This window comes from Phacochoerus africanus, chromosome 5 (genome assembly GCF_016906955.1).
Source record: "Phacochoerus africanus isolate WHEZ1 chromosome 5, ROS_Pafr_v1, whole genome shotgun sequence".
NCBI classification, from domain to species: Eukaryota; Metazoa; Chordata; class Mammalia; order Artiodactyla; family Suidae; genus Phacochoerus; species Phacochoerus africanus.
In genome coordinates, this window is record NC_062548.1 from 123958611 (window position 1) to 124030699 (window position 72089).

The window sequence follows — 72089 nt, forward strand, 5'->3', positions numbered from 1 at the left end:
AGGGGCCACTACTTTCCAGTAGGATGGCATGTTAAACTGGACTGCCTCCAGGATTGCAAGCCTAAGGGAAGAATTGGTTATCCTGAGTGTCAGTAGCCTACAGAATGCCACTGTGTCCTAAGGAGTCCTCTCTGAGAAGTGGGTTGGTTCCCTGTGAGCAGCTCCCAGTGGCAGCGCCTTGTCCTCTATCTTACACTTGATTGACTTGCATTCCAATCTGTTGCAAGTGCATTGTAACCATCCCTCCTGCTGCCTTTTCAGATCTCATTCCTGGTAGGGGTAACCACTGACTCCAGGTGGTGGCTGTTTCCTAACTGTGCCACCTACTGATCTCTTCTCTGCAAATTCACGCTTAATCACCTGCTACTCAGTGACATGCTGAACTGTTCAAATAAACATTGCTGGGAGAGCTAAGATCAACAATTTAGGCCTGTATGTTAGCAGTCACCTCTCAAAGGGAGGGGGGAGGCCCATTCTTCTGGCCCCAACTCCGCTATTACTAGACCTGATCATCCTCCACTTCCCCACACCTGACTCCTGGATGGGTTAGGCATCCTCTTTGGAATTTCCTCTTTGGAAATTCATTTTCTCATAGTTCTGGAAGCTGATAGTCTAAGATCAAGGTGTTGTCAGCGTTGGTTCCTTCTGAGGCCTCTGTCCTTGGTTAGTAGCTGGTCATCTTCTCCCTGTGTCTTCCTTATGTGTCTGCTTGGGTCCTAATCTCTGCCCCTTATAAGGATAACGGCCGTATTGAGTTAGGACCCACCCATATGACCTCATTTTACATTACTTACCTCTTTAAAGGGCCCATTGCCAAATACAGGCCCTACTTCTCATTCAGAGGTGCTGGAGGTTAGGATTTCAGCATAGGAATGGAGAAAGGACACAATTCAGCCTAGCACCCAGTGAAATGAGCACTTCTGTTCTGTTAGATTAAGTCTCTCTGTTCAAGAGGAATCCCAGAATTCTAACTGAGGAGAACCACCTCCTGAGGTATGTTTTCATCCCTTTGGAAGAGGTAAATGCTCTTGGATAACTAATGGGGCCTGGAAGGACAGGCTCTGAAGAAGGCAGAGAGAGACAGATGAAGCTTAATAAAGCTTATACATCAGGGCCTGCCATTCTGAGTGCCGGGAGCCACAGAATGTTCTGGCAGGAAAGGGAAAGCAGGGCCATAGCAGGAGAAGGATTTCTAGATAAGCACTTCTGATAAACTGGCAAAGAGATTTCAAAAAAAAAAAAAAAAAAATTCTGGATTCCCAAGCCTCCAGTAATTTTTTTTGTGATTTTGTTTCATTGTCCTTAATAAATTGTTTACTTTTACATCTAAGTTCATATTAAAATTTTTATATTTTTTTCTCTTAAGCTTCAGACTTTCCCAAAAACTAGACCTGCCCTGTGAAAGAAGATTTGAAACAGATGAAATTCTTCCTCACAGCTTAGACATTGAAATGTCTAGAAATCTAGGATGAAGCTTCAGAATTGGGATGTTAAATTGCCTACTAAAGAGAAGCAGAAAAGACTTGAGAAGTGAACAAGCAAAATATATTTTGTCTCTGGAATTCCACAAGACTGAGACAGAGCTGATAGAACCCACACACTGCTACTGTCTACTCTTCATGAAACTTAGCTATCTTTGAAGTATGCAGTCCTGGCCTGCTATCTATGCTAAAAAATTCAACTGTAGATAGAAAAGTGCTTTCCTTGGCAAATAGTTTAGCCGTCTATATACTGATTCTAAAACTATCTTTAAAAGGAACTAAGACTCCTTTTTCTAGCAACCTAACTCCCATCTCACCCAAACCATGCCTTTGTATCAAGGTGACACACAGAGCACCACACAATTCATGCTTACCAGAGTCTATATGTCCCACACCAAATAATAATTCCAGCTATAGAATTACAACATGTACCATGCCACGTGCCAAGTTTAAAAGCCAAGCACTGCAGGGCCTACGAAAAGAAAGCTGCAATGCCTTGCATCAGTGCTTATTGGTACTCAAAATCTCATTCTCCCAGTAATTTTTTTTTTTTTTTTACTCTAAACCAAAGTCCCTCTACCTATGGCTCAATTACTTCTAGCCAATGACTTATATTTGACATTTTAATTCAAAATAATTAATAACACTTTTCTCTCCAACTTGAGTTTGGGACTAGTGGAGAATTAGATGTGGCTATCAGAGAGATCAAACATCAGATGTATTACTTAAAAGAAATGGATAAGAGGATGTGTATTAGATGAATAATCATGGTGAACTTTCTAATATTTCCCCCAAACTTCAGTTTACCCAAAAGCAGAATGGACAACTGGAGGCATGCCCAGCTGGCCAGAGTTCCCTGGTAATCTGATTTCATGACAGAGAGAAGATCCAGAGGTACCTTCTATGTGAGCAGCCACATTTGAGAGAAACTGAATCCAGAAGGAGCTGAACCAAACTTCCTGCTTCCAAACTCACCCATTAGACAAGTCATGCCAATCCCTGTGGAAAGGAGTGCAGAGAGGTGGGAGGGCAAAAAACTCCAGGAGATGTCTCTCTGGCATTTCCAGGATATATCCAAAGAAAATAATTATTGAGATAAACTAGCAGTTATGTACCAATATCCTCATTTTAACATTCAAGTAGAAAAAGAAATCAAAACAATAAGGAAAAAGAATAGTATGTCTCTATTAAAATGTTTTATAAATGCATTTAATGAAATAAAAAGATACTCATTTTATAATGGTAAATTTTTAAAAGGTAACAAAATTTTATTACAACAAAATCCCAAAATTTGTGTGTGTGTTTCCACAAATATGTAAAATAAATAAGAAACATTACAGGTATATTTTTATTATGTTCTTTTTAAATGTTCTAAAGAAGCATATATTATTAATAAAATCAGGATATGATTATCTGTTTCAGTCTTCCCAGCATATCCAATCCATGATTCCCTATGTATCGTTAATTTCATAAAGTAAAAAAAGAACTTTATATTCAGTTGTCACTCTTACAGTGAGTTAAAAACAAACCTAAACCTGTATAGCATATTACCACATAGAGAATAAACTAAAATTCATATTTGTATGGATATCCCTATAATTTCCACAATATGAAATAGAAAATATTTTATCCTATTGATGTAGTTTACTAAAAAACAGGGACAAACATCTAATATATCTACTGATTTTAGTGAAACTCATCAATAATCAAATAACTCAGTTTCTGTGAACAACAGCCATATCATCTTTTCATTACTCATGACAAGAGTTGCCACATAAAATACTATGTTCAATCAAATTTGAATTTATTATAAAGAAAATTTCATTCTAAACATGTCCTTTGGAAATGTGAAAGAACATTTCACATTTGTGCAATATGTGCAATATTTAGAAGATACTTACACTAAGAAATTATTGTTCATCTGAAATACAAATTTAATTGGCCACCCTGAATTTTTACTTGCTCAATCTTGCAACCCAGTTTATGATACCATTTCAGAAAGCCTTGTCCTCTGCTCTGAATATACTCCAGCAGAGTCTAGAATAACTGAGTTAATGGGAAAACAGTTGATCAAGCTAAAACTAGAGCTTCCTAGTTCAGAAGGAAACACTCTGGGAAAGAACACTTGAGAAGATCCCAAGCTTGTAAAACTTGCTGTCTATGCCACACTACAACTGCCTTTGCAGACCCCTCTCTCTCCCCATCCCTGCTGAATGGTCCCATATAGAACAAGAGTGGCAGGGAATCCAAGCACCCTCATTTCCAAACTAATTCTAAAGGAAATACGTGGGAGCCCATCAATCCTTCCCTGACTCTGAGAGCCGCACAGCCACCCCACTGCACCTTGTGACAGCTCCAGGAGGGTGGGGCTGCACCAGCTACGCTTCCTCTCCAAAGCACAGAAGGCAGGAAGCCAGGGATCACCAGTGGAATACCTGTTCCCACTGGAGGAAATAACAAAGAAGTTGTCCAGTTTCTTTTTTCTTATTCCAGAGATGCTTATCTCACATTGTGGTCACAGTGAAATGAAGGCTGGGCAAGGACAAGAAGTGCACTTGGACGACTGATGTATTATTATTCTGCGGCTGTTATTCCATTGTTGTATGAAACATATATAAAGGCACAGATCAAAACATGCAGGATTCAAACCCTCTGGCTCATAGTTAGTGAGGACTTCACCTCCAGAAGACTTTGGTAGCCGGGTGGCTCTCTGGATCCTTTATCAGGTGCTGACCGTGAACCTTAATAGGTATCAACTCATTGTTTGGCAAAGTTGCTTAAAAGGTAGATCAGCAGCAATGCTAAAGTCTGAGAACCAGATCAACAGGAATAGGAAGGAATTCAGCAGAAGGTCTCAAGAGAGAGCATGTTCACTGTCTGACCTTTTAACCAGATGACCACCATGCCAAAGGGACTCACAAAGGCAGGTCCAGGTGCCTCCCTGAATAACCTCTCCCACAAATTCATCAAGACAGGGCCCCCATCCCAGCAAGGAGGTTTTAACCTAGTAGACACACTGACAAGCAGACAGCATCAGGGTTAACTCCTGTTGTTCAGTCACGAACTTGGCCCCAGGACTCAAGCTGATGAATTACAATTTTATCACCCTGGAACCACACATTTACTTACCCTGCAACTGTCCTGTTCACCTGCCACTGTCCCACATACACAAAGTGAGGATATGCACCATTGCCCAACAGTCAGAAATTTATACAGTTGACCCAGTGCTGATTGGCTACAAACTGAGAAATCAAAATTATGCTTTCCGTATTCTAAATTTTTCAACTTAAATGTCATTTGCTTTCAAAATTTTTCAGTTTTTTTTTTTGCATTTTGCTGAAAAGTCAATGTTATCCTAATGTGTCATTAGAATATTTCTTTTAGCATCATCTTCACAGTACTATATGGTTTAGTTATATCTCACTTGACTTAAAAGCCTGTGGAACCCTACTTCTAATCCCTTTCACCCAGTCTTGCTTCTCAGTTAAATTTTTCTTACATATCTAGGCTGAATGTTTCCATTCAGCCAGCCCTACAATACACACAGAAAAGTAGAGACCTGAAAGAAACAACTCCTAGCCATTAGAAAAGAGTTTTATTCCTATACCTTTTTTTTTTTTTTTTTTTGTTAAGGGTGAACCCACAGCACATGGAAGTTCCCAGGCTAGGGGTCAGGGTCAAATCGGGACCAGAGCTACAGCTGCCAGCTGCAGCCACAGCCACAGCTCACAACAACATCAGGATCCTTAACCCACTGCACACATCTTCATAGATACTAGTCGGATTCGTTTCCACTATGCTGAAATGGGAACTCCCACCCATTCCCATTTCTTTTTCAATCTTTTTTAAGTTGGTACTGGCAATGAAAGGCATTTGAAAATCTTTCAAAAATTCAAGTGTACCCTCTCCATCAGCAAAATGCTTCTGATAGCTGTGTGCAAAGCAAGCCTGCTGTTAGAAAACCTGAAAGTCTGGGCGCTCCACTGACACAGGCATCCACCAGTCTGCTTCTTCCTCACTGAATCCATGGGAGTGTGAGGTGGGAAGGGATTTCTAATTCATCTTAGTTATCACTCCGTCTCGTGAGAGGACAGCATCTAAACTAAGATGACTGTATCAGGCTACCTTCCCTTCACAGAAACAAAACTGGGTATCTTCATCAGGAGAGTAAAACTCTATTGCTGTGCATAAGAAAGGACCACCTCCCTCCTTTGGTACAGTGTTGGGGCAAGCAGTAGACAAGAGGCAAAAAGTCTGGTTGAGTCCCAGGGCTTCTATTTGCTAGAAGAACTGTAAAGATCAGTGCATAAGCCCTGGTTTGAGTGCCAGCTTCCTCATCTATAGCACAGAATGAAAGCTTGCTTACCTCCTAGGCCTATTGTAGGAAATGAATGAGATAATGTGAGCAAAAATATTCCACAAACTCTAAGAACTCCGATAAAAGCAAGTTCACAGCATGTGAGCTGTAGCTACAGAGGACCATTCTCTAGAGATTCCCCTCAAAGCACAGGCACAAACTGTGATTTGAAAATAATGCTTTTAGTTTAATACAAGTGTTTTAAACAATGCATAGCTGCACCAAACAGATACGTTACTCTGGGGGGGGGGGAAGTATGCCGGTGGTTTTTTCAGTATTTTTATTTTAGACCACTTACAGAATAGCAGTTTCTCTCCATAAAAGCCTTTCCTGATCAATAATGTGTTTCACCTCAACATTAAGAAGGTATTTAAATTAGCACATGATTCTCAAGTTCTTTCTTCCCAGAGCAGTTTCACAGAGTAACTTTCTAAATATTGCTTTTGTCTGGGCCAAATCAACTTGAGATGCCAGAAATACATTACTGCAAAGTTGCATTATGAGACAGTGTCATCATAACAAAATGGTGAAAACCAGAACAGTTTTTATTAATAACAGCAGAACCTAATTTCATGGGTTTTAATTTACCATTCTTATATTTTACTATGACATTATCCAGATATAAATTGTTATGATGAGAAGCTATTCACTAGGGACCAGAAAAAAGTTAGAACTCTATTTTTAAAATAAGACTTTGCATATATCAGTGAAGGACACACTAATAAAGATTGGTCTGGAACATTTCTCTTTATGACGATTGACTTATCAGCAATAGTTACTACAGCAGAGTTGGAAATTACATAATTGCCAGAAACTGTAGATATTTGACTTGGCAAGAACCCCAGGTTTATCTGATTTATTTTTGTAAGAATTGAGCCCCGTGGATATTTAGAAATGTTTAATGAAAGAACAGTAGAATATAAATGAAACAAGCAAAAATCCTCTTTTCAAAGGCTGCATTTAACTCCATCGTCACTGTTGTGATAACACAAATAAACCAAAGACAAACCTTTGGTGATGGCGTTGGGGAAAGTACTCCTCCAAATTAAAACATTATGAGCTACTAACATCTGGACAGTTTCTCCCTCTTCATAATGATTCTCATCCATTCTCTGCCTACTATTTATCAGTGGGCACTGCAGAATGTGTCGTCGAGCCTTGGAACATAAGCACAGTAAAGAGAAGCACAAAACACAAAGGGCCATAGTCACGGACAGGCATGTTTTGACCTTTGTGTGCACTCGGAGAGGAGGCCATCCATTGTCCATTTGTCAAGAGAGAGACAAAGAGAGGAAAAAGAGAAGCTTTACTAACCTCAGAGTCTGTTCTGCCGCCTTTGGATCGTCAGTGCCTGGGATGTTGCTTGTGACAAAGCTGATTCTCAGTGTTTTGTTGTTGAATTGAAGCAAATGAGAACGATGGGCTAAGAGAAAATAAGATAAAAGAAAGCAGTTAAATATAGTAAGAATAGATATACTGCAAAGACTTGGTTTCTAGTCCTCATCAACTTGCCATGGGACCTTAGCTAAATCCTTTCTTCTTTATAGACATTGGTTTCCTCATCTGTAAAATGAGCCCATTTGTCTTGATGGTATCTGAAATACCATCTCCTCCATTAACCCATACTTCTTAAAAGCCTATCGTCTCACTGGAAGTGTCACACTTCCTCCCCAATACAACAAACTGCTTGTATTTACCACTATATTGACTTGGTAAGTCCACTTAGTTTGGTGATGCCCCTCAACATAATTTCATACATTACCCAACTTTTCTATTCTGTTTTCTTTTGATGTTCCTACCTGGCATAGCTCTGATATCATCCAAACCCTGGTAGGCAGCCACATAATAAAATAAGATTTTAAGTCAGACCAACCAGAGTTTGGATTTTGATTCCTCCCATTGTCTCAGAAAGTTACCCATCTCCCATGAAACTTTTATCTGCAAAGTAATATTCCTATTTCATTCATCACTGAGTTGTTGGGAGATTGAAAATATAAATAAACACATAGAATTGTCATCTGACACCTAGCGGTTTCTCAATATATGTTTTTCCTTAGACTCCATCTGTGGCCTTGAAGATCCCACTTCATAAATGTATGCTCCTTTTTTCCTTTACCGGGCCTGGAAAGGAAAGGGTTAAATAGATCCTAGAGAAAGGGAAATCCTCTCATTTCAGAAGTTACTCACCGGGTCTTCACTCCTTCAGAAATACTTATTGTCGGAGTTCCCGTCATGGCTCAGTGGTTAACGAATCCGACTAGGAACCATGAGGTTGTGGGTTTGATCCCGGCCTCGATCAGTGGGTTAAGGATCTGGCGTTGCTGTGGCTGCGGCATAGGCCAGCAGCTGCAGCTCCGATTAGACCCCTAGCCTGGGAACCTCCATATGCCATGGGAGCAGCCCTAGAAAAGGAAAAAAAAAAAAAAACCAAAACAGAAATACTTATTGAGGCTTGTGATGAAGAAGGGCAGTTTATGCATCAAAGTACAAAATATAATCAAGGTGTTTTAGGATATATAAATATATATGTATATATATTTTATATGTATATAATACATATATATAAATTACAAAGGTCCTGTGATATGTTTGATAATAGAGGATGTATGTAATGTTATAGGAGCATGAGGGAGCATCTAAATCTGGTAAGAGCTGCCACTAACTTAGTAGTTTCACTCTCTTGCCTGCATTAGTAAAGAGGAATATCATGTTTGGGGAAATACCCAGCTCTGCCCCTTGAGGCTATTTTTTAAAGCAGGGTAAATATTTAATAAAGAATTGACTTCCTTCACAATTAATGGAGCTTCAGTTAAATAATTATTTCAAATATACCAATTAACATCAAAAGACCTATTTGTACATTAAAACATATCAAGCTTATGTTTTTTTCTCATCACTATGAAAATGTGCATGCACACAGATACATTAAATGTTCACAAGATCTTGATATATTCATTTACAGTCAATATAGAGAGCTAAGAATTTTCTCACATTAGAATATTATTCAGATTTAATACTGATTACAGGCATATAGAACAAGTATCTTCAATGATCCAGTTCCTAAATGACTAGCAAAATTAGAATTCTCATAAACATAGTAAGCATTGACTGTTTTCAAATATTTTTCTCAATCAAAATGACCTAGATTTTTTTTGGATATTTTGCATTTTATCTTTCATTGTCTCCTGCATAGTAAAACAATGCTTATAGTTTAAAATTGGGTCTGATAGCTACGTGCAGGTAAGAAACTGTGGCAAGAAATATTGGAGGCAGAGCAACAAGGAAGAAGGCTCTTAACTTGTTTTAAAAAGCTATTGCACAGTGTTATGGGTTAGCAATTACAAAACTATCCTATCTTTATTCTAAAGTTAGGAGTGTTTAGGGAAGTCAGAATAAGGGAGTTACAAATGTAGAAAAAGAGATTTTAATGAATCCTGTCAAGTAGAATTTCAATTGGAGATATTAGCATAACCTCATGGTGTTTAATACTATAGACATGTAGACAGATAAATATAGAGATAAATAAACATAGATGTGTGCATGTCTGTGGATTAGTGTATTACAAAGCTCCATCCACTGGAAGAACCTAGAAGCTATGACATACTAGAAGCAACTAAACCTGTAATGCCTATATATTGGTTTCTAAACACTACCGTCCACTAAGTGAAATAGAGCTGTGGAGATGACTCCAGGGATGGAAGACAGAATGCGCCAGATAAGTCTACAGAATTCTGTTATTCCTCAAAGTAAAAAAGTACTGAAAGAATCATGGGAACATATCAAAGACACATAGAAAGCCACTCAGAAGGGCTCCCACTTACCAAATCTGGGATAATTTGATCTTCTAAATAAATAATGATAGTAATGAATTATTCCCATTGAATAAAATATAAGTCTATGAAATATATAAAATAACAATCCTATAGAAATAAATGCATGAGAAGAAAACACACTTTATTAAAGTGTTTTTGTTATTTGTGCCTTTGTTGCCTTTGGCTTTAGAGTCAGATCCACAAAAACATTGCTAAGACCAATGTCAATGAAATTACTGCCAATGTTTTCTTCTAGGAATTTTATGGTTTCAGGTCTTACATTTAATGTCTTTAATCCATTTTGAGTTAATTTTTTTGTGTATGGTGTAAGATATTGGTCTACTTTTACTCGTTTGCAGGTGGCTGTCCAGTTTTCTCAGCTCCACTCATTGAAGAGGCTATCTTTTCTCCATTGTATGTTCTTTGCTCCTTTGTCATAAATTTATTGTCCACATGTGTGTTTATTCCTAGGTTCTCAATTCTGTTCCACTGATCAGTGTGTCTGGTTCTGTGCTAGTAATGAACTGTTTTTGTTACTATAACTCTGTGATATAGTCTGAAATCAGGGGCCATGGTATCGCCAGCTTTGTATTTCTTTTTCCAAAATTGTTTTGGCTATTCGAGGCCATTTGCAGTTCCATAAAATTTTTAGAAGTATTTGTTCTGGTTCTGGTGAAATATGCCATTATAATTTTGATAGGCATTGCACTGAGTCTGCAGATTGCTTCAGGTAGGATGGTCATTTTAACAGTATTAATTCTTCCAATCCATGAACAAAAAATATGTTTTCATTTATTTGTGTCTTCAACTTTTTTTCATCTATGACATGCAGTTTTCAATGCACAGGTCTTTCACTTCCTTGATTAAATTTATTCCTAGGTATTTTACTCATTTTGATGTAATTATACTTGGAATTATTTTATTTCTCTTTCTGATAGTTTGCTATTAGTTCATATAAACAACAGAGATTTCTGTATACTGATAGTGTATTTTATGACTACTGAATTCATATTATTAATTCTAGCAGGTTTTTTATGGAGTTTTTAGGGTTTCCATATATAGCATCATGTCATCTGCAAACAGTGACAGTTTAACCTTTTCCTTTCCAGTTTGTTTTTCTTGCCTAATTGCTGTGGTTAGGACTTCTAGTTCTATGATGAATTGAAGTGGTAATAAGGGGCATCCTTGTCCTGCTCCTAATTTTAGAGGAAAATTGTTCAGCTTTTCACTATTGTGTATGATGTAATCTGTGGGATTATTGCAATATAGCCTTTATTATTTTGAGGGACATTCCCTCTATACCCACTTTGTTAGATGTTGAGTTTTGTCAAAAGTGCTTTCTGTGTCAATTGAAATGATCATCTGATTTTATCCTTCATTTTGTTAATGTGATGTATCGCAATGACACACATGCAGATGTTGAACTATTTTTGTGCCACCTTTGTGTTAATATGATGTATCACAATGACTAATTTGCAGAGGTTGAACCACCTTGACTATGATGTATTATTCTTTTTTTGGATTCAGTTTGCTAACAGTTTATTAAGGAGTTTTGCATCTCTGTTCATCAAGGATATTGGCCTGAAATTTTCTTTTTTCTTGTGGTGTCATTTCTAATTTTGGTATCAGGGTAATGCTGGCTTCATAAAATATGTTTGGAAGGTTTCCCTCACTTTTGATTTTTTTGGGAGAATTTGAGAAGGACAGATATTAAATCTTTGCAGGCTTTTAGAATTTGCCAGTCAAGTTGTCTGGTCCTGGGCTTTTGTTTATTGGCAGAATTTTCATTACTGCCTCAATCTCTTCACTAATCTTTCAGATTTTCTATTTCCTCTTTATCCAGTCTTGGAAGATTGTATATGTCTAGGATTTTACTCAGATCTTCTAGGTTGTCCAATTTGTTAATGTAAAATTGTCTCATCACTTTTGTATTTTTGTAATATCAATTGTAGTCTCTTTATCACTTTTGTATTTCTGTAATATCAGCTGTAACTTCTCTTTAATTTCTAATTTTAATTATTTGAGTCCTCTCTTTTTTTCTTGGTTAGTCTAGCTAAAGTTTTATCTTTCTAGAGAAAGAGAAGAAAGAAACAGAGGAAAAACTATAACAAACAACCAGAAGACAATTTAAAAATTGCAGTAGGTACAAACCTATCAATAGTTAATTTAAATGTAAATGTATTAAATTTACCAATTAAAAGACAAAGTGACTGAATTCATTAAAAAAAAAAAAAAGACCCAGCGTTCCTGTCTCTGACTCAGTAGGAACGAATATGACTAGCATCCATGAGGACACAGGTTCAATCCCTTGCCTTGCTCAGTGGGATAAGGACCCAGCATTGCCATGATCTGTGGTGTAGGTAGCAGTCACGGCTTGGATCTGGTGTGGCTGTGGCACAGGCCAGCAGCTACAGCTCCAATTCAACCCCTAGCCTGGTAACCTCCATATGCCATGGGTGTGGCCCTAAAAAGACACACACACACACACACACACACACACACACACACACACACACACAAAGACCCATCTATATGCTGCTTACAAGAGACTCACTTTAGAAGAAATGAAACACACAGACTGAACATAGAGGGTTAGAAAAAGATAATCCATGAAAATGGAAATGAAAAGAAATTTGGAGTTATTATATTTTGCTCTAGTATAATGGAGCTATACTTTAGTATAATGTAATTCTTGCTCTGAATCAGTTCACAGTGTACTAGAAACAATACAAACATATGAAAAAACTTGTGTTGGTAGGGATATTTACTGGGCACAATGGTGACCCAAAAGAAGAAGTAACCAACTCTGGTTGAGGAAGTCACTTAACCTAGTTCAGAAGGTTCCTATCAGAAGTGATGAAGGTGGGAGCTAGAAAATGATGGTGAAGAAGGTACAGATTCAAGAGATGTTATCAAGTTGATTCTGTAGAACTCATTTCCCAAATGAATGGCAGGATGGTAAAGCTAGGAGAGGCTTTGGATGACTCTGATGTTTCTGTTCAGGAAATAGGGCTCACTAAGATAAGAAATACAGGACAGGGAAAAGATTTTGGAAGGAAAGGCTAAGTCCAATTTTGGACATGTCAAGTTTTATAACTGTGGGTCACCAGGCAGCATTGATATAAATGTTTACTTAGAATACCATCTGTCAAACTATTGGCTGAAAGTTGAAAAAACGCAAACATCTCATTCAAGCCCAGGATTAATGGAGACAGGATTGGGAGCCCTACTTTAAGGTCACAGAAAGCACATCTTCAAACCTTAATCTATTCTCTGATATAGAAAGTCTTTCCAATTGGGGACACAATGCCTATATGCTTTTTTAAAATTAATTTAGGAAAAATTTACTTTAGATAGTATATGAGGCACTGGAGACACAGATATGATTAATTCATAGGCCCTGCCCCACAAGATTTTCACAGACTAATGGAAAGGAAAAATATGAGAACAAAAAAGTATAAATTAGTGTACTTGATGCTTAGGATAGAGATTAGGTGCTGTGGAAGGGGCCACCATACAAAGTGGACATATGATGGGAGGATGAGGATGTGGCTGGTTCTGAAGAATACTAAGGAGGTCAAGAAAAAAGATAATAACAATATGATAGGGAGGAAGATACAAAGGTCTAGGATAAATCCAGGATTTTACCTGAGCTACTGGGAGGATGGTGGTGCCATCAACAAAAATAGGAACACAGGAGTAGAAGTAAGCTTTGTTATTTTACTGAGGAGGAAAAAAATGGGCAGCCAAGGAGACAAACCACAAAAAAAAAAGAAAAGAAAAGAAAAGAAAAGGCTATCAATCTTGAAGCCAAACTTTAAAAAACTGAAAAATGTTATGAAAGCCAAGTTGGTCCACATACATCCCCAAAAGTCTAAGCTGGACTATACTTGGGACTCCACTTTGAGCTCTGCCGCATTGAGGGACATTCATCGCTGACCTACATTTTGCAACAATATTGGTGGGGGGGAGGGACCTCTAGAAACAAACTGCTTGCTCCTCAAATAGCAAACACACATATTTTCTCACCACCAACGGGGCTACTGCCAGGAAATCACTCAGACCCCAAATAAAAAACAGGCCAAAGGAAAACAAAGAGAAAAGATTCCTAGTCTCCTGTTCATGGGGCACTGAAGTTCAGGGCAAGGCCCTCCTTAGGTGGTCACAGGGTCCAGATAAAATCCTCCCCAGAGTCCTTGAAATTTGTTTTTGCAGGTGAATCAGGAGGCAGGGGACCTGGGACAAGGGTGGTTACTGAGTGCCTGTTCTGTACCAGGCATTGTGCTTCATCCTTCACATTTCTTGTTTCCTCTCTCTCTGTGAGGTCAGAATTATTATCATTCCTATCTTACAAATGAGGAAGCAGACTGTGAGGTTAAGCAACTTGCAGAGACCCATAGGAGGTGGCAGCACTGATGCTCAAAGCCAAGCCTACAGACCACAAAGCCGTTACTTTTCTCCACAACATCCTGCCTGCCCAAGATGGCAGGCGTGCTGCCTGGGAGCTCCTGATGCCTGAAGTGAAGCTCCTACCACAGCCACCTCCAGGCAGGAAATAACTTGGTGACAATGCAGGGGCAGCATGATGAGCACATGTATGTGTAGACCTCTCAACCCTCTCTTTCTTGTTTCTTACATACTTAAGAAACCCCCTCAGGTTCGGGGTGCATATTGTATGTACCTAACAGAGGAAGCCCCTGAGTCCTCACAGCCCCTCTCATGGGTTCCCTGAGCAAGCTGATAAATCCCACCAGGCTAGGAGGTATTTTCCTGCTTTGTTCTACTCAAGATTTGGCTCAGAAAGCAGAAGCATCACAGCATCATATAGAACCAGACAGCTTAAAGACAGCCTCTGTGAAATCCAGGACACATCCTCCTTAACACACCATAGTTCCAGGTGCCACTGCTTATGTGCCCTGAACATGAGGGTACATACTTAAGTCCTACTTAGCACTTGCTCATCTGGCCAGCCCGCAACAGGAAACTGAATCTTTTTTTTGTTTTTCCCCCTTTGGATGAGGCCTAGCAAGCTGATTAATGATGTGAGGGAGAGTGGGCTAAGGAGGGGAGTTCTACAAATGTTTCTTTTAGGAGAGCCATAGCAGGCGTGAAGAAAGAAAGGTGTGCATTGTAAGAGGGTGGCAGGCCGTGTTTGGCTAATTAGGGTTTGGTTAATGCTGGTGAGTGTTGAACATTCCTGCTAATGGCTGTTACTAATGGGAGAAATGGGATCATTTGTTAACTTTACTTATGAAAGTAAGTGTTGAAGGCAGGATGGAGGGAAAAAAGGTGAACGTGGACCATTTTGGCCAAGCCAAATGAGAAGTGGAAAAAACTCCTCATGATTTTCTTAAAAAGATCAAGACCTCGACGTCACACTGGCAACAAGCTGCCTTGCCTTTATGAGAAAGTGGTCACCAATTTCTACTTAGCCTGCCCGTTTTTAAGCCCCTTTTGGCCATCTTCCAATTGACCTTTTCTCCCTGTTCAAATGTGCAGATTTTTTTTTTAATGGAAGTTGTCTTGGAGGTATGTGTTATTAAGAACTTACCGTGAACTGTGCTATGAGCTTTTACTTGCATGATTTCATTCAAGTTTTACGACAAAATTGTGAGACGTATATAAACATTTAATTCCTCTTTTACAGATGAGAAAATTGAAGTTTAGAGCCCTAATCTACACAGCAATTAAGTAGTTTTTTTTTTTTTTGTCTTTTGTCCTTTTTGAGGGCCACACCAGCGGCATATGGATTTTTATTTTTGAAGGGCTTATGGCTTAAAGAGCATCTTTAACTTTACGACTCCTTCCAGGATAACTTTTAAAACATACTTTCTAAAGTATAAGTGTCCTACTCTTTTTTCATTCTTTCCCAATCCATCAAACACAGACCATCATCGCATGTGCCACAGAGTTCTCTGGCTCCCTAATCCATGGCATCTCCTGAGTCACGTGGATAATCAAGATGGGCAGACTCAAGAAATAGAAACTTCACTGGTGAATTCTGAAAGGCTTACTCTCCTCTCTGCATAACCTTTCCAGAACTTATACGTTGCAGCCTTGACCTGTATAAGTCAATTGCCATCTGGGCAGAGCCTAGTATATGCACATTGGTCTCCAGTCAATATTTTGGACAGGGAATTTCCACTTATCAGCCTTTGGCATATGCTGGGTATTGTGCAAATGCCCCCACAAACAGGGGTGATAGGAGAAGCTACTCCTGAATCATGTTCTGAGACTTACAAAGACACAGTCTCACTGGACAGGCTCATATTTAGAAACTATGAAGACCTGTCTGATCTAATTATTTAGGCTATTCAGTTAACTGCATAGGACCTACTATTATGCTGGGGATAGAAGAGTGGGCCACTGGAGAAGCTCCCTGAAGAGAAAGTGCAATTAAACAATCATTGTGAACTTTAGAAGCAGGTAGGCCTGAGTTGGAGGCTTGATTCTACCAACTGCCAATTTTGCGACTGGACAAGTTGCTTCACTCTGTCCAGCCAAAAAGTGGGAGGATTAGTATCCATTGTGTGATTAGTATCCATGAGGATCCCTGGCCTCGCTCAGCAGGTTAAGGACCCGATGTTGCTGCAAACTATGTGTTGATCGCAGAGGTGGCTTGGGTCTGGCATTGCTGTGGCTGTGGTATACGCTGGCAGCTACAGCTCCAATTTGACCCCTAGCCTGGGAACTTCCATATGCCACAGGTACAGCCCTAAAAAGAAAAAAAAAAGGTGGTAAATAGTGTAAAATATGTTAAGTGTCCTATGTCCAAAAGCATTAGTTCTCATTGTCCATATCTTTTCATTCACTAAGATTTCAAATCATCCCTATGGCAAGAGCACCCAACAGGGGAAAATGTAGTCACTGCAAGCCTTTGAGGGCCTAGGCTCTAAAACTCACATAATGTTATTTCTCCAGTATTACATTAGACACAGCAAGTCACAGGCAAGCTCGGATTCAAAGGGTGGGAAACAGACTCCAATTCCTGACGAGAGTGGCTACAAAATATTGTGTATGATTTGGTCAGCCACAGAACCAGGAACTCTGAGCCAAGCACATTACAAGCATTACATATATATTCCTCCTTAAACGACTATCAAGCTAGGTATCATAACACCCATTTTACAGAGATGAAAAACAGGACCCAGAAATGTAGAGGGACTTACCAAGGTTAACCAAGGGGTCAGTAACAGGGCTAGCTTTTAAATGCTGGTTTATTTGACTCCAAAATTAGCACTGATACATCAGAAATATATTTGGAAGGCCAATCATAAGAGATGCCTCCATTTCTACAGAAATGAGCTAACGAGAATAAATCATTTTAGCCTCACATTTATTATTTTAGGATTATTTCAAAAAAAATATTGTGAGAGCACAAATGCTTTATTTATGTGTCAAGGGGCTCCCAGGTCTGTCCCATGCCTGCCTCAACAATCACAGACTATCAGAGGGCAATAGGGATGTGTCTACCACTCCCTCAAAAATATCCAAATATATGAATCCAAGGGTCTTAAGAAAAAGCCTAGACACTACTCCATCTATGAACTTTTCCACCCCATACTCTCAAAAAATAGGAAATATATTTAAATCAAGTGCCCAAGGAGCCTTACTAAGCCTGTATTCCTTGAGGAACATGATGGTGGGCCACAATTTGCAAGCCTGGGTTTTATCCATTTAGCTCCCTGTTTCAAAAGCTACTAAGGTAATAAAGTCAGTTAAATGAGTGCAGTAGGCAAAATTCTAGCTTGATCTCCCCACAAAAGCCCCTTCCCTTTAAATGATCCCTCTCCTGTGAATACACAGGAAAAATACTACCTCAAGTATGTTTCACACGTGGCAAAAGGGATTTTGTAGCTATAATTTAGTTTACTCATCAGTTGATTCTGGGTTTGTTTGTTTGTTTGTTTGTTTGTTTGTTTGTTTGTTTAAAAGTGGATTTACTTTGTATTAAGTTCTCTAGAGCTGCACAGCTAGGTATGTTTTGGTTGTTCTGGATTTTTAGTTTCAGGTCCCTTAATGTTCCTCAACATGATGTTTTTGTATTTATCTATTCTTTTTTTTTTTTTTTCATTTTAGAAATTTATCTCATGGGTTCAAATCTTCTCTCCAAGAAAATACCAGGCTCAAATAAAAGTGCAAGAACACAAGTTCAAAAAGTAGTAACAATTTAGCACATTACTCCTGTATTTATAAACATAGGAAATATTTCACAGTTCATTTTATCAGGCTGGCAAAATTTGGAATTATTTTCTAATCTGTATTCTGGCACCCTCTTTCATTTCTCTCAGATCTGCATTTCATTCTTAGTATGATCTCTATCTTTTTACAATTATTTCTTTTTTAATTATTAAGCAAAAGCTTCTTTAAATTCTGTAGTGCTTTACAATTTTCAAAAGTCTCACATGTGAATTCATATAATCCTATAATAAATAACCATTTCCACCCCTATATTCCCCTTCTTTTCTCCCCTCTCCTCACTGGTAATAATAGTTTGTTCTCTAGATCCGTGAGTGAGCTTTTTTGTTTGTTTTATTCACTAGTTTGTTGCATTTTTAGATTTGAAATATAAGTGACATCATACTGGATTTGTCTCTCTCTGTATGACTTATTTCACTTAACATAATGCCCCTCAAGTTGATCCATGTTGCTGCAAATGGCAAAACTTCCTTCTTTTTATGGCTGAGTAGTATTCCATTATCTTCTCTATCCATTCATCTGTTGTTGGACATTTTGGTTGCTTCCATGCCCTGGCAATTTTGAATAATGTTGCTATCAACAGTGAGTTGCATGTATCTTTCTAAATTAATGTTTTTGTTTTTCCCACAAGAGGGACCTAATTAAACTTAAAAGCTTTTACACAGTAAGGGAAACAATTGATAAAATGAAAAAACAGCCTACTGAATGGGAGGAGATATTTTCAAATTATATAGAATTGATAAGGATTGATGAAGGGTTAACATACAACATATATAAAGAGCTCATGCGACTAAACATCAAAAAAAGAATCCAATTTTTAAAATGTACAGAAGAACTGAATAAGCATTTTTCCAAAGAGGAAATGCAGATGGCCAACAGGCACATGAAAACACACTCAACATCAGGGAAATGCAAATCAAAACCACAATGAGATATCATCTCACACCTGTCAGAATACTTATCATCAAAAAGAACACAAATCAAAAATGTTGGTGAGGATGTGGAGAAAAGAGAACTCTCATACACCGCTGGTAGGAATGTAAATTAGTGAAGTCACTGTGGAAAACGGTGTGAATGAATGAAGGTTTCTCAAAAAACTAAGAAGAGAACTACGACAGGACCCAACAATTCAACTCTGAACTAACTTATAACAAAATTTTTCCAAGTGGGCATAACCTAATCACATGATTTCTTTGAAAACAAAGCATTTTCCCTGTCTGAAAACAGAAAAGAACGGCAGAGAGATTCAAAACATGAGAGGAATTCAACAACAGGGAGGTTCTCCATGAATGAGCAGGAGGGCCTGCAGCAGGGATCTGAGGATGGCCTCTGGTCAGCATCCAGCAACTTGGTCCTCAGACCCACAATCACAAGAAACTGGATTCTGCCAACAGCATGAATGGGTTTAGAAGCAGATATTTGCCTGGAGCTTCCAGATAAGAGCCCATCCTGGGTTACACCTTGGTTTCAGCCTTAGGAGACCCTGAGCAGAGAATGCTATTGAGCCCACCTAGACTTCTAGTCTAAGGAACTATGAGATAATAAACAGATGTTGTTTAAAGCCGCTAAATGTGTGGTGATTTGCTACACAGCAGCAGAAAACAAATACTGTAAGCCAATTCAAGTGGCAGATGGTGACAGTAAGAAAATCTGAGTTTTTCTCTCCTTTGCTATCACCTGTCCTATTATCTCAGGAAAGGTACAGCTGTGTTGACTAATATTAGGCCCACTATTCCACAAACTATCCATTTTGTGACCTGTCTCCATTGCTAACTGTATTACATTTTCTAAGATAGTCTTGATTGGAAGTATCTTCATACCACATAGTCTCATGTTCAATACAACAGTCTGGTTACGCCATAATAGCATATCTTGTTGGTTAAGGCGCTGGTGATAGCATCACAGCCAGGCTTTTTGCAAAATTCTATGTTCATAATATACTAAAACAAAATGTTAATGAGAATGTATCTATTACTGCTACACTCTTTATTATACTACCTATAATCCTCAGAGCCTTTCTGAAGGCAGGTGTTATTATTCCAATTTTGAGGGAAACAAAACTAAAATTTGAATAGAGTAAATGATCCAAATATACTGACTATCATTTGGGTGAATGAGGTAACATCTATTGAGATGACAAACAGAAGAAAGCAGGTTTGCAGGACTGAAATCAAGCGTTCTGATTCAGATATGCTGATATACTATTAATCATCCAACTATATTTTAAATATACTAATTATTTCCGAAAGAAATATTTTATACTAAAAACCTGTACTTTAGCTAAAGAAAGGAGATATTCAAGAAAATATTTTTATATTAAAAATATTTTCAGAGATCCCCAAATATTCAATAGTAGGGAAATATGTCTGCAAATTTTAGTGTAGAATATTTTGGAGTCATTAAATACATGAGTACTCAAACCAAGTAATAGCATGAAAAGCATTTGTTAACATTATGTTAATATATTAATATGATGTGGGAAAAATTGGAATACTGAAATATACGTTACATAATTCTAACAATATTTTACAAAGGTAGAAAGATTAAGCTTTAGACAAAAAGATAAAAAAAATTTTAGAAGAATAAAATTTGATTATGTTAGGACAGTGGGTTTACAGATGCTTCCAGGTAAGACCATCTTTTATCTAACTCTAATTTTCACTAGATTTCATTATCTTTGGACCTATCTATCTGCATATCCATATAAACACTTTATTAATAAGTGTTATTGACATTTTGACATACTAGTGACTTTTCTATCATTAGACTCAGAAAAGAAAAGCTATGAAGGCAATAGAGCCACTTTCCACAATATTTCTACAGATCAGGGTGAAGCAGGGTGGCCGTGTGAAGAAGATTCTTTGGAATTTTCCCAGGGTGCTAGTGCTTAGTTGTATTACTCGATTGGACTAACTGGGTCCTACATTATGCAAACTTCTTAGCTAAAGAGAAGTCTACGAGTGTCCCAGAAGTTTCAAGTAACATCCTGAAGAAAATAAGAAATCAGAAGGATGCAAGTGGGAACCATGTTCCACAAATCACTCTGCACTATCTTCTTGGCATCAAGGGAATGGACATATTCCTCTCAGTAACCACGGCAAGGTGACGTGGGAAGGCTGCATGACCATGCTGCGTTAGAACACAGCAGCATCTTGGCTTTATTACCAAGGTTGAACTCGTGGAGAGAGAAAGTCAAGCCAAACAAGATATGCTGCCTTAGGCTGAGTAAAGAACATCAGCCACCACCCCGTCACTGATGTGGATAGACATCATTCAACCCATGAGGGTCTAAAGAGAACAAAAAGGGAGAAAGGGCAAATTCACTTTCTCTCACCCTGAACTGGAATAACCACCTTCTCCTCCTGCCCTTGGACATCAGAGGCCCCGGTATTCAAGTCTAGGACTCCAGGACTTATATCAGCAGCCCCTTAGGTTCACAGGCCTTTTTTCCTTTGACTTTGGACTAGGAGTAACACCATTAGTTCCCCTAGTTTTCAGGCCTTCAGACTCAGAGTGACTTGGCTCCCCTGGTTCTGCAACCTGCAGACAGTATATTGTGGAACTTTTCTGCCTCCACAACCACATGAGCCAGATCCCATAATAAATCTCCTCTTAGATATCTACATATACATATTCTCTCGGTTCTGCTTCTCTAGAGAAAGCTGACTAATATAGCTGCCTACATACATGTGTAATTTCTCATGCTCTATAATAAAGGAAAACAAATTAGAGTATCTTAAAAAAACAAATAATTTTCATACCACCCTCAGCACTCAAAACAAAACAATGTATGTATATAATCAATACATAAAATAATTCAAAACACTCATTAGGCTCATAGTCTATCCTAGGTGATGTGCTATGGGAAAAGAACAATAAACCAGGAACTTACTGAATTTGTGGATGCTGAGTTACATGGAAAAGACATACTAGGGACCAGAAGCAAAAGAAGATCTCAGGTATAGGCTAGAAGGACCAGTCAAAAACCAGACTCTTTCAATCCCTCATCTCTGCAAAATCTTCCTCTTGTGTCTTACAGATCAGAAGTCTCACAGCTCTCAGCTTTCCTTCCTAACTGCTGCTCTAATGCCGACCCTTCTCAGCCTGTCCTCCTTGCTCTGTGTGCACCACTAAGACTATAGAGGTTAGGATATGGGAAGAATCACCACTGACAATTGCTTAGTTATACATGTATGTAAACAATAAATACTTTTAATCTTCTGTTCTTATAACTGGATTGCAATGTGGATTAAATTAGTTAAGTTTTTCTATTTGAACTCTATAGTACAGCTGCAGCAAAATTGTAAATAAAAGACTAATATTTGTTAATCGCTTATGAATGTCAATCATTGTCAAATATTTTATAATAGTTCAACCATCACAACTGCCATTTGATGTTGATACTATCATTATCTCCATTTTACAAATGAGGAAATTAAGATTTAGGACAATTAAATAACTTGCTTGGGATCACAGTGAGATACAGGGGGAAATGAAAGAATTCAAACCCAGGCAGTCTAGCCCAGAGTCTACACACTTAACTGTCTACAAGGTCCCTTGGAGAACTTTGACTAAAGCGTCAAAAATTTCTGATATTCAAACTAAGTCTAACTCATCAACTCCCATGAAGAGTCCATAAATCTGTCTCAGTCCATGATGGTTTGACAAATTCAGAAACATAAATGAAGAACATTATTGGACCCTATAAACCAGAGTCAGGGACTAGATTTTACATATTCTCCTCTGTGTGAACACAAGAGGAACAAATGTGTGTTTAAATGTTTAAGGATGGGGCAAACACCAGGAAAAACAGTGTTAGTATCATTCTGCCACACTACAGCTAGCTACATTAAGTGCTTTGACTTCATAATGGTAATGGTTTTGCCATCGTGAAAGAAACACCAAACGCTAAAGCTAAACTCAAGTCTAAATTCTGTGCTAGAACAAGATATCAGCTGTCAAAAATAGTCTCCATATTTTCAGAAAGTTCTCCAAAATCTGTCAGGAAGAACAATAATAAATGATCAGGTCCACGAATAAGTTTGCCATTCATTTAGGCAGTACCAGAAAATGTACAGCCACAAATGGGACTGATATGATGAGTCACATAACAATGTTAAAGAGATTTAAAAAGAAGGAAGCAGTAATACTGGGATTGCTACATATCAAAAATTTGAGCAAACATTTAGACATTGATTCCTAAAACCCTGACAATGGTTATGAGTGGATATATTCAAATAAGAAATATTATTTCTTATTTTTACTGTCACATATTCACAGAGTCAGTTAGTTACTATGGAATCACATGTGATGTCATAAATTTGACATTCTAAATGCAAACCTAGCCTAGATTGAGCAACAGAAGCAAGAGGAAATGGAGCTGGGGAGAGGAAAACCTGCATAACAACACAAAGTTTCAGTACTTAAAGAAATGAGTCAAACATCTCTGAAACAGAAAAAGAAGGTCAGTGAATTGAATGTCCTAGAATCTTTCCAAAGAGCTGAGGATATGTAGCTATCTATCCATCGTTTGCCTCTGGGAAAGCTCTGCAGCAATCAAATAGCTTCAGATGATGAGCACATACAGAGAAAAAACAAGTAAAGGACATGAAGAGTGGAGAAAGGAGATTAAAGCATGTGGTCTAAGTCTCTCCAATAAGTCAGCACTTACTGAGCAAATGCTCACATGTTAGCAGTAAGAGGTGAAAACACAGTTGCTATCTTTGAAGAATGCACAGCCTAGTAGGAAAGAGAATACATAAACAAAGTATAATTTGGTGCTCAGTAGAAGTATGTACAAAAGACACAGGCAACGCACAGGAATGTTTAACACTGGGAACTTTTCCCAGGTCATGCTGAGCTTGGTTTTAAAGAACACTGAAGTGAAATGGAGGTTATAAGGAAACAAGGGTGATACACAGGCAAATACAAATCAATTGGCATAGACAGAACATAAGGATAAAGAGTAGAGTGGAGAGCTTGCAAGTTGGAGGTAGACAGGATGTATCATGAAATTTCTTGTCTCTATTGCGAATGAAGAGTTACATGGAAGTGAAGCATTAGGAGATTTATGGTTTATAAATATCAATCTAAATAAATGAGGTGGATGGATCTGGAAGTCTAAAGAATTTGAGGCCATGAAATCTGATCAAAAGTCTATATTCTAAGAATGTAGGCCCATAATAATCTGAGGCCCAAAACAAAGCAATAGCAATAGGAATAAAGAGGAACTAGATATAAAATATCTTTGGAGTTAAAACTGACAGGATTTTATGGTGATGGTATGTGGGGGGGGGGTGGTTGATGGAAATATTTTAGGATTAGTTCTAGAACCCTACAGCTATGCCATTCTCTCCAGACAGGGACGGAATCATTCAACTAAAATAGATGAGATCATTCCTGGGTGCAAAGGGCACAGAGCATAAAGGGATTAACAGGCTTTCCCTGAACACCTTGGTCTATGCTAGAAGTTGAGCTGCTTAAACAGATAAATAACACTAATCCTGATTGCATTATAGCTACTGAATTGGCAGGAAACAAAAGAACTACTGCCCCACTAAAATAGTATTCCCAGGAGTTCTGGCAGCTACAGCTCCAAATTTGACCCCTAGCCTGGGAAATTCCATATGCCGCAAGTGCAGCCCTAAAAAGCAAAATTAATTAATTAATTAATTAATTAGTATTCCCTGCAATTAAAAATGAAAATATTTGAATAGATGTCCATGAAATAAATTATCTTCTTGTACTTCCCTACATGGTCTTCCCTAATATTTTGTTAAAAAGAAACCTCTTTTCACTCTTGACACTATGAATAGTTAGATAACATAAACAGAAGGCATGCCTATTGACTGACCTGTATAGGATTAAAGTCCTTGATTTTAAAAATTAAATTCTTATTGATGAGATTCAGATTCACCGGGGGCTGGGGGGGGGGGGGGGGTATGACACCGGTTTATCTTAAGAAAACAAACAAGAGAAGTATCAATTCTACAAATGAAAAAGCTCCATAAGTAGCAGTCCGCAGAAAAATGAAAAAATAATTGTTCTGTCTGAGCAATATCACACTTAAATCTAAGTCCTGCTGATCCCTGGGAAATTCTCCCATAGCATTTTCCATGTTACCATTGTTTAAATGATAAACACCTCAAATCTATACACCAACAAATTTCTATATTAAAATGCTGCCTATCTAGTTCTCTGATAACATGTTCTTTTTACCTGTGCTTCTCAGAACAAGGGGGGAAACAACGTCTAAAATTAATATTTTTTTACGTCAGCAAAGATACAGATTCTAGTTTTTATTTATCATTTTATTCCCCAAACACAAAGTTTCTAATACCCCTGAGATGAAAAGTTACTAAATGTTCTTTGTTTCCCCATCAAGAATGAGACTGGATCGAGGTACTCCAAAGACAGCTTAGAAGCAGACAAATCTAGAAAGGATTCTGAGAAATCAGGAGCTCGTCTAAGCACTCAGGTGAGCTGATCTGGTTATAGAGCTGGTGAGAGAATTAAAGAGTGTAAAATATAATTTAAAAAATATTGGGGAACAGGGGGATTTGAGGAGAAAAGACTGAGCTACTGAGATTTGTATTAAGGGGTACCTAACATTCTCGGAGAGGTTAAGGAACAGTGAGGAGAAGCTGGTCCCTGCCTTCCTACTCAGCACACAGCCCAAAATTCATGTAGAGTAGGCGGTATAGAACCTCTGCTCAGCCTATGGGAGGAGACCGGTCTTTGTTCAAATCAGGGAGGGAAGGGGAGTCTGGCCATCACATTGACCATTTTCTGCACAATCTTTCAGATGAGGCGTGCAGTCATTCCGAATCACTCGCTGAGATGTTGCCCCATGCGGGGTCACTCGTCGTGTAGACGCTGCCTCTGTGCAGATGAGGGAAAAGTACTTCTTGGCCCCTGCCGCACAATACGTATTTATATTCACATGTGCCTGTTGTGGGAGCAGGGCCAGCAGATCACCATGATCAGGGTGAGCAGAGATCCAACTATTGATTTTGGAGGGGAGTCTCAGGCCGTCTGGGTGAGGGGAAGGATGTGGGGAATAGCGACTCTTGCACTTGCCTCTCCATGGTCTCCCCCATCCTCTTCCTCCAGAAGGGAGTGCCAGGGGGCACTACTCCCTCTTCTGCAGCTGCCTGGGAGCCTGCTACAGCCTTGTTTAGGTGCCAGCTGTCTTCACCTTTGTAGTCTGGTCAAAATATGTCTTTTCAGCATCTGCTAATAGGCTTATACTTAAGGGAAGAAGTGATGGAAGGGAGGGAAAATGCTCAACTCTACTAAGTTCTGCATTAAAAAAAGGAGTCACAGGTAGGAAATTATGAGATACCAGACTTGTTCTTGGTTTTGGATGCTCTTCCGGGTGGATTCCCACTTTAATGCTTCTCATAGAAGTTGGGATTGTGCCAGAGCCAGAATGCTACACAAAGGCCAGGGTTGAAGGGCAGGGACCTTCTCATTTATCACTGCTGTATTTAGCTTCGACATAGCTACTTTGTAAAAGTATGAGCAGAAGAAGTGTGTGGTGGGTGTCACACCCCTGGGTCTCTTCTCTCCTTAAAAGGGATCACAAGAATTAACGCTGCCGAAGACAGACTCTCGAGGTTACCTAGTGCGAAATCAGTGGTCTCGAACCTCACAGAGCCCATCCACCAGAGCTCCATCAGCAGATGAACCCAGAAGCAAGAACAACAGTCTTAAGGTAGAGATGGGGATGAAAGGGAGGAGTTTATTACATAATAATAATAATAATAATAACATTTATTGATGCTTTCTATGTGCCAGGCCCTGTTCTATGTACTTTCATATGTTTCAGCTAACTTAGCCCTTGCAACCACTCCCTCATTAATCCCCAGAGTAAGAAAACTGAAACTGTAACTTGCCTAAAATTTCACATTAGTAATGCTCCTAGAGCTAGATTAAAACAATGGGTCTCTAGGTCTATAAACTGCACAGTGAATTATTAAACTCTCTGGTTTCTCCTTCCCTCCTTGACACATTCAAAAACTATTCATTAAGTACCCAAGACTCAGAAGAGGGTGTGGAAAGGTCAACAAAGGAGATACACTGTCCAAGAGTGTTAGGTTGTACCACACTTTGAGCTCTTAACTAGGCCTAGCCACATAAGAAAATATTTATTGTGAGAATAAGTTTGTGGATGCAGAGAGTGTGACACAGGCTCAGGCGCTGGGAGAACATGTATTCCTACCAATCCACCTGTCTCTGGAAGGATTGACTCAATAATCTAACCAAGAACATTTGAAACAATCATAAAAACTGAACTGATACATAGATGCTTAATAATCTGCCATACACCTTAGCGAAGGAGTCTTTCTTTAGAAAGGATTCCTTCCTATTTGGGAAGATGATTTTCTCCAGCTGAGCTCCGCTGGCACAGGAAGCTCTGAAGGCAATGGGGAGACACTTGATTTTCCAGCCTACCCACATTCCCAGAACTCACTGCATTAATCACAGGGAAAATGTGGAGACAGATACCCTAGAGGTCTTTGTAGAGCCTTCTGGGGGGAACTTGTAGTCTAGTCTAGCTCATTGACTTAACTGGAGGTCGCAGATGGAAGCAGGGGCAAGCAATGCCCCTAAGTCAAGCCCTCTGTCCTACCTGGAGGTCTCTTAACTGTGCAGGTATATGGGAAGAAAGTGACAAAACTTTGCAAACTATATGCTAGCTACCTAAGGACTAGGACTAAGAAAAGGACCTCTACCCTATCTACTCCAAAAGAAAATAAACACCTGAGGGCAGCTGGGGGAAGATGAAAGCAGTCTGTCTCTGTGTCCATGTGAGGGAAATATCTATTATTTGGAGCCCTCCTAAAAGGAGCTGAGATGAACCAGGCTCCATCCAAGGGCTAGGAAACAAACACAAAGGGATCGGCTCCTTGACTCCAGCTGGGCAGAGACGAGGACAGGGACCTTGGGCGAGCATCGAACTCAGAAGTTCATTTCTTGCTCCAGCCTCCCAATAGCTCCACGACCTCCCGGACTTCATCCACCTCCCCTAGCCATCAAGAGTCACCGAAGCGGCTGTCAGCGCAGCCCTCGCCACCAACCATGCCGCTGGACTCACGTCCTTCCACGCCCCCAGAGGTCCAGCTCCCGGCTGCGTCCAGGCACAACACCAAGATATATGAGCATGCAGACGCCTGGTCTCTCGGCATCGGGCGGGAAACCCGAGAGTCTCGGGACACGCGTCGGGACACGCGAGAGTCTCGGGACACGCGTCGGGACACGCGTCGGGACACGCGGGAGTCTCGGGACTCCCGAGATTCCAGAGATACACACCAACGGGAATATCCGCGCACGCCCCCGACGGAATGGAAGTCCCATACCCAGCGCAAGATGCTCTACCCCTCTCACCTAGACCAGGACTGTTCGTCCAACATAGCCAGGAAGCGAGAGGAAGAGGAGGACGAGGAAGAGGCCTACTGGGCGTCCATGAGAACGCTGTATGAGAAGACACCAGGCTGCTCGCGCCCCCGACCGGTGAGCAAGGCCAGCCTCCCCTGGTACCCAGGTTGCTTCTCCGTGTAACCCTGAGGCCAAGCCTCTATCAGCTTCCCGCCTCCCTATGGTATGGATGCAGCCCTCTCTGCTTCTGCCCCCTAAACTTACCCCTCTACATGGCAGCCTCCAGGTCCCAGCCCTTGGCTGTCTCCATTATCCCAGTCTTCCAGGCAGAGATCCAGCCGGTCTCTTCCCACCTTGTCCTGGGAGGAGCCCCATTCCTGATCCCTGTGGGTGTGTGTGTGACTGTCCTTCTGTTGGTGTCCCTCTCTGCAGCCCAAACCCAAGCATGCCATCACTATCGCTGTGTCGTCCCAGGCGCTCTTCAACATGGTGGATGGCAGGAAAATCTATGAGGAAGAGGGTCTGGAAAAGTACATGGAATATCAGCTTTGCAACGAGAATGTCGTCCTGACCCCAGGGCCTGCATTCCGCTTTGTCAAGGTACTCTGCGAGGCTGTCTTTTGCTCTCTAGGCCTCTGAATGGCGGGGAAGGACCCATGCCAACCCCTGGGATCTCATCCGGCTTTCCTTCTAAATACTAGTGAACCCTTGTCATTCTTGCCCTTTTCAAGTTGACCCCGGGTCAACTTATACTTTCCCAGAGGCTTCCACATTGTTGAGGAAGGGACTGCAGCCCTAGATTTGGAATGCTGAGCTTTCCAATCCTGAGTCCTAATCCTCAGGAGTCCTAATCCTGAGTCCTGCAACAGAAACTTTCGTTTGCTCCAAAGGAGCAGTAACCAGAAGCAATAATGAATTTACTATTCCAAGTAGAAGAAATAGAACACTCCATTGAAATGAGATGAAATTTGCCTTAGCTGCTCTTGCCCCAAACACAGCATATTAAGAAAGTTAGGATGTCCTTGGCACTTAGGAGCATGATTTCAATAGAGAATGTAAGGCTCTTGGAATTTACACTACAATGTGTAGGAGTTATAGCTCTGATCCCCCATATAACATACAAATACTACACAATAACATCATGACTAGGCAGAAAAAAATGATACCTCTACTAGTCGCGACTGGGAAGTAGTTAGGGAACATAGGGGAAGTATGGGAAGAAACTGCAAACCTAATCTAAAGGCTCATGTTTAAAAAATATACAAATCCTCCCTTTGGCAGCACATCTACTCAAACTGGAGTAGTACAGAGACTATTAGCATGACTTCCGTGCAAGGATAACATGCAAATTCATGAAGCAGCTTTTCCTGCTTTTACTTCTCACAATAAAAAATAATCATCAGATGATCAAGAAAGGTAGATTTTATTAATTAAAAACAAAAGTAGACAAAGCATCAAAGGGTTAGCTGAATCCTTTCCATCTACCCTACAGAAATAATTCTAGTAAATCAAATATTGTAACAATGTTCAACAAGCACTACCTCTCGGTAAATATGAACTGAGGTACTATGTATGAGAGGCTGAAAATACAGAAATGAATGGCATAAGCCTGCCTTAAAGGAGCCGCAATCTCTCAGTGAAGTCTTCAGAGCTTAAACTAGACTCCTACGAGATCCCTTCTCTCCAGACTTCCCAACGCCAACCCTGCCTGGCCCTCTTTACACACACTTGTGTTTGTAACCTTCAGGCGCTGCAGCATGTCAATGCTAGACTCCGTGAGCTGTATCCTGACGAACAGGACTTATTTGATATTGTACTGATGACTAATAACCATGCCCAAGTGGGAGTGCGGCTTATAAACAGCGTCAATCACTATGGTAAGTAAAATAAATACCATGTGGAAGAACAGCTCGCTGCTCTGGAAGAGAGTAGCCATGTTATTTTGCTAACTGTGGCCTAACTAATGCAGTGTCTTTGATACTGACACCCCCTTCTGCGTGAGGAATGTTTATTTGCCTATGTCAGAACAAGAGAGGCCATGTTCATTTTTAACTTCAGCACAGAGTTGGGCCCAAAGCTCTGGACTTAACTTGTCAAGTGTGAATTTCAAAGTCTTAATCCCAGGTCCTGCAATGTATTTCTCTGTTTTATGTTTTTCACTTCTGAACTTGACTTTAAGGAGCCGTCAACCCAGAAGCTTTCCCTGTACGATCAAACTTCGTGCTCACTGCAGACGCATGCTAAAGGTTTAAAGGTTTTTACCTTTCCTTTCCACTCTTTAACATCTGACTCTCCCCACATATAGAATTCACACTCACAGCAGCAAAACCATCTTTATTTCTTTATAGGAAAAAACTGATCGACTCTAGGCTCTTCATAGCATTTCCACCAGTGTGCTATAGACTTTAAGGGGAGGCCCCCATTTTTCTTGGATGAAATTACCTGACTTCTTATGTGGGGAACTTTAGCTTTTTTTCTAAGTGACATATTCAGTTTTATGGCTATGTCATGTCAAAATAAGATTTAAATTGAGCATATGTAACTTCACGACTTAAATTAGGCATATTTATCAATAACACATATTAAAAGTTATGAGTTTTACATTATCTTAATGACAAGGCTGATGTCTTACTGACATGTAGTTGAAAATATGTTTGCTTTTCAAAAATGCAGTCTTCATAGTATTATGCTATGAAAAGAGAGAAAGTATATCAAATGTTTAGCACAGATGAATGGCACAGCCACTCAATAAAGGACAACTACTATTTTTTAAAAAAACAGCCTTATTTGATTTAGTAGGTGATTTGGGTCTATCTAGCCACACTGGGCCCATTGAGGGTAGTAGCATAAAGAATTACAGTTATTTACCTATTAAGTCTGTTAATGAACAGATTAAGGCCAATCTTATACAGCCCTGCTCATGGAATAGCAACTTTTTACCTGGAAGAGTTAGTTACTTCCCTTGTCTAGGTGCTAAAGGCAATTTGTATCTCTCTTTGCTATGGTCTTTGTCATATCATAATTATCAGTTTACATGCCAGGCTCCTCAGTGAACTGTGATCTCCTTGAGAAGAGGGACGATGTTTTAATCATTTCTGAAGTTCGCAGTACCCACCAAATAATTTCTGATTCTTAAATTAATATTATTTAAGGATTTGTGCCACTTATGCCCCATGCTGCTTTATGTGAAAAAAGCAAGAGTATTTTGTCCATACCACAGCAAACACTTCCACTTCAACTGTTGATAGATCCTATCCACTCTCTTGGTCCACGCAGATGATAAATAACTGACTAGACTCAAAATTCTGCTTTACATCATCTGCAGCTGCCCAGTTTATCACTTTATCCAAAACTACTTTGAATGGGTACATGATATCTCATATGCATAATGTTATACGTTAGCTATTCTCACATCACTGAACCATGTTCTGCTCTTATAAATAATCCTGTACTGAGACCTTTCTACATAAATCTTTATCAGAGTTTCAGATTATTCCCTTAAGATAAATTCCTTAAAAAAGGAATCCTGGAGTTCCCGTTGTGGCTCAGCAGTAACAAACCCAACTAGTATCCATGAGGACTTGGGTTTAATCCCTGGCCCCCCTCAGTGGGTTAAGGATCTGGCATTGCCATGAGCTGCAGTGTAGGTCGCAGACACGGCTTGGATCTGGCAGCTGTGGCTGTGGTATAGGTCAGCAGCAGCAGCTCCAATTCGACCCCTACCCTAGCAACTTCCAAATGCCATAGGTGCAGCTCCAAACAGACAAAAAAAAAAAAAAAAAAAAAAAAGAATCCTAGGTCAAAAGGTATAAATAGGCCTCTTAAAAGCTATTGATACATTTATCAGTAAATATAAAATCACTCTGTAGATGGCTTATACCAATTTATACTTTCATCCATGATGTATGTGAGTGCCTATTTTACAAACCTCTTACCAATATCAAGGTTTTTTAAATTGTTATTGCTATGAAAGTCATTTAATGGAATATTGATGTTCAGCCTGCTAATTACATTGAAAATTTCAAGTCAAGAGAGACAATTTCAAACCTATTGTTGTTGTTTTTGGGAAATAGTTTAAGTCCTATCACTACTTGCTATTAGTAGTGTATTGTTACTAAAGATACTAAAGAAATATAGAAATGACACTTAAAAATAGAGCCACACCTTAAATGTCCCTATCAACAAGTCACGACTATAGATAAAGGAAAAGTACTCTGCTCTCGTCTAGACAAGACTCAGTATGAACCAGTGGGCTAGACAAGTCTTTATGTCTCAATTTCCTCTTCTGAAATGAAGCTAATAATACCTGACATAACTGTTTTGAGAGTAAACTGACATAGCTTATCTGGATATACTTTATAAACTATCATGCACCAAACCCACTACTATACAAAAGAGCTCAGACATTTCAATGTTGATGCCACAAAGGTAATTCTAAAACCTCAACATGCACTCGGTTATTCCTTAGGTAATTTTCTTTTGCATTTCCAGTAAGTATATTGTCTTTGGTCTCTGACATAAACAAGTCTTTCTTGCCCCATAATAGGCTTACTAATTGACCGCTTCTGTCTCACTGGTGGAAAAAGCCCCGTTGGCTACTTGAAGGCATATCTTACCAACTTGTATATTTCTGCGGATTGTGACAAAGTACAAGAAGCAATACAAGAAGGTATTAGTTTGGTTTCCTCTCTTCAATTAATAAAGAGGTCTTCTCTAGCTTTTCCTTCCATTTGACCTCACGTATGATTATGTGGCTTATGTTCTTGCTGGATCTTCTGCTAAGGTGTTTCCACAAGTGGCAGCCCCTGAGTTTGTTTTTTAGAGCTTTGACCTTCCTGGAGATGGACGTCTTCAGTTGCTGTCCTACAACTCATTTTATACTTTCACCCCTTACAGAAAGTACAGAAATTATAGAAAGGCAATACAGAGTCAATTGTTTTGAGATAGGTGGTTGTAAAGAGGAGTCATCAAATAATAGCTCGAGAAGGAAATCCAAGTCTGGGAGGACTTTCATTTGTTCATACACACTAAAACTGAGAAAAGTATTAATTAATCCCAATTGTCTGCCAGGGATCGCCTCTGCAACAATGTTTGATGGAGCCAAAGATATGGCTTACTGTGACACACAGCTCCGTGTGGCCTTTGATGGGGATGCTTGCCTCTTCTCGGACGAGACTGACCATGTTACCAAGGAGCATGTGTTTCAACATGAAACACTATTCGAGAATAAGCCTCTTGCTCAGGTGGGTTCATTGAGCTCTAGATAATTTTGATCTACTTATTTTCCAACATATAGATATAAATATTTCCTCACTGTGATGATTTTAAAAAATTTTAGGCAGACCATGCCTCAGTTCTTATGCTTTGTAGCTTCCTCCCTGTCTTTTGCGAACTCATTTTAAAACATCTGCTGCCAACTTTATTTTTAAATTTTAGCATTCTTTTATCTATCCTTTTGGGAATGTCTCTATGATCTTCTCACGATAATGAATTCACTTCCTCCAAATTATGAGTAATAGAAGTTAAAGGGCTTATCATTTCTACATAATAGTTCTCAAAATAGGAAGGCCATTTCCAATAGGTTAGTAAACATTTTTTTGAGCCTCTCTGTTTATAACCTCGAACTCAATAAAAGCATTACTTAATTGTTAAAATCTGAAAAACTCAGCTCAAGCTCAAATAATAAACCTCAAAAAGTGCAAACAATGAACTAATCAAACTGAAACTGAAAATGTAGGTTTTTGGGAATCAATCCATGAACCAAAGTGTTAAAGTCATGATTTTAAATGAACAAAACCTACAACTTCTAGACCAAAGGAGATTTGAAACATCAAAATATTCTCCAAAATGAATTTGAAATAATGAAACACTGAGTTTTAATCTATGAATTTTAACAAAGCCTTTTTAAAATTAGCCTTTTTTTGCTCAGCTCTTCTTGAACTTAAGGTAAACTTAAACATTAGTAGTTTTATTATATTTATAAAAGTATGAAGAGACTAATTGAAAGCTGAAAGTTTTACTAACTCACTTCACATTACAGCAAGTTATATTTAAATTCTGTATGTGTGTTTGTGTGTATGTATGTGTGTGTAACTTCATAGTCCCTTCCTAAATACCTTCTTTAGAAGTCTTGAGCTCAGGTCAAGAAATTGTTCAGGGAGTTCCCGTCGTGGCTCAGTGGAAATAAATCTGACCAGTACCCATGATGACTCAGGTTTGATCCCTGGCCTCGCTCAAGTTATGTTAAGGATCTGGCATTGCCGTGAGCTGTGGTGTAGGTCGCAGACGTGGCTCGGATCTGGCATTGCTGTGACTGTGGTGTAGGACAGCAGCTACAGTTCCAATTCGACCCCTAGCCTGGACGCCTCTGTATGCTACCAGTGCAGCCCTAAAAAGACAAAAAAAAAAGTTGTTCAGGGCTAACAAGGTTTGCTGTTGAGAAGAAAACTCTTTGCTATAGTTTATATAAGTCTACTTTGCTGAAACTCAGAGCCCATTGTGTATTAGCATTTAAGTATTATTAACATAAACATATATAAGATTTCTATTAAAAAAACTCGAAAAGACTTCAAAAAGAGAATTATTTCAAGATAATTTTAAAATACCATTTTTTTAATCTCAAGGAAATGACCACATTTCTTTTGGATTTTGCACTTACAGTTTTTTTTGCCATATTTTCAATCATTTTTCTCATTAAACAGTTGAAATTTTGAAACTCCACCCTCGTTAACAGCAGGGAATACCCAATGCATTTTTATTAAGCATACTTCTTTTCAGTATGTGGTGCTTCTGGCAGTGGATAAATATGCTATTTTTCACGAAGAAAGGGTAGCTCTTCTATTAAGACCAGATTTTGCCCAATGCACTCAAATGATGAGAAGGAAGTTATGAGGTATGATTCCTACCCAAAGCTTTCAACTATGTTGGTTATGGAGCTTGTGTTTGGTCTTGACAATGTCCCAGGGTCTCGAATGGAGGATATCTGATAGTCACCAACAAATGGGACAGCTGGGGAAGATTAATTTAGCCACTCTCATTGTAGCTTATAAGTCTCCAATGTGGTATCATGACTAGCAGTGGATGTCGCCTGATTTTCTCAATCTCATCTCACCATGCTGTAATAGTAATCTCCGTGTGTGTGTGTGTTAATCAGAACTGTTGAGGTGTGTTCTACATATAGTATAATTCATCATTTTTAGTGCGTGGTTCTAAGAGTTTTGACAAACACATATGCACAGTCTTAAAACCATATCAAACTCATAACACTCAACATTCTCACAAAATCCCCTTGTGCCTCTTTGCATTTATCCTAGGCCTCTATCTCTAGGATCTCTCAACCACTGATCTGATTTCTGTCCCTATAGTCTGCCTTTTCCAGATGTCATATAAAGGGACCCCCACAGGATGCACTGCTTTGAATTAGACTTCTTTTCCTTAGAGTGATGCATTTGAGATTCATCCATGTCAGTCCATGCATCAGTAGTGCATTCCTTTTCACTGCTGAGTAGTAGTCTGTGGATGGACCACAGTTTTTTTATAATCCATTTACCTACTGGAGGATATTTAGGTCATTTCTACTTCGGGGCATTTATAAATAAAGCTACTTTAAACATTTGCATACAGGGTTCTGTGTAAACATAAAATCTTATTTCTCATGTATAAATACATAGGAGTAGGATTTCTAGGTCACAGGTGGAATATATGGCTTAACTTTATTAAGATACTACCAATCTGTTTCCCAGACTGACTGAACCACTTTGCACTTCCAACAGCACTGTATAAGTTTTTTTGTTTTTGTTTTTGTTTTTTGTGTTTTTTTTTGTTTTTTTTTCTCTGCATCCTTACCAGGATATGGTAATCTCAGCTGATTTTCATTTTTTTTTTTTCCAAATGTTCTGGTGGTTACATAATAGACTCTTACTGTTGTTTTAACTTGTATTACCCTAATGACAAAAGATATTGAGCATTTTATCAAGTGCTTATTTTCCATCATATGTATTATTTGGCAGAAATATATGTTCAAATTTCTTGCTCATTTGAATTGAATTTTTTAATTTTATCTTGATATTTGAGAATTCTTTATATATATTCTGGATATGTCCTTTATCATATACGTGTTTTGCAAATATTTTCTCTCAGTCTGTGATTGTATTTTCATTCTATTAATATCTTTCAGTGTCCTTAAATGAGCAGAAACTTATAGTTTTAAAGAAATTCAATTTATCTATTTGTCCTTTCATCAACTGTGCTTTATATTTATACGTCGTATCTAGGAAATCTTTGCCTAACCCAAGGTCACAAAAATTTCCTCCTCTGTTTCTGTACAGAGGTTTTTTTTTTTAACAATTTTATGGGATTTTTTTAGAATTATTACTTATTTGATTCTTGTATTTTTACAAAATATTGAGTAAGGTTAATTTTTATTTACTTATGGATATATATTAATTGTTCCAGCACTATTTATGGAAGAGACTGGCTTTCTGTTCCTTTAAAATAGGTATCTATCTTTTACCAATATCACACTGTCTTGATTATCATAGTTTTATAGTAAGTCTTGAAATCTGGTGGCAGGAGTCTTCCAAATTTCTTATCATTCAAAATTCTTTTGATATTTTGATTCCTTTGCATGTGCATATAAATTTAAGAAATAGTTTGTCTATTTCTGGAAAAAAAATCCTGCTGGAATTTCTATGCTGATTATGTTGAATTTAATAGTTTAATCTTGGGAGAATATCTTTTTTTTTTTTACTTTTAGGGCCGCACTGGCGTCACACGGAAGTTCCCAGGCTAGGAGTCGAATCGGAGCTGCAGCTGCCAGCCCACGCCACAGTCACAGCAATGTGGGACTGGAGCTGCATGTGCAGCCTACACCACAGCCTACTGCAATGCCAGATCCCCAACCCACTTAGAGAGGCCAGGGATCAAACCCGTGCCCTCATGGATGCCAGTTGGGTTCGTCAACTACTGAGCCACGACAGGAACTCCAAAATAGATATCTTAACAATATCAAGCGTCTCATAAATGGATAGTATGTATCCATTTACTTAGGTCATATCTGATTGTTTTCATCAGTGTTTTGTATACATACATTCAGCATACAGATATTAAACATATTTTGTTAGATTTATATCTAGGTATTTAATGTTTTTTTATGCTGTGGTAAATGATACTTTAAAATTTTTTGATTTCCAGTTTGTTTATTGCAAATATAAAGAACCACACTTTATTTTTTTATATTGACTTTGTATCCTTCGACTCTGTTAAAATCACTTGATAGAGTAAAATTTTTTTAGATTATTTGAGATTATCTACATAGATAATGTGGACTGTGAATAAAAACATTTTCTTTCCATTCTGTATGTCCTTTATCTTTCTTGCTTTATTACCCTTGCTAGTACACTCATTACAATGCTCAACAGCATTATGAAAGCAGACATCTTTGCCTCATTCGCTGATCTTAGAGGGGAGATCATTCAATATTTCACTCTTAAGTATATTATCGTCAGGTTTTATTTTCAAGATGCCCTTTGTCAGGTTAAGGAAGTTGTCTTCTATTCCGACATTGTTTTAGTTTTACAATAAATCCATTGTGTCATGTGTCTTTTCTGCATCTATTGAGGAAATCAAGGGGCTTATCTAATCTGTTGATATGTCAATTATGATGATGAATTGTATTGCTGATATAAATTTAACTTGGTGATATTATATTATCCTTTTATACATTACTGGATCCAATTAGTTAAAATTTACCTTGGAAAAATTTTGTTTTGCCTTTATGTTCTTGAGTGTTCTTTTCTTAAAATATCTTATAGAGTGATGCTGACCTCATAAAAGGAGGTGGGAAGTGCTTTCTCCCTTTTTTTTCTGGAAGACTTTGTGTAGAACTGGTATTATTTCTTTTTTAAATACATGGTAGACTTCTCCAGGGAAGCCATCTGGGCTTGGACTTTTCTACATAGGAATGAACTAAGAATTCTTTTTTTTTTTTTTTTGTCTTTTTGCCTTTTCTAGGGCCGCTTCCGCAGCATATGGAGGTTCCCAGGCTAGGGGTCCAATCAGAGCTGTAGCCACAGGCCTACACCAGAGCCACAGCAACCCGGGGATCCGAGCCGCGTCTGCAACCTGCACCACAGCTCACGGCAACTGGGTCCTTAACCCACTGAGCAAGGCCAGGGTTCGAACCTGCAACCTCATGGTTCCTACTCAGATTCGTTAACCACTGAGCCACAACAGGAACTCCCACTTATCTTTTTAATAACTAGTTCTTGAGTTTCTAAAGGTGGAAGTAAAGACCAGTGACTTGAGACATATTTTCTATAATGATCATTAATACCTATAGAATTTCCTCTTAATGCTACTGTAATTGCATTCCACAAATTTTGATAGGTAGTTTCTAATGTTTATTCAGTTCAAAGTATTTCTTAATTTCCCATGAATTTATCTTTTAATTATGGGTTGATTATTAAGTGGATTACTTAATTGTCAGATATTTGGAATTTTTCCAGATATTTTTCTGTTGTTAATTCTTTTTTTTTTTTTTTGTCTTTTTGCTATTTCTTGGGCCGCTCCCGCGGCAAATGGAGATTCCTAGGCTAGGGGTCCAATCGGAGCTGTAGCCACCGGCCTACACCAGAACCACAGCAATGCGGGATCCAAGCCGCGTCTGCAACCTACACCACAGCTCACAGCAACGCTGGATTGTTAACCCATTGAGCAAGGGCAGGGACCGAACCCACAACCTCATGGTTCCTAGTCAGATTCGTTAACCACTGCGCCACGACGGGAACTCCCCTGTTGTTAATTCTAAGTAGAATTCTGTACGAGTCAGATAATATATTTTCTATGATTTCAACTATTTAAATTTGTTAAGGAGTGTTTTGTGCCCAGAGTATGGTTATCTTGGTGAATATTTCATTCTGCTTGAAAATAATATCTATTCTGCTGTTTGGGGGCTGAATTTTCAACAAGCGTCAGTTTGATTAAGATGATAGTATATTATTCAGGTCATATTGCTCAGCTGTTTAACATTGTCAGTGATTTTCTTTCTACTGCTATCCCACTATTGAGGAGGCAGCATTGAAGACTTCAAGTATAATTGAGGATTAATCTATTTCTCCATTTAATTATATAATTTCTGCTTCATGTATCTCTAATTTCTGTTGTTCAGAGCCCAAATGTTTAAGATTATTATGTCTTCTTAGCAAATTAATCCCTTTTTCCTATTTATGTACTTACATATAAATTGTCTCCATATTTAAATTGGTTTTCTTGTACATATTACACAATTTCTGTTGTTTTTTATATAATCTGACAACCCCTATGTTTTAGTTACTACTGTTTCAATCATTTATATTTATGTGATTATTACTTTGGTTGAATTAAAATCTACCATCTTCCTACCTTTTCTATTCCATCTTTAGTTATCTCTGGTTTCTTTTTCCATTTCTTTCGATTTGCTTTTGAATTTACTGTATATATTGCATTTTTTAGGATTCCATTTTATGTCCACTATTGATTTATAACTCATTTTATATTTTTCAGTGGTTACCCTAGGATTTATTTATTTATTTATTTATTTTTATTATTATTATTTTTTTTGTCTTTTTGTCTTTTTGCTATTTCTTTGGGCCGCTCCTGCGGCATATGGAGGTTCCCAGGCAAGGGGTCGAATCGGAGCTGCACCCACCGGCCTACGCCAGAGCCACAGCAACGCAGGATCCGAGCCTCGTCTGCAGCCTACACCACAGCTCACGGCAACGCCGGATCGTTAACCCACTGAGCAAGGGCAGGGACCGAACCCGCAACCTCATGGTTCCTAGTCGGATTCGTTAACCACTGCGCCACGACGGGAACTCCTACCCTAGGGTTTAAAATATATTATTTAAACAAAAAACAAAAAACTCACGATACCTTGCTACTGTGTTTTATTTGGGCAATCAGGTATCCTTTGACTAAGGTTAAGACAAAAACATCTTTCATATTGGTCTTCATTTTAACCAGCTCCAGGAATCTTCATTTCTTTTTATAGCTCCAGGTTTTCTCCCAGGTATCTTATTCCTTTTGCCAGAGGACTGATATGTTGTTACCAAAAGCTCTTGGTTTTTCTTTACCTGAACAACTCTTTACTCTCTTTCATTTTCAAAAAATATATATATTTTATTTTGATTGGCTATATCTTTCTGCATTTACCCTATTTTTCAGAACTTTAAAGATAGCCATCCATTGTCTTCTTACTTGATAAGTAATTGTTTGAGAATCTTAGCTTTGGTGCTCTATATGTCATCTGTCTATTTTTCTCTCTCTGCCTTCAAGGCTTTCTATATTTATTTGTGCTTCAACTGAAGTTCACTGATTCTTACTTCAGCTGTATTGACTCTATTAAGGAACGGACCAAAAGCATTCTTCACTTCTGAACCATCATTTTTATTTCTAACACTTCCATTCAGCTTTTATCTTTTCCATCTCTTTGTTCAAATTACTACTCTACCTGTGTATGCTATCCACCCCTTAATAAGTTGTTAAGATATTAATCATAGTTATTTTCAATTCCTTCTCTTATATTTATGACATCTAGGTCCTCACCAAGTTTTCTTCATTAATTACTTTCTCTTGAAAGCTGATTGCTCTTTTTTTATTATAGTCTCATAAATCTTTGATTAATTTCCCATCATAATATAGAAACTTATAGGTTTTAATAAAGAGTATTATTAATTTATTTATTTTGCTTTTTAAGGCTGCACCCATGGCATATGGAAGTTCAAAGGCTAGGGGTCAAAGTGGAGCTACAGCTGCCAGTCTACACCACAGCCACAGCAATGCCAGATCCAAGCTGCATCTGTGATCTATGCCATAGCTGATGGCAATGCTGGATCCTTAACTCACTGACTGGGATCAGGGATCAAACCCGCATCCTCCTGGATACAGTTGGGTTTTTTTCTGCTGAGCCACAACAGGAACTCCCAGTAAATAGTATTTTTTCTTTGTGATAGGCATGCCTTCTCTTCTGCTAGCACTTGGTATGTTTGACTGAATCAACCAAATTAGGAGTTTGACTGGATATTCATTTTTCTGCTACTACTGTTCCCTTCATTTCACCACAGGCTTCAAATTCCTCTGGTAGGGTGCTGGAGGGTTTTTCATTAATATTCCTCTTCTACTTTCAGTTATAGGCCTTCTCTTTTGTGTCCATGTCTCAGGGGTGGATGGTCTCCATGTTATTATCCTTCTCCCAACTGTTATTGTTTCTGCAAGCTAGGGTTGTGATGTGCCCTGGGAGTAAGAGTGTTTGAAGCCCTTGCACCAGTTTAATACTTTTGTATTTTAGGAAATACGGGACAAGGTAAAGCTTTAATCTTTTCTCACAGTGCCAGCTACTCCTCCCCTCCACACCTGCACCACCAAGGACTATATTCTTTCACCTTCCACCCTGTCTGCAGTCCTTCTCATAAAAAACTAGTGAAGTCTATATTTTTTAAACGTCTATAAAAAGAGCGTGCATTTCTTATGTCTGTGGTTTTCAGGGCTTCTCTGTTCTCTCATTAGACCATACTTAGCCTTAATTTGTTTTTAAAAATTACCTGAGCATTTCATGCCTGCTTCTATGAGGTCTGGTATGTCATATTTCAGTGCTCTGCCAAAGAGGTGCTGCTTCTTAAATTCCATCTGTCCTTGAAGATAGCTTAGATTTTTCCTTAGCTTTTTTCCCTTAGACTTCATGTTAGTCAGTTGCTCTGTTACCTCAGCTCTCTCATGGGCTCAGGAAAATTTATGATATTTTAGATTCTTTGGCTTTTTCTTGTTGTAACAATAGGAGTAACAGTCTTTGCAGCTTTCTGAATCCTAGGCAGATTCCAAATGTTGTAATCATATATTCCTCGAAAAGGTATTTTCAAGTAACTTTCCCTCATGTTTACATATTTTTACGGATAAATTACATACTTGTACAACTGTACAAATGTATAAATTATTAAACATACCCAAAAATAGAAGAATGAATGAATGATATGGGTACCTGGTTTGAATATGGTGACATAAACTGAGCTGACCCTATTTATTCTCTTCGGAAATTACTCAAAAGCATGAAGGAGAGCAGTGTTCCTTTGTGTTTCAGTACTACGCTGTGAGCAGGGCAGCTTCTGTCAACAGGCACTATGCCCCTTTGTAGCTGTTGCCAAAAAAAAAAAAAAAAAGTTATAGTTGTTGTCTGTTTGTTTGTTTGTTTGTTTTTACCTATATGTATGCCTCTCACCTCTAGGAAATGAATGTTTAATTTTTTTTTTTCTGATAATATGTAGCCTCAGAGAAAGCAACACTAAACAAATGATCACTTAGACAAGCTGCATTATCTATGTTTGTGGAAACATAACAGGCTGCATTATTCTATGTTTGTGGAAAAGAGTTGGTGTCTATGACAGCAGAGAAGAAGGAAGCTTTTGAATTGTGAAAACAAGTCTTGTTAAAATACTATCCTTGATCTTTTCCCAGAATCCCCCTGATTTGTCCAAGGAAAACCAATCTACTTCAATGATAAGCAATAAAAAGAGATCTAGACGGAACATACACAAAGATACTATGAGAAAAAGGCAGACACAGAAGAGCAAAATCCAATAACGGATGATGAACTCTCACTAGAATTAGTTGCCAAAGTATAGGTGAAAACTGTAACTAAAAATTTACCATAACTTAAAAAAACTTAATAAAAAGCAGGGTCATAAAGTAGCAATCCAAAAATCAGGGAAGAGATGATAAAATGTTAATGGTAGAACTCTGGAAATGAGCTGAATAGAAAAATAATATTTTAGAGAAAAAAATGACAAAAATAGATAACAGGTAAAGAAAATCCAGCATAGGCACAATTGGAAGAAAACACTGAAATTATGTTCCAGAGGGAAGAGGAGAGGGTTGTGTGTGGTAAATACAGAGATGCAAATTTATATCACAATATAAATCAAGAAAACATCCTGAATTATCAGAAGATTTTAGTATATATATTCAACTATTAAAGGTTAAAAATTAAAGGCTGCATTATTTGACTAATGAAAAATTATTTGAGTTCAAAAATAAAGAGGTAATTCTTTAGGCAGACAACACATGCAAGTGGGGAAAAGAAAAATCAAGCTGTGCTGAGTCTTCTCCGCAACAGCACTCAGTAGCAAAACACAGTGAGTGGAGCCCTACTTGTAAGATCATGTGGAGAAAAAATAGAAATTACAGATTCTGTATATCAAAAGTTCATTCAAGCAAAAAGGAAACAGATCAACAGTTAAGAACATAGTATATTACCAGAAGATTATTATTTCCATAAGATTTTCTGGAAAAACTAGTATAAGAAGACACATTTTGGCCAACATGCTCATGACTAGAAATACAAAGGCATAAATTGGCATAGAATACATTTAACCACAGAATTAAAACTAAAACAGTTGCAGTGATTAGGGTGACAGAAAAAAAAAAAAAAGCACATGTTATGTGCCCTAACAATTTGGAAATTATATAACTATTAAAAACTGGAAAATGTGGAGGAAAAAATTATAAGGAAGGATAGATGTGCTGATATCTTGGTTGTAATTATTGATCAAAGGATAAAATGTAAAGCTGAGAGACAAAAATATAAGAACCTTTAATAATGCAAATGCAAACATCCAGAAAGATGAAATAGTTAAAATTGAATGATTGAAGAAAAACAGAGGATAAGAAAGAGGTGAAGAAGTACTCTAATTCCACTATTTTTCATTGTAAAAATAATAGGTCCTGGATTTTAAAAAACAGAGGATTCAGGGAACTATAAAAAGTTACAAAGGTAACCAGTAGAAGGAAATAATACAAACTTCCCTAAATGTTAGAAGAAACACACATACACATATTTGCAAACAAACAAAAAAAAAAAAAAACGACACTCAGTGGACAATCTTCTAAAACCTTTAAACGTGAAAAATCAAATAAAAATTTTAGACCCATTATCACATATATTTGCAATACCAATAAATATAAATGGCCTAAAAGTCAACTTTTGTTTTAAAAACTAAGATGTCCAGATTGGATCACATAGCAAAATCCAATTCTATGTTTTATACTAGCAATACAGCTAAAATGAAGTGTTTAGAAAGGCTGAAGATAAAAGTTAAGTGTGAAAATAAACTAATTGTAAACACAAGCAAGGTTGGATTCAAGCTTTGAACAAGATTAAAAAGTATGCTTTATAACATTCAAATGTGCAATTCACAAAAAGTAAATTAAAAGAGCAGTGTTTCTGATGATGAACAGACCTTTAAAGTATCCCATCTTGCTATATGGATTTTTTGTTGCTCTGGTTCAACTTTTTACAGAAGCTTCTTTCACTCTTAAAATATCTGTGTTTAGATGATAAATTATATGGTTATACTATGCTCATTCTAGCAACACAAGGATGGTTCCATATAAGGAAATACGATACATAAATGCAGTAAGTTTCAGCATTTTATCACTGGCCTCTACTTCATGTTTCATGCAGTATTTTACACTTTCATTAAGTTCTTATAAACAGCTGCATTTTTAGTGTTCACTTCCTTTGGTTCACGGGATCACAGCTATGACATATGTTCCTTTTACAGGGTCCCTTGAAAGGCTTTCTGGAAGATTTAGGCAGACTGCAGAAGAAGTTTTATGCCAAAGACGAACGGTTGCGATGCCCAATCAGGACCTACCTGGTTACAGCCAGGAGTGCAGCCAGTTCAGGCGCCCGTGTGCTGAAAACCCTTCGTCGCTGGGGTCTAGAGATAGACGAAGCTCTTTTCCTTGCTGGAGCTGCCAAAGGTCCCATCTTGGTGAAGATAAGGCCCCACATCTTCTTTGATGACCACATGTTCCAAATTGAAGGGGCACAGAAAGTTGGCACCATCACATCTCATGTACCTTATGGAATTAATCAAAAAGTGAACAATTAGGGATGGGGAGGAAAAATAAAGCAGTGAGTCTGGTATTATGGAAGCCACTTCTTGTGGATCTCTAGGGTAATTAGGTATTTCAATAGATCAGACCTCAGAGTTTTGTTCATTTGGAAAGGTTTTCTCTTGAGTTTTTTAAAACATTTTGAACTCTCAAGTTACCCTCAAGCTACTTCCCTTGGAGTGTCAGTGCTGTTGACACGATTGCACCTACCTTTGTGTGTAAGTCATAATGATGATTCTTTAGGGTAAGTTTAGAATTTGAATGCTTGAAGGCTTAAAGGGCTGTGTCAGAAGCCTACTTAATTTTACAAATCATTGCTCATTTTGGATGTTGGTAGCTAGAACGAATCATTCACCTGTCATCATTACAGAATAGTGGGTCTTCATAGGTGGAAAGAGTAAGGTTAGATACACTCAAAAACTGGAGCTCTTTAGTCTATTGCCTCTGTGAATAGTCTTTTAATCAATGCCAAAATGAAAATATAACACCACTTGAATAAGTTTATTAATTTTGAAACTGCTCATTCAGAAATAAAACAGCTAATTATTCATACATGTTATTTGCATCCAAGAAGAGCTCTGACAGAACTTGCTGGAAGGGTTCTTTGAAGTTAATTTGGTGGCTTTATTGCCTTTGGACTACTTCATATTTGAAACTTTGGGCTTGGCAGGTAGGCCTAGTGTTTGTACGGGAGGGAAAAAAACTGGGCTACCACTTCAAAATATGAAATGAAGTGTGGTATCCTAGCCTTCATTGTTGTCATCCTGTTGTGATCTTTGTTTTGTTTTCAAAAACAAAAAAAAAACAAAAAACATTAATTGGTTAATCTACAATGTTAGGAACAGTGAACTCATTATTTTTACATGTTATTTTCTCAGTTTCTCATCAAACCCAACATTTTCAGTGTGATATTACCTTCTTTTTTTAATCAATGAAAAAAAAAAGATTCAAAAAAATTACATAGCTTGTCCAAGGATGTGCAGGGAATAAATGGTAGGACTAAGATTCAAATTCAGATCTCATTTCAAAAGGTATATGTAGTCTATTTTCTCTGTGCCTTCCAAATTGAGTTGTTATTAATTCCTTGGCTACTGACACATCCTGAACAAATTAGTCATTCCATTAAATTCTATGCTTAAGCTACAAAACAGTTACACAGCAGATATGGTGACGCCTTTTCTCCTCTCTTCCTCACATGCTCTCTTGCTCCTTCTACCCCCATCTCTATCCCCGCCCCACCTGCATATACATATTCCACCTCTGGTACTAGTTAAAGCAGACCACTGATGACACACATCTTTTGATCTGCTTCCTAATCTGCTGTAAACCAGTCCAGAATATATCAGTCAAGACACTTATTGAGCACCTACTGTTTTCTATGGATTCCCCCATATAAAGACCACAAGAGAGACTCAGATATAATCCCATCCTTTACGAAAGTGAAAACTTTAACAATCCCCTTAGAGGAAGTCAAATGTACGAGCTCAAATAGCCAACTCCAGAGGGCTGTTTGTTCTCAGTGCCAAGTGAGGGTCACAGAGGAGGCTGAAGCAAAGACCTGTATGGGCTGGAAGTCATCAGAAAATGGAGAGAATCGAGGTGGGCTTTGCAGGATAAGAGAGACATGGATGGACAGAAAGGAAAAGGAAATGTGCTTCTGGCTCAGTGAGTTTGAGAAGCAGCTTCAGATTACACATAGGGTGGAATAAAGGCCTAGCCCTCATGATTGCTGTTCCTGGTGCCTTAACTAATCCTCACTGAGAGTGCTCCTCCCCACCTGTGAGCAACATTCTCAGCACCTGTAAGAAACCTTCTTCTGGCATTTTACCCCTTTTCTTTTTGTATTGACTTTTTGTTGCATGTTATATCCTTCCCAGATATAAAGGAGTGGAGGAGAGTTTATCAGAGTCATCAAGGGCATTTATTTCAAGCTATAGAAGTTGTGTGTCTTTTCTCTCGTCCAAAGATTCTAGAGTGAGGGCTGGGGCAGGGGAGGTCTCTGTACAAGCCAGTAAGCGCCCCGAGGGCAGAAACGGTGCCCTATTTCTTTGGGACTCTCACAGAGCACAAGGCCTGGCACACATTGCATGGGTTAGTAAACGAATACATGACAATTTAAGAGTAGCTTGGTCTTAAGTTTGCAGCTTGAAGATGGATCCCTGTGACATTAATCCCTGGCATTTCTCAAGCATTTTACAGTATCAAAGCACTTTCCCTTTCTTGCTACATTTAATATTCTTCAGGAGGGGGTGGGCAACACTGGTGAAAGAGCCTGCTCAGAAGTCTATGGTTACAAGTTCAACCTTTTCCCAGTGTGTATGTGGCAGTGTCGAGACCATTTGAGGATGACTTTTTATATAGACACCAATGCCACAATGGTTTTCTGTTCTCTCTCTGTGGTCCTCAGGTCTACAGTATCAGAATCAGCTGGGAACTGATTCCCAAATGTGTCCAGAAATGCAAATTCTCAGGACACATCTTGGACTCTAATGAATTGGAAACTAGTCCCCGAGCCCTGAAATTTCTGTTTGTACAGGTCCTGCAGTTGATTCCAATGCTACACTAAAATCTAAGAACCATGGATCCATTCTCTGATTCATGTTGCTAAGTTCTTAGCGTCACCTGTGGAGAGAAAAAAAAAGAGTCTTTCCTCAGACTTCAGTTCGGCGGGAACCACTCCCCAGAGGATGAAGGTAAACTGAACAGAAGGTTAACAAGTCCCTGGGGTCCTTAACGGAAAACACGCTAAGCCAGCCCTCAAGTGTGGGATTTGCACGACAGCCTATAAAGAGATTTGTAAATTCAAAATATCCGTTAGGCATTCCCACGGGGAAGGCCACCGTCTCTCTGGGATTTCAACGGGCATGGACTCAGGAGCCTGAAAACCCGGGTACGGTGCTCACCCTCCTCTCAGGCTAGGAACCGGATCCACAAAGGCACCGCCACCCGGCCGCTATACTCTCCTAACCAATCAGGCGCCCCCGGGAAGGAGACTACAAGTCCCAGCATGCTTCACGCCGCCTCCAGGGGACAACAGGCCGCGCCCCAGAGTTCTTTGCGTACAGGTGGTTGCCTTAGCTCCGGGCGCGCGTCGGCTCCGGAAGTCCTGCGAGGGGGACGGTGGGCCCTCGGCCCGGGCGACTATGGCAGTGGCTACAGTGGCGGCATTTCTGGCCGCACTGGGTGGGGCCCTGTGGCTGGCGGCCCGACGGTTTGTGGGGCCTAGTGTCCAGCGGTTGCACCGAGGCGGGGACTCCGGCCTCATGCACGGGAAGACCGTGCTGATCACGGGGGCTAACAGCGGCCTGGGCCGCGCCACGGCCGCCGAGCTGCTACGCTTGGGGGCGCGAGTGATCATGGGCTGCCGGGACCGCGCGCGCGCCGAGGAGGCGGCGGGTCAGCTCCGCCGCGAGCTCCGCCAGACCGAGGGCCCCGAGGAGGGGCCCAACTCCGGAGGGGCCGGCGAGCTCGTCGTCCGGGAGTTGGACCTCGCCTCGCTGCGCTCGGTGCGCGCCTTCTGTCAGGAGATGCTCCAGGTGTGAGGCCCCGGGAGCCAGCTGGAGATCGCGGGGAGGGCGGGGGGCCTTCGCGGAAGGGGAGGGGCTGGCCGGCCTCGGGGCCGAGCGGGGAGGGCACCGCCCAGAGTCCAGGGGGTGTGACCTTGGAAATGACTGACGCTAGGAGTAGAAACAATCAAGTGATTGGGGCGGCTGGGGAATTGAAGGCTGGAAAAATTGGTAGGGTAGTCTTCTGTCTTCCAAGAATGTTGAGGGGGAAAAAAAAATGGGCCCAAGAGGAAAATAAGCGAGTTTCTGAACATTTCCTCTTGCTATGTGAGGACAGCCCGGGAGGAGATCCGCCAGGTCTCTGGATTGTTTTTCCTGTGTCCAAAGTGAATCTGCACCCAAGAGCCTGAGAGCACGTAGGGAAAATTGCTAGCCAAGGACCGTGGAGCACTCATTTTTTTTCCTCCTGGGGTAGAAATTTTAGCCTTCTGCCACCAGTGACCTCCTTAGCACCATCTTTAACCAGGCTCTGGTCTAATTTCCAAAAAGACTAGAGCTTGGAATGCCAGTGGTCCTGTGCGCTCAGCGATGACTGAAATGAAAATAATACAATATCTAGCATTTATTGAAGGTTTCCTATGTGCCAGAAGCTATTCCAAGTGTTTCAGTTATTTTTGTTTGTTTTTTAATTTTAATGAAATTGAACTGTCATCCAGTCTTCACAGTTACCCTGCGAGGTAGGCATTATCCTCATTTTACAACGTTAGGCAACTAAGGTATAGGTAGGCTAAGTAATTTGCTCAGGATCTCTTTCTAGAGCCCTTGCTTTTAACTGCTGTCCTCCTGCTACTTGTCAACTAGGTGGAGAATTTCTTTGTTTAGATAGTATTCCACTGAAATGGATGTCCTCTATTGAAATTGAGGTAGAAGGGTTTCCTGCAGAGATGATTTGCAAGAGGGCATTCAGAAGAGTGATGTTTAAAATTAGCTGGCAAAGAAAAGGAGTCTGTATGAAAAGGAGCCTCTTGAGTCTAGAGCAGAAATTCCCAAACTTTCTAATAAGTAATTAGGTCCAAACAACCTAATAAATATTTATGTAATAACATAGTGGCTGTTTGAAAAAAATAATACATACACATAACGGAAAGAAAAAAATGACGTTATTTTTCTATAACTATAATTATGCTAATGGGAAGTGTACATCTGTTCACTGTCCCAGCTTGTCAGACTTGGGAATCAGATTGGACATTACCACCAGCATTTCTTTTCTACGTTGATTTTTAACATTGTACTTGCATTTTACCCCAGCAACTACTAAACACTCAGCTTTGCAAAGATGGCAGCATCACAAGGAATATAGGACAATATAATGTTGAAGCTACGAACATCCTGGAGCTTGTACTTTTTGAGATATTGAGCAGAGTGTCATTTTGTTTCCCTTGAAACTTTACTCCATATCACCCTGAGAGTTCGTCATGACTCTGGGGCACCTTGATGCGCAGATGGGGAGCTGTCGCAGACCTAGAGGTTTTTTGTTTTGTTTTTATGGCTAGTATTTCATTATCAAGTAAAACAGATTTAGAAATAAGTAACAGTGTGTAAGAGATATTAGAAGAATCGAAGTGGATCTTCCTATTCTTCATTAAAAATGTAGATGGGGCTGGGTATACTTGTTCCTTGAACCCTATAGTTTTTTAACCACTTGGGCCACTTGAGACAACTAATAAAAAGTTAAGGAAAGAAACATAACTAAGTTGTCCTTGCTTCTAAATGTGAATTAAGTTCTTCCCTGGATCTGAGGTTCAGTAGTTCAGTGACTATAGCCAGAATAATAATAATAACAATATAAAAAAAGGAAGTGTAAATTTCCCACAGGTTGGTAATTCTTGGTATTTATGTCATTTATCTCCTAGAACTTAAAAAAAAAAAAAAAAGCAGTGAATGATAAACTCTTAAAATTACACAAGCCCAGCAAAGAATGATGGCTCAGAAATGATTAATATAGGAAACTCTTCCAAAGGATTACTGAAAAGATCACTCCTTTCTTTCCCCCATGGGTGAACTTTTGCCTTCTTTTTGAAGTTGACTATTAAAAAGGCAAAAGGTGCATAGACAGACAGAATGAGAAATACTTAATCCTCTGACAGGTAGGCTTTGATAACAGTTGTGAAATTTAACACATTTTTCTTTTCACTTATATTTGGCCAGAGGGCCAGTGAGTTTTGAAATTTGACCTCAGACTTATTTAATTATGGGTCATCACTGTGTCTTTACACCTGGAACATGTACATTTCTGTTTCTCTGCCCATCAGAAGAGACAGATGAGCCAGGAAAGGACTAGGGAAAACTACCTTGTAAGAACTAAGGAATGAAAAAAGACTTCTCTTTGAGGACAGTCTACATTTTAGGACCTTAATCTGGAAAGATGCAGAATTCTTATAGATCTCCTACGTTGGGGCCCTTGGAAGCTTGAAAGAGGTAGATTTTACACAGGGAAAAAGAGCTGTGAACCCTAGAGTTAGAGGTGTTTGTCGGGCCTACCTTCCCTATCAGTCTCCTTTGCCCTTATTATGACACTTCGTATATATGTTTCATGGTGTTTCTGTTATTTTTATATTATCTGTTTAATTTTTTTCTTAATGTTTCTTTCATTTATTCATGATGTTCTCTCACATCTTAATTTGCATCCGTGACTCTCCATACTGCTTATCCCAATTACAAGGAAACTTCTTGAAGTTGCTCCATCCCCCTGCTGCCATTAACCCTTAGAAAACTGCAGAATAAAGCAGTGCTCACTTGCCTCTGGTGTTGAGTAGAGCAGCTCTGGGAATAAACAGTGCTGACCTGTCTTCTGCTGTAGTTCCACCCTCTAGCTCCCGCCCTGTCAAGCTATGGTTTGAAAGCAATCCCAATTAGAAAAGTAGACTAGCTTACCCATTAAGTATGGGGGCATTGGTGTCAGATTTCATCTGAAGATTTTTTTTTTTTTTTTTTGCCATATATGAGCCCTGTGATACTGGGCAAATCACATAACTTTGGTGCTTCAGTTTGCTTATGGAGTTGTTGAGAGTAGATGATAGAGCATGAAAAGAAGAGGGCCAGGCCCCTTACTAAGCAGGCAAGTTGTTGTCATTTTTCTTTTTTTTCTTTCAATTGTTGAAAACTCATGGAGGCATTTAAGTAGCCTGAAGGAATTCTTTAAAGTTTTATTTTAGGCACATTTAAGGCCTGCATTCATAATTCTGCCATTCTCTTTTTGCCGTTTGAAGGAAGAGCCTAGACTGGATGTTCTGATCAATAATGCAGGGATCTTCCAGTGCCCTTACATGAAGACCGAAGATGGGTTTGAGATGCAGTTTGCAGTGAACCATCTGGGGCACTTCCTACTCACCAATCTTCTCCTTGGACTCCTTAAAAGTTCAGCTCCCAGCAGGATTGTGGTAGTTTCTTCCAAACTTTATAAATATGGAGACATCAACTTTGAAGACTTGAACAGTGAACAAAGCTATAATAGAAGCTTCTGTTACAGTCGGAGCAAACTGGCTAACATTCTTTTTACCAGAGAACTAGCCCGCCGCTTAGAAGGCACAAATGTCACTGTCAACGTATTGCACCCCGGCATCGTGCGGACTAACCTGGGGAGGCACATACACATCCCACTCTTAGTCAAGCCACTTTTCAATTTAGTGTCATGGGCTTTTTTCAAAACTCCAGCAGAAGGGGCCCAGACTTCAATTTATTTAGCCTCTTCACCTGAGGTAGAAGGTGTGTCAGGAAAGTACTTTGGGGACTGCAAAGAGGAAGAACTCTTGCCCAAAGCTATGGATGACTCTGTTGCAAGAAAACTCTGGGATATCAGTGAAGTCATGGTAGGCATATTAAAATAGGAATGAAGTGTGGCAGCTATCTATAAAACTGGATCTCCGCTCTATCTTTGGTCAGGAATAGTGTGGGTTGGGCATTTACTACTTGAAAATGCAATTCTAGTTTTACAATTGTACTGCCGAGAGGTACATAGGGATATTGTGAAGTTACTGAAAAGTTATTTTTTGGAGAACATAAAATTTCAGAAAAATGTTTAAATGTGTATAATGAGCATATCAATGAGTGATACAATTATGTTTTTAAATTATAATTGAACAAGCATGGATTACAAATATTAAAGAATGCACTGACTTAAAACAGACACCTTGAGAAGTTTTTCATATATTTTTGAGTTTTGTGATATGTTTAAAGTGTTAAATAGTTTAATTATAATACTGGTTTTTGTGTAGAAATAATATGCCTGGTGTGACTACACAGTGGAATAAATTTACTGATGCAAATTCCTAATTGTGTATTTCTTTAGAAGTTTCACTGAAATTAGCCCTTGATCATCTCAGCCTCTGCTGATCTTGGTATGCCCAGTGTCTTTTCTTCCCACATAACTTGCTTTAAGACATAATATTTCTAAAACCCAAATATGTGTCATGGTGTCATGGTTCTTAAAAACCTGTGATTGTTTCCAATTTTCCAGTTGCCCATAACTGAGTTTCAAGGCTTTTTTGTTTTGTTTTGTTTTGTTTCCTGTAGCTGCAGAACTTTTTTCTTGAAAAGAGTTCTTACTCCAATGTGGAAACTATGGGTAATACAGGTCAGAGCAATGCTGTGAGTATGGAGTCCTCCAGGGCTTTCCTGAAGGAACTGTGTGGAATTCAGTAGTTTACAAACCATTTCTAGTTAGACTTTTTCATAAGCTTTTGAGACTTTCCATCAACTGGCCACAGGCTTACCTTGTACTCTTGGGCTCAGTGCAATGCAGCAGAACTTTCCACCATGATGGAAATAATTCTGTCTGCACTGTCCAGTATGGTAGACTGTAGACATATATGTTTACTGAATACTTGAAATATGACTGAGAACTGATTTTCTACTATGATAAAATTTAAATAGGCCTAGTTATTAATGTCTTGGATAGAATATCTCTACTCATTTCCTCGTATAACCCAGTCCTCAATAGAGACCAGTCACTTCTTTGCCTCTGGCCTTCTTTGCCTTCTTTGCCTTCTTTGCCTTTGATATTATCCCTTTGATCTGGAACATCCTATTTTACTGGGATAATACTTAGCATTTAACATTCCCTTTCAAAGTGTGTACTTTCCCTAATACCTATAGGAGGAAGCAATTCTCAGTCTATGTTGTTTTCATTGATTTGGCAGATTTACTAGGAATTTGGTGCAGTAATCATTGGTTCACAAATCCAGCTAGACAATTGGAATAGGAATTATTCAGTGAAAGATTTTATTATCGTCTTACTCATTTTCCTTCCTCAAGAATCAAGTGTATTAACACCCAGTAAATATTGAATAGTGAATGATGTTTGAATAAATAATAAGTAATGAATCAATGGTATACATAAAAATAATTGAGTAAGTGGGAATACTGTGGACATCAAAAACAATTTAACAGTTTTAACCATCTCATAATATTGGAAGAAGAAATTATGACTGTAAAGGATAGACTACACTGAATTTAATGATCATTTTGGTCAGGAATAGTCCTTGATTGTTTATTATTTTTAAGACTGTAATATCTGGTTTCCAGTATAAGTTCTTTTTAAGAATGTGCAAGATCTCGGCAGATCGTATAGAAGGTCTGTTTTCTGTTAGAGCATAGAGTTGTGAATATGAGAAACAGTTAGTACTTGAATCATCATCACAGGTGTGTCTTTGCAGGTGTAGTCCTTATAGCTGCATCATGTTCTTTGAAATGTATTTTTAAAATTTAATCCTACAATGGGACCTGCTGAATTTAGAAATACAGCAGGAAATACATCAAAATGCAACCTGGAAAAATGGAAGCTAATAAATCTGTCCTACACCTCGACTTCATTAAAAAGGAACCCTTTTTATTTTCCATTTAATACCATCTTTTCTGGCTGCATTTTGATACCTGATGCTTTTCAGGGGATTTGGGCCTTTTGTAAGAGTTGAGCCTTTCAGAGTTCTTGTTTGTGGCACCATAATAAAAATAGGATATATTAATTTATCGTGATGGAAAGCTAGAAACTCATCTGGAAACACCAACTATTAAAGTAAAATGAGTGCCATTTGGAAGATGTCCTTCCCACTCAGGGCTTGATGGAAATGAGGACTAATCGTTATAGTATAGCTAGTTAGATTGTGAAGAGTATTTAAAGCTTTTCCTTCTCTCTTCTTTCCCCCTTCTGCTGACTGACTTCTAACTATTTCATGGGCAAGGAAATAAGAAAAAGACAATTCTGTTACTTTGACACTAACTCTCACCCTTAGCAAAATATTGTTAGAAGTTTATAATGTGCCACATGAGAGAAGAATTTTGTTGGAAACCCATTTTCATTTTGGTCATTGATTTAATCTTTTGAAATATTGACTTACTATTTCAAGCAGCTTCTTCCGAAAAGGAGTGAGGTGTCTGGGTCTTCTGCCTCAATTTCACTCAGACTAACTATTTTATAAAGTGGGGTTCTAGATAGCATTTAATTGGGAAAGCCATCTGACTGTTCAAATATACCACCATGTAGGGTTTGATGAACAGCTCCAACTGCTGAATTTTCTCTGACCCTGGCAAGTTACTTAACCTCTCTGAGCTTCTATTTTCTTAGCTCTGTCACTGAGACATGAATGCCTACTTTAAGGGATTGTTCAGTAAAGAGATGGACAGTGTATGTAAAGAGTTTAACATATGCTGTGGGTGCGGCCCTAAAAGACAAAAAAAAGAAAAACAGAAAGAAATACTTAAGGTTATTAAGACACTGGCATCTTCTCTACCCTTTCTTTCTTTCTTTGTCTTTTTGCCTTTTCTAGGGCCACTTCTGCCGCATACGGAGGTTCCCAGGCTAGGAGGTCTAATCGGAGCTGTAGCCGAAGCCAGAGCCACAGCAACTCGGGATCCGAGCTGCGTCTGTAACCTATACCACAGCTCAGGGCAATGCCGGATCCTGAACCCACTGAGCAAAGACCAGGGATCAAACCCGCAACCTCCTGGTTCCTAGTCGGATTCGTTAACCACTGAACCATGACGGGAACTCTGACATGTTCTTTTTTTAAACAATCCTTTAAATATGTAAAAATCATTCCTAGCTCATGCAGGCCATACGTTGTACTTACGTGACATCCCAATGTACTTGTCTTTGAGACACTGTGGAAGGCAGCAGTTCTCATGCAAACTGTTACTCCTATTTCTTAATAAGTCCCTGTTGTTTCTCCAAATCATTTCTAATCTTGTGTGACTCTTTGCTTGCAGACCCAGGAAGTCTAAGGAGTGTGTTTTTAAAATCTCTCTCCGGCTATAGATTCTGGTGTGAGGAATAGCAGTTATCTGCCTTCAACTCCCTCTCTCACAAACCTGCTGGGCCTGGCCAGAGATCTGAGAAAACTTATATTTGAATATTTAATTGATTCCAAATGTGCTAGGGATCACTGAAGAGAGGACATGTTCCCAATCACCCTTCAGGAGCTTGGCCTCCACAGAAACAGCTTCCGATGTTTCACAAACCTTCCCTGGACAATAGGGAGTTAAATCAGTTACAGGTTAACATGGAGAAAGGCCATCTATTTCCAGAGAAAAGTTAGATGGAGCACTCCGGTTGACACAGACATAAGAAGTTCTGCTGCACCAAAGGTTCAGTCAGAAGTACAGTAGAAGCACTCTTAACCAACCATTCTCTAGCAGACTTGCTGGAATAACTGATTCTCCTGATTCTCCATTCTTTTTGTAAAACATCCTCACTGATGCCCCAAGTATGCAAATAACATGCAAATGTAGTAGGCTGACAGGCTCCCCTCCAGCAAACGCTAGCACTTCTGCTCCCACCTCTTCTGCTGTACACTTCGGGAGAGTGAGTTGTGTACCATTCATTTATTCATTTTACAAGTATTTATTGAATGCATGTGCCAGGCATTATTCTAGGCTTGGGGGAGGTAGAAGGTAACACAGGAAACCAAACCAAACCTGCATGTGTACGTTAGCTGTGCTTGTTGTTAATCATAACAGAAATTATTAATCACAATGCAAGTCAATAAAATAAGTATACAATGAAAAATGAGGACTTCTATGAAAAGGTGAGTGCTTTGTAGAAACTAAGGCAAATCGCTAGAAACTTGGAATTGAATAAAGTTGGAAACGGCTATCAAGTACTAAAACATAAAAATCAGAACGGTATCTATATTCAGGGAGTTGCAAATGGCTTTAAATTTTGACTCCATTATAAAGACACAAAAGCTGGAAATCACCGGCCATACTATTCAAGGGAATATAACATAAGAAGATGGAATTCTAAATGAACTCCTACTGAAGGAAACAACAAAAACGAGCTCTTAGCTTAATATCAGAAGTTGGGAAATGAATGAACATGTTACAGGTTTTAAGTTGAGATAGAAATGTTATGGTGCATATGATGCTTCTTTACTGTCCTTCCTTAATTACCAACAGATTTCAAATAAGACAGCTTCCGTTGCACAAAATAGAGCTATTACTGACATATCAGTAAAATTTCAGTTTGCAGGAAATGGCAATAAATGTATCTGTGTGTGAATCATATTTTTCCAAAGTCTTCTAATCTAAATTTGGGAATATGTTTTATTTTTTAAATGTCCCAAGGTATTTCTTATTTGATACATTTGGTCCTGAATATTTTTGCAGCCTAAGACATTTTCATCATCAGTTCTATTTGCCTCTCTCTCTCATTTAAATTTCCTACTAATTATGTTAAACAGAAAAGTTCTTGAACACTTGAGTTATTTTCAGTATGTAATTTTATCATTAGAGGTTGCTTTGTTACATGTGATGTATTACAACTTGATCTGTCTTGAGTTACAGGTCTTAAAGTCTATTTAAAAAAAAGTTCTAAACATCCTTCATAAATTCTAACTTGGTAAATATTTGTATTTTTTCTTTCCTTTTTTTTTTTTTTGGTATACTCCATAGATCTGGATGATTATCGAGTTGTTAGCAGAATGGCTCTAAATCCAAATAGCATCTTTTTGTTATCATGAGAGCAGTAAGGTGCATGGGTAAATAGAAGTTTTAGTTGTTAATAGAGTCAAAAGATTTTTATCTGTGCAGACTTACATACAGTGTTGGGAATTTAGGTATATCTGGAAGTTGTACACATGGTTTGAGGAAATGCTGAGCACAAAGAAATATATAATCATTATTAGTTTGTGAAAAAAGCAAAGTGAGTTTCTGCCTCCAACCCATGAAAGCACAGGAAATGGCTTCATGTAGTAGGTGTTCGTGTCTAAGCATTTTGTTGACAGAAGCGGGTTCTACCCAGGGATTTTGTGTTAATGTAATCAAACACTTCAGAGCTGCAGCCTAGCAAGCTCAAGTCCACCCACCTCAGAGTTTATCTTTAGCTCATCTGGAAGAGTTTATTTTAAACATTGAACATTGTTTGCTGCTGTTGAAATGAAAGTGAGAGAGTTACAAGCTTTCTTCCACTGCCATCTGGCAGATTTACTGATGGATCGGGTTCTTTAATCCATGTAGCCCTGTGTGTGGGAGCTATTGTCTCTCTGCTGATGGTGCAGCTGGCTTGGCTGAACTTTAAAAAGCTCACACAAAGCTATCAAGAGCCATCCTATAGATAAATGAAGTTGGGGGTGTTGCAAAAGTCACTGTATATTTTTCATTTTGCTTTGAGCACACATTTTTTACTCTTTAGTTCCCTGTGAACTGGAAAAGAGGATAACTATGTTTAGATATTTTGAAAAAAAGAAAAAACTGAAGTTACAAAAAGGTGACTGTACTTAAATTTGAAAATTACGGCAGAGTAGTAAGGAAAGGAACAGCAGATTTGAGGGTCTAAATCTCATTAAAGTAAACGAAGGATGCAAGAAGTCAAATGAGAGCATTTTTCTTTTCAATGGGATTTAGCTTTCTATTTTTCCACACTGTGTGATATGGGAACATTCAGTGATACACACGTCACAGGGTTAATCATCGGTTGTAGCCTCTTTGGGTATGGAACTACACAGGATCTCATGCAGGACATCACACTAAGTATAATTTACAACTAACTCCAGTGTACAGTTTTGATCATTCCCATAAATGCATACGCATGCCTCAAGAGATTACATGCAAATAGGAAGCTATTTGCAAGATAAGATACTTTCAATATTACTTATATTAAGTTTCTAGGAACATTAGACAAATAGAACCAAAAATATTTTGGATTTGATCAATTGCTACTCTGTTTTCTTTGTTACTATATCCACAGTATCCTTTTTATCTTGCATAGGTTGGAGAGTTTTAAAACAAACAAAAACTACATTGCCTATATTCTAGACGAAAGCCAGTCTCCAACAAATAGATGCCCCTAGTGTGAAATTTTGAAGAGGCTCAAAAAGGAGGCCTTGGAGTTCCCATCGTGGCTCAGCAGTTAACGAACCCCACTAGCATCCATGAAGATGCAGCTTCAATCCCTGACCTTGTTCAGTGGGTTAAAGATTCAGCATTGCTGTGAGCCGTGGTGTAGGTCACAGACTTGGCTTGGATCCCACATTGCTGTAGCTCTGGTGTAGGCCAGAGGCTACAGCCCCAATTGGATCCCAAGCCTGGGAACTCCAGCAGTGCGGTCCTAAAAAAAAAAAAAAAAGGCCTTCTTCCTACTATTGGCTATTTTCTGTTGGCAAGAAGAAAAGTTGTGGGTACAGAGTTGGTTCTTTTTGTTTAGTTTGGTTCTGTTTGTTCATTTGTTTTCTTTAGTTTTAATAACATGGGGCAATTGGAGTAGGGCTCACAATTCTGTGTCCACTCACTTCTAAATGGGTGTTGAGAGGAGGTTGCAATGGTGGTAGCCTCCAGATCTCAGTGTCCTCATCCCTGACTCTCAGCTGTGGGGCTGTGTGTTGGAACTCGGTATTTCCATTGGCCCCTTCCAGCTTCCCACCCTCATGAACGTGGCAGAAGTAGTCACTTCCCCTTGCAGGTCAGTTCTTTTGTATTTCTGGAATCATTCCTGTGACTATAACCTATCCCACTTTTCCAGTCCTTCCCATTATTTTATAAGCATCTAGTTTATTCTATCTTTTCCTCCTAACGTGTCTGGGATGGATTTTTGTTTCCTATAAAGGAAATAGACCACCAGGATTACTGACCTGAGAGAAGAGACATAAATTTGTAAATAAAAAATCACCTTGCCTATGAGCAAATGCAGGCATGTATAGAAGGCACTAAGATACTGAATATTACAGCTTTAAAAGCAGCGGGGGCTGATGAAAGAGAAGTGGCTAACATGGCATGTCTTGGGTGACGTCAATAGTGCAACGTTTGGACCTTCGCTTAGCCTCACTTATTTGAATTTGTCAAAATATCAATTGATAATGGAAAACCTACAAAGGAACTGGAACACTCTTTCCTTTGGGTAGCGTTTTACACCCAGGTGAGGAAATCCATTTGGGGAGCCAAGTTATAACCAGAATCTTGATTTGTTATTATGGAATCAGAAGAGAGGAAGTAAATTTGAGGTTGAATGTTTGGTGATATTAGCTGTGATACTTACATTTGGTGAATCCATAAGCAGGAGATTAATGCTCTGGATGAACGTGGATCTTAACATGGGCCTTGTAAGGATGTGTTCTGTTGTTGCTTGACTATGCCTCCATCTGAGGGAATTCTTTTTCTGTTTTTAAATATCTGTTTATCATCTAAATATTGCTAGTCTGGCTCAGGAGACATTTTGCCTCTAGTGTACCTCACAGAGAGGTAGAAAAGGGGCCAAGTGAATTAGCCACACTCAGATACTCGGTTGCAGGGGGGAGGAACATATTATTCATAGTTGGAAAGACTGATAGTTGAGAGAATATCTGAGAATTGTTCCTAATATGAGAATTCTGGTGAACGGATTAATTTTTCACAGCTGTTTTCCATTTAAGAAAAATGTAATAAATACTGGGCTTCCTTTAGCATAGGCAATTTGATTAAGATTGTAAAATGACTTGTACTGGATAATCCTGCGTAAGTTTTTGGGGTGGTGTGAATGGATTAGAAAGACATTCATAACTAAAACCCTGGCTACCATAGGAATATTTATTTCTATTTATCTGCTGCAAATCAAACTAAGTAAAGGCGAGAGGGGATTCAAAGGCTGGATGTGAGTTTTCCAGAACCAGACGGTAGTGCATTGAAGGCAGGGACATGTTGGAACACTCCTGTTAACACCTGGCACAGCGCTGTATTCTATCTCTTACCAGGTATTAGGTTGATTATTTAATTAGCTAATTAATGACCTAAAAATTAAGAGGTCTACCACCCTATCGATGGCCAGGGTAGATGAAGCTGACTTAACCAGCCTGAAAGATATTCTCTTCCTACCTAAAAAAAGATTTCGACCCTCACAGGGAGGAGAGGGCCCTTCTAGCTTAACGAGAGCAATGCTGATTTTTCTGCATACTCTTACTCAAAACATGGAGCGAGAAGTATGAAAGCCCCGAGTAAGTGTATCATCATTTTTGACAACTGTAGTCAGTGGTAATTTGGAATTAACAGGAGGGAAATGAGAATGTCAACAAAGAAGACTCACAGGCAAAAAAGAATGAATCTTGCCACAAATTAGCCTGGAAGCCTCTGCAGAGTTTATATTATTGACTACTGCCTTCCAGTTTTTTTCTGTAGTTTCCTGTATATTCTAATAAACAATCGGCCTGGACCTGATTAGATATTATCTTCTGTAGCCAACACAATTAATTCTGCCATAACCAGCATGTATCTTTACTCTGCCCCATAATTAATTTCAAATAAGTATATATGTATAAAAAATAAAAGGGCTTTTCTTTTTAAAGTAATGCCAAATTCTTGCAAATCCCTAAAACGGTCATCAATTAAAAGGACAAATTACCAGATGTGATTAAACTTACTAGAGAAAGTTCTTTCTAGGATAATAAAAACTACTATTTTTGTGAGATATTTTACATATATTATCTCTGGTCCTTGTAACAGCATTGCAGGATATTTCTGTTTCTCAGCCTAAGTGACTTTCCTGAAACCTGATATCCTCAGGATTTGAACCAAATTTTTTCAGATTTTAGAGCTTCTGGCTCCTTCCTCTATACCAGTAGACACTTCTTTTAGTGAATTAAAATAATGTACATGGAAAAAAATAAAATTTTATTTAAAATAGAAACAACAGTAGATATTTAATTCTCATGTTTATAATCATTATTGTTCATAATTTTCCCTGTTGGTATATTCATTTTCTAGAGTAGATAATATTTTAAATAAGATTTTTTTCATCTTTTTAGGGCCGCACCCAGGAACATGGAGGTTCCCAGGCTAGCGGTTGAATCTGAGCTGTGGCTGCCAGCCTACACCACAGCTACAGCAACGCTAGATCCAAGCCACATCTGCAGTCTACACCACAGCTCATAGCAACACCCATCCTTAACCCATTGAGCAAGGCCAGGGATCAAACTTGTGTCCTCATGGGTACTAGTAAGATTTATGTCCACTGAACCACTACAGGAACTCTTAAATGAGATTTTTTTTCCATGTTTTAGGACAAAAATGTCTTAAATTTTTTTTTTCATCAACTACTATATTTACTTTCTCTGTCAACACAAGTTAATTGAAAAGGTTTCTGCACAATATCCCCAAGTGTAAATTATTTATCAGGGTGGTTAAATAACCCAGTGCCCTATCTGGAGTGTTGGTTTTTTTGCCTGAGGGATATATATATCATCTTTCATGAGTTTGGAGAAATTGCACAAACAATGAAGTTGTCTGAGTTAAATCATAATACAATGATCAAAAGAACCATATTACTGTACTTTATAGTAAATGCATCCATTTCTTTTGAAATACAACAGTGTTAACTCTCCAACATCTGTTGAGAATGCAAAGAGATTACACATATCCTCTGAGTAAAAATCCACTATTTAAAGATTCCAAATACTTAGGATGGTTTTCCTACTAGGTAACTGATAGTACACTTGATATATCAATATTATTTCATGTGAAATTTTATAAATAAAATGATAAATGAAGGAGAAAATGATAAATGAAAGAAAATATTTTTATGTGTGTTTCTTTTTCACACATAAAATAATTATTTCAGGGAACACTGGCTTCTGGAAACAGTAGGCTAGGTTATTTGGACCACTTCTTATTCAAGAATATCTAAAAATTCTGATGAAAGTAGAAAAATAAAAAAAAAAAAACATTTCTTAAAAACTTCAAAATGTTGATAAGACAGTGAGAACTTCTTGATCAAAACCATGCAGATATTCAAGTAAGAATCCTAAACGTTAGGCAAAAAAGGCAAAATTATTTTGGCACAGAGAATATTTGTCTCCCTAGAAGAAACAACAATAAATGTGAAGTTTCTTTCGACAGCCTAGAATCTGAGGAATGATAAAAGTTAAAGCCTACACAAAATTTGGGGGTGATAGACATCCACACAAATTCATATTAAGCTGGGATGCTGAACGAATACACACTCAAGGTAAGTGTGAAAAAAATTAACATTATATTGTACTACCAACTGTCCCCTGGAACAGGGGTGTTGGCTTAACACTGAGAAGAAGAGAGAACATAAAAAAGAATAAGAAACCTCTCCCTGGAAGGCCATAAACTAACTCCTGGCTCCCATGCAGAAGTGAAAATTGATTTCACCAAAGCAATTTAAAAAAAAAAAAAAACAAACTCAATCCATCAATTTAGTCTCAAGTTGTTAGAGTCTTGTAATACCAGCAGACAGAGAAAAAAAAAATTCAAATCCTCTTCAAAGGAAGGTACCTTAATAAAAGGGCTTGGACAACTTCCATAAATAATTTTTTCGAGAGTAATGACCAGCACTAAGGTTGCAAATGCAGGTAGCATGAGTGAAAGTCAGAAGCACTAATCCAAAAATAACAGATATGGGAATAATCACACTTGGATGATATATATATAATTGCTATGCTTACTGTGTACGAAGAAATAAAATGCGTTTGAGAAACAATAATTCACATCTTCAACAAGCCTAACTCTAAACAAGAATATTAAACAGGTATATATTGGAGTTGTTATTGTGGTTCAGCAGGTTATAAACCCAACATAGTCTCCGTGAGGATGCGGGTTTGATCCCTGGCCTCATTCGGTGTTGCTGTGGCTGTGGCATAGGCCTGCAACTCCAATTCAGCCCCTAGTCTGGGAATTTCTATATGCCATGAGTGCAGCCATAAAAAGAAAAAAAGAAAAGAAAAACAAAGGGGGGGTATAAATTTAAAACATGTATCCACACAAAAAAAGTACATGGGTATTTATAGCAGCTTTATTCCTAGGTGCCAAACTTGAAAACAACCAACATGTACCTCATGAGGTAAATGGATAAATAAATATTCAGTCAACAGAATATTATACAGCATTAAAAAAAAAAACCTGAGCTATGAAGCTGTGAAAATACATAGAGGAAGATTAAATGCATATTGGTAAAAGACATAAGCCCATCTTAAAAGGCTACATGACATTCTGACAAAGGCAAAACCAGGAAGATAGTAAAAATTAGTGGCTAACAGGGTTAAGAGAGCAGCGAGGGATGAATAGGAGAGCACAGAGGATTTTTTGGGCAGTGACACTCTTCTGTATGATACTATAATGGTGGGTGTAGATAAGTATGTATATTTTAAAACCCATCAAATGTACAACACTAAGCAAAGCCTATATTTTAATTTTAAAAAAGCATCTGTAACTAGGTACATCATAAAGTGCAGAAAACAGAAGTCAGAGAGAGGAGGGAGCTTAAAGGCTACATAGAAAAACAGACTGCCTTAAAAGCAAGAAAACTGATGGACAGCTGCTTTCTTACCAGCATAGTATACGTAAGCCAGAAGACAATAATGTGCTAAATGAAAATATCTGCCAACCTAGAATTCTATACCCAATCAAAATATATATCCAGGATGGATGCAAAATAAAAATATTAACAAACATACCAAAATGGAGAGAACTGGCCACAGTTGAACCACATCAAAGTGCACTTTAAATGATTCACTTCAAGCAAAAGGAAAGTAATTCCAAACCAATATCTTGAGATACAGGAAAGAAGAACAAAGAAAATGATGTGTAAGTATAAAACATGATAATCATATTAAAAAATAATAATTGTATAAACATATATTATTTATATATAATATATATAATTAAAATGTAAAATAATAAATTTATACTTGATGGTATTTAGATAGAAATTAGGAAGGGTTAGGTTGAGCTGAGGTGTCCTGAAGCTTTTCTATCACCCAGGAGTAAGATAAAGGTAAAGATCAGTATTCAGACTTGTTGTTAAGGATACACGATGTAGTATAAATTAAGCACTGAAATAATTTTAAAAGGTATAATCTCCAAACTAATGTAACAGAAAAATGATAAAAATAATGTTTCTGAAAGAAAATAATAAATAAGGGAAAAAGCAGAAAATGTGGAATAAATATAGGATACAACATAATGTGGCAGATGTAAACCAAAATATGTAGTTATAACAAATATAAGTAAATAAACCTGCAAAAAGGACAGAGGTTTTTCAACTGTTTTTAAAAACTCAATGTTACACTGTTTAAAGAGATACATCTTGAATGAAGACATTGAAAGTGGGGACTTTCCATTGTGGCTCAGTGTGTTAAGAACCTGACTAGTACCCATGAGGATTCAGGTTTGATCCCTGGCCTCACTTAGTGGGTTAAGGAGCCAGTATTGCCATGAGCTGTGGTGTAGGTCACAGATGTACTTGGATCTGGATCTGGCATTGCTGTGGCTGTGGCATAAGCCAAGAGCTGCAGCTGTGATTCAACCCCTAACACAGGAACTTCTATATGTCACAGGTGTAGCCCTAAATTTTTTTTTTTTTTAGAAGGAAAAAGATGCATTAGGAGAATAATCACCAATAAAAAATGGCACAACTTTATTGAAATAAACTAAAACTAAAAAAGTATTATTATAGATAAATAAGGTCACAGCATGATGATAAATATTGTAATTCATCAGGAATATACATTTTTTAAAAAAATTTGTTAACATAACTATGAAAAATTTTAAATTATAAAGCCACAAACCATACAAAGTAAAAAGCAAAAAAAATATATCTATAATTGGGCATATAGTGGGCATATTTACACTGTCATAATGAGACTTTTTTTAAGCAATCTTTCCCAATACTTGATTGACAAAGTTGTTCAAATAGCAGTGAACCTACTGAAGATTTGAATAGCAGTTCGGTTATCAAAGTTAATTTAAAGGACAGATGTATAGTACCTCATTCAGCAATAGAAGAATATATCAACTTTAATGCACAAGAATAAGAATGTCAAAAAGTGACTTCACATTAGGGTATAAAGCAAATTCCAACATTACTCATGAATTTGAGTGTACATCATATTCTGTAATCACAACAGAATTAGGATAAACTTCAGTAACAAAACAATAATTGGGAAACACTCGTATGCTTGAAAATCAAGAAATATGCTCCTAAATTAGCGATGGATCAATAAAAAATCAAAATAAAGGTTTTAAAATATTTTCAGAACATGACAATGAAATATAGCTTTGGATGAATATATTTAGAAATAGAGAATAACTGAAAATCAATCAGCTATGTATTCCTTTCCAGAACTCAGAAAGATACAGGAAAAACTAACTTAAGTGAAATAAATAAATAACGAGGAATTTAATCTGTAAGAGCTGATGTTAATGAAATAGAAAGCAAACGTATAATAGAGAGAATCAACACTATTAATTATTTGAAAAGATTTATAAAACTAGCCCACTCTTGAAGAGAAGGCATAAACAAACAAATATGCAGTATCAGTCACTGTCCTTCAAGCCAGTTTTCTTAAGTCCTTTCCTGCTTTCACTGATAATCCCCTTGAGGCCCTTCCAACTTCTCCTTGCTCTCCAGTCCCCAAACCATTGTTACATTCCTTTTCATAATTCTACTTTAAGATACCATTTGGCTTAAGCTCATTATCTCTGTGTTCACTTGTACAGTAAAAATAAAATAAAATAAAGTTTAAAAAGAAACTATTAAAAAAAACAAACGACATACTATAAATATTATTTCTGAGACTGCACCAAAACAGTAAGGTCCAATCAGGGATTGTGTAGGTTCTAATTACCTGGGGCCAATCTTTTCTTATAATGCATCTATAAATCTACAATGCATGTTCACCTTCAAGAGATCTGATTTTCACAGACATCGAAGAAGCACATCACGTCTGGACATAGCATCTGACTTTGCCATGAATCTCTGTGAGCCACTAAATCCCGAAGTGAGACATAACCTCCTTCCCAGTTATTTAAAAATTTTTTAAAGGCTCTCAAAGACCCTTGAGGAGTTCTCTTGTGGCTCAGTGGGTGGATTAAGAATCTGGTGCTGTCACTGCAGTGGCTTGGATCACTGCTTTGGCACGGGTTTGATCCTTGGCCTGGGAAGTTCCACATGTCATGGGCACAGGCAAAAAATAAACAAAAATTTAAAACAAACAAACCAAAAACAATTGAATGATTACTTACTGGCAGAACTTCCAAAACAATGAAGGTGACTGATGTCGCCCCAATCCCACATTTTAATCTGTGAATCCCGTTACCAGGGCGGTGGGGGGGGGAATTGTATGGAAGCACTAATTTCCAGCCTGTTCTGAACAGTGGGAAACATTTTTCAACAGATTACCCTCATCTTCAAGGGCTTCCAGAGCTGTGTATTACCCTCAGAATTAAATACATTACACATGCGGTTATGAAAAAGTTAAGCACGTATGTATCCACATCATTAGTCATCGAAATTCTTGTAGGGAGTAACAGCCCAGCCCCACAGGTCAGCCACTTCATGTTTCCTTAGCACTTCCACTGTTTTTTAAACACCCACTTCTTGATTTATGACCATACTGTGGCTTCAGCCTGGGCCTAATCATGTGGCACGTACCACCTCAGGTCAGAGTGACATACACACTCCCTCACACCAATTTAAGTCATCCCATATGTGGGCCCTTGCCTCGTCTTCTGCTATAAGGAAGTTCACGAAAACAGGTGACCAGCGTTGCAAGCCAAGGACCTTCACTTCGGCATGAAGACTTTCAGCAAATGATTCTTCCTTCTCGGCTAACTTCAGCCCCTGTCTTCTTGAAGCTTTTCTGGCTGCTTCTAGTTTTCCTCGAATGGGGTCACCTATTTCTGCTGGCAATATTTTCCCTTGTTTTCACCCTGCACAGGACAAGGAATTGTTTTGCACTTCCTGGAGTCACTACCCATGTGACAAGCCCCAGATCACAGGCTGCTTCTGCAGGAAGCCTTTCCCATCCTCACCTCCGTTCAAGCCTTTCATACACTGCTGTAAGTCTGTCCAGGTCTAGGTCAGATCCCTGTATGTCCCTATGCCTGGCACACATTCGGGGGCCAGAAAAGTTCTACTAACTGTTCTATTTTATTCCAGTTATTGTGCTGGGTACCAGGGATACACTCATTCAAAGACCATCAAGTTACTCCCTGTCTCACAGTGTAGATAAATATATGCATACCAATAGCTATAATACCAAATGATTGAGTCTGCAAGGAAGAGCTCAAAGAATGAATGGTGGTGGGTGGGAAGGATTTGCTGAGCATGTGGTATGAACTGGCCTGGGAAGCATGGTTCCCTGGGGAAGAAGAGAGAGAGGAATGCTACAAGCCATGGGAGAAGCATGGACTGAGCACTGGAGACGGGCCCTGGTGGTGCAGGAGAGTGGAGACTAAAGAACACATGAGACCAATGGATGAGACAACAGCCCTGAAAGGTGAGAAGGGCAGGTTAGTGGTGACCTAGTGTTATAGACAGTGGGAGGTCACTGGAGATTTCTAGCAGGTGAATGACACGGTGAGCCCTGGACTCCAGATAGATTGCAGTCACAGGGACAAGGGTAAGATTAAGGCAGGGACAGTGGTGGCAAAGGAGCTGGTTGGAGAGCTGATTCTCTAGTCCAAGCAAGAGCTCATCAAATGACAGCTACTTTAGAAGAACTGGCAGCTCTGGGTGAATTATCACATGTGGGGAAAGAGCAAGAAAGTAAAGGCAAAGAAGACCTCAAATGGGATTAAAATAATTAACTTGATTCTTGGCATCCCCAGGCATGACCTCTCACCCTGAAACAGGGCCAAAGGAACTCCAGTAACCTCTGGTAGAGGCTAAGCCCACTCACAAGGGTCTCCTAGATGCATCAGTAGGGGAAACTAGGGAAGTGTCATTTGTGGACAAATGAAAGACCTGTCTTGCCCTGGGAAGGGCAATGTTCTCCACTCACTCATTCTTTCCTTTATTCATCATTTTCAAAGCAGCTTTATCTGACCTCGAGAACTTGGTGGAGAAAACAGGTAGATAAACAGGCGTAATGGGCTGAATTTTGCCTCCTGCCCCCAATGCACACCTTGAAGCCCTAACCCCATGCATTACCATAGAAGGTGACTGACTTGGAGACAGTACCTTTAAAGAGGTGATTAGTGTGAAATGAGGCTCTATGTGTGTTCCCTAACCCAATATGATTGGTGTCCTTGTAAGAAGAGGGGTTCAGGACACAAAAACACAAGCAGAAAAGAGCCTGTGAAGGCACAGTAAGAATGTGACTGCCTGCTGACCCCTTGACCTTGGAGTTCTGGCCTCCAGAACCAAGAGAAAGTACTTCTGTTGTGAGAGCCACAACAGGAATGTGTTGTGTGTTTTGTGATATTTTCTGGTGGCAACCCAGGGTGACTAACACAGCAGATAATTGCAATTTGCAGTGGTAAGAGTATGGGCAAGTCTAACACCTGGTACCATGGACATGAGCGAGTCTTGATCAGTTCAGCCTGGGAGAGTTAGAGGAGGAAAAATTCTTTAAATGAGGTTTTGAAGGATGAGCAGAAGTCTGACCAGCAAAAATAAAAAATGGCATCCATCTCTGGGACAGAGAATTCCTTCTTCTGCCTCCTCTGTCCATCTCTCCATATTAGTGTTCTGATTCATTCCCCAAGTCTTGTTTTTTTCTTTTTAGAGCTGCACCCGCAGCATATGGAAGTTCCCAGGCTAGGGGTCAAATCAGAGCTGCAGCTACCGGCCTATACCACAGCCACAGCAATGGCATCTGTGACCTACACCACAGCTCACACAACACTGAATCCTTAACTAACTGTGCAAGGCCAGGGATCAAACTTGTGTCCTCATGGATACTAGTCAGATTTATTACCGCTAAGCCATGATGGGAATTCCTCCCCAAGTCTTGTTTGCCTCAGCTCACCCTCAACCAGTCCATACTAACAGAAAGAGCGTAAGGCCCGCTCTTCCTTGAGGCCACTGGCTCTGCACTGCCTGCCCTTCCTCCACTTCGTCCTTGGGCAAACTGCCTTCACACTCTGCAATACGGCTGCTGACAGCCTCCAGCACACATGACCCAGCGAGCCTGTGCTCCTCCAAGCCACCCTGACCCCGAGCACACTGATCTAGTCTGATGGATTGGGCCTGCTTAGAGCAAATCCCTATCTGTGCACCACCAAAGCCAGAGAGGCAGTATTTCCGGATGGGCCAGACCAGCCTGGGTGGTCCCCTGTGGTCAGTGCCATCTGAAGTACCCGGAATATCTTTCTCAAGGGAAAGAGGAACTGTGTGATCAGATGGAGGCAAAAGCAGCAGCTGCTCATTGCTCACCAATGATAGTGTTATTCCTCTTTAGAGAAAGCAGACTCCCAGAGGTTAAGGGCCTTGCAGGCATCATCATTCATTCATTCATTCATCCATTCATTCAACCACACTATCTTGAACACTTACTATATGTTAAGCACTGTGCTAGGTCCTTGGAACCCATTCATAGATGATACAAGCAAATAACCCACCCCAAAGAAGCTCAAATTCCAGTGAGAGAGGACATCAGTAAAGAATAACAATAATTATATGCAAAGAAGGTGACTAAGGAGAAAAAATAAAGAGAGAGAGGGCAAGGGTGGGCCTGCAGAGATGGTAAGAATTTTAAGTTACCATCACGGTCAGTCTCATTAAGAAGGGGATATTTAAGGGAGTTCCCCTTGCGGCTTAGTAGGTTAAGAACCCAACCAGTATCCATGAAGATGTAGGTTCGATCTGTGGCCTTGCTCAGTGGGTTAAGGATCCGGTGTTGCTGCAAGCTGTGGTGAAGTTTTTCAGGTACAGCTCTGAATTGACCCCTAGCCTGGGAACTTCCATATTTCTGTACTCCGCAGGTGTGGCCCTAAAAAGGAAAAAATAAAGAAGTGACATTTAGGCAAAAGCACAGAGGCGGTGAAGGGGTCGGTCAGGCCAAGGGAAGAGCGTTCACAGGGTATGAAGTAGGGAGGGGGCTGTGTCTGCAGTGTCTGAGCAACAGCATTCACTACAAGAGTGTGGCTAGAGAAAAGGGGAAATGGGGTCGAAATGAGCAAAGCCATCAGAAGATGACAGGGGTAGGTAAGGCCTCAGGGATGTTTTAAAGATGTAAGTTTCTATCAAAGGAAGTGGAAAGTATTATAGGATTTTGAGCAGAATCGTCAGCACTGAGTTATGTTGTGGGAAAATGAAGGCTGCTTCTGCATGATGTTTCTGTGTCCTGGTTGGCATAATTATTACTGTCAACAATTTATACTGCTTTCCCATAGGCCCAGATCTCTCTCCTCAGCAGGCTGGATGCTCCCCCAAGAACTGGGTCTGCCTGGGTCTGAGGGGAGAGGAGGTGGCCAAGTGGGAGGTAAGGGCTGAAACTGAGGGTGTCCCGGCTCTCAGAAGCCTGACCATGAGCATGACCTCAGTGTAGAGGGTGAAGGTGGGGTGTCCCCCTTCCTTAAGAGGCCTCACCGCCTCGGGGTGTGGGGAGCTGTACTGTGTGGGGGCAAAAGCAAGGGATCTGGAAGCAGAAACCCGGGTTTTAGTCTCAGCTCTGCTGTCATTAACCATGTGCCCGACAACAAGTCACACCTCTCTCCAAACCTGTCTCATCATTGTCATACCAAATGAATAAAAATGGGATGATGGTGGAGTTCCCTTCATGGCTCGCAGTTAATGAACCCGACTAGCATCCATGAGGATGTGGGTTTGATCCCTGGTCTCGCTCAAAGGGTTAAGGATCCATGTTGCTGTGGCTTCAGTGTAGGCCAGCAGCTGCAGCTCCAATTGGACCCCTAGCCTGGGAACCTCCATATGCCATGGATGTGGCCCTAAAGATTCAAAAAGACAAAAAAAAAAAAAAGGGATGACGAGAGGAAAAATCTTCAAAGTAAGGCATGGCACACAACTCCACATGTGAATTGTGTCAATAATCATTTAGATTCAAAAGGCCTGAATCCAAGCCCTGTCCTGAACCTTCTCAGCTTTATGAACCTGGGCAAGGGATTCCCTTTCTGAGTCTGTGGAGTGGGGTTAATGATCCCTATCATCCTACATTATTTTGGATACTGTATCACCAAGGCACAGCCACCCTGCACAGGGCGAAGT

The 72089-nt window shown here is 39.0% G+C and overlaps 2 protein-coding genes, 1 long non-coding RNA gene and 1 other non-coding gene across 9 annotated transcripts; 3 read left to right on the plus strand and 1 right to left on the minus strand.

The window, feature by feature from the left end:
• Positions 1 to 6684: 6684 nt before the first annotated feature.
• LOC125128323 (uncharacterized) lies at positions 6685 to 48117 on the minus strand. Its single transcript, XR_007135202.1, has 3 exons — positions 48059 to 48117; positions 44912 to 45119; positions 6685 to 7261 (listed from the first exon to the last, which is right to left on the minus strand). It is a non-coding gene; the product is annotated as an uncharacterized LOC125128323 (long non-coding RNA).
• On the plus strand, positions 23240 to 45184 carry NT5C1B (5'-nucleotidase, cytosolic IB). Of its 6 annotated transcripts, none has more exons than XM_047782584.1 (11): positions 23281 to 23313; positions 25234 to 25326; positions 25654 to 25887; positions 26428 to 26565; positions 27837 to 28071; positions 28156 to 28364; positions 28662 to 28829; positions 29977 to 30106; positions 32776 to 32898; positions 33300 to 33472; positions 44819 to 45184. In XM_047782584.1, the coding sequence occupies exons 1-11, from the start codon at positions 23281 to 23283 to the stop codon at positions 45149 to 45151; spliced, it is 1869 nt and encodes a 622-aa protein (XP_047638540.1). In that variant the 3' UTR covers positions 45152 to 45184. The 6 variants fall into 6 exon arrangements, with proteins under 6 accessions (XP_047638544.1, XP_047638546.1, XP_047638540.1 ...); XM_047782587.1 differs by having other exon boundaries at positions 25654 to 25836; positions 26428 to 26573; positions 27839 to 28071; XM_047782585.1 differs by having other exon boundaries at positions 25654 to 25836.
• Positions 29495 to 29604, plus strand: LOC125128534 (U6 spliceosomal RNA). Its single transcript, XR_007135242.1, has one exon. It is a non-coding gene; the product is annotated as a U6 spliceosomal RNA (small nuclear RNA).
• A 75-nt stretch (positions 48118 to 48192) lies between the features above and the next one.
• RDH14 (retinol dehydrogenase 14) lies at positions 48193 to 52986 on the plus strand. The gene is made up of 2 exons (XM_047782591.1): positions 48193 to 48691; positions 51931 to 52986. The coding sequence occupies exons 1-2, from the start codon at positions 48299 to 48301 to the stop codon at positions 52546 to 52548; spliced, it is 1011 nt and encodes a 336-aa protein (XP_047638547.1). The 5' UTR covers positions 48193 to 48298; the 3' UTR covers positions 52549 to 52986.
• The last annotated feature ends 19103 nt before the right edge of the window (positions 52987 to 72089 follow it).

Bases quoted from the DNA above. Each gene is read 5' to 3' on its own strand.
- NT5C1B (XM_047782584.1), top strand. From the start codon at position 23,281: ATGAGTCAAACATCTCTGAAACAGAAAAAGAAG. The intron at 28,365-28,661 runs GTGAGCAAGGCC...CCCTCTCTGCAG, and splicing joins GCTGCTCGCGCCCCCGACCG to CCCAAACCCAAGCATGCCAT. The intron at 30,107-32,775 runs GTAAGTAAAATA...GCCCCATAATAG, and splicing joins AAACAGCGTCAATCACTATG to GCTTACTAATTGACCGCTTC.
- RDH14 (XM_047782591.1), top strand. From the start codon at position 48,299: ATGGCAGTGGCTACAGTGGCGGCATTTCTGGCCGCACTGGGTGGGGCC. The intron at 48,692-51,930 runs GTGTGAGGCCCC...TGCCGTTTGAAG, and splicing joins TCTGTCAGGAGATGCTCCAG to GAAGAGCCTAGACTGGATGT.